Source organism: Euphorbia lathyris, chromosome 8, assembly GCF_963576675.1.
Source record: "Euphorbia lathyris chromosome 8, ddEupLath1.1, whole genome shotgun sequence".
Lineage (NCBI taxonomy): Eukaryota > Viridiplantae > Streptophyta > Magnoliopsida > Malpighiales > Euphorbiaceae > Euphorbia > Euphorbia lathyris.
In genome coordinates this window covers 9,182,250-9,254,338 of record NC_088917.1, presented here as the reverse complement: position 1 = coordinate 9,254,338, position 72,089 = coordinate 9,182,250, and the positions used below count along the sequence as shown (strand labels likewise).

General features: G+C 35.4%; 5 protein-coding genes across 6 annotated transcripts; 1 reads left to right on the top strand and 4 right to left on the bottom strand.

Moving 5' to 3' along the window:
* Positions 1-14,905: 14,905 nt before the first annotated feature.
* Positions 14,906-17,132, bottom strand: LOC136203363 (uncharacterized). 2 transcript variants are annotated; one of them, XM_065994487.1, is made up of 2 exons: positions 15,799-17,132; positions 14,906-15,445 (listed from the first exon to the last, which is right to left on the bottom strand). In XM_065994487.1, the coding sequence occupies exons 1-2, from the start codon at positions 16,937-16,939 to the stop codon at positions 15,420-15,422; spliced, it is 1,167 nt and encodes a 388-aa protein (XP_065850559.1). In that variant the 5' UTR covers positions 16,940-17,132; the 3' UTR covers positions 14,906-15,419. The 2 variants fall into 2 exon arrangements, with proteins under 2 accessions (XP_065850559.1, XP_065850560.1); XM_065994488.1 differs by having other exon boundaries at positions 14,906-15,370.
* Positions 17,133-26,128: 8,996 nt separating this feature from the next.
* LOC136202049 (probable steroid-binding protein 3) lies at positions 26,129-26,726 on the bottom strand. Its single transcript, XM_065992497.1, has one exon. It carries the CDS (start codon positions 26,637-26,639, stop codon positions 26,337-26,339), a length of 303 nt encoding a protein of 100 aa, XP_065848569.1. The 5' UTR covers positions 26,640-26,726; the 3' UTR covers positions 26,129-26,336.
* A 4,174-nt stretch (positions 26,727-30,900) lies between these two features.
* Positions 30,901-37,566, bottom strand: LOC136203690 (uncharacterized). The gene is made up of 6 exons (XM_065994891.1): positions 37,279-37,566; positions 37,089-37,145; positions 34,548-34,701; positions 33,008-33,105; positions 32,842-32,907; positions 30,901-31,414 (listed from the first exon to the last, which is right to left on the bottom strand). The coding sequence occupies exons 1-6, from the start codon at positions 37,405-37,407 to the stop codon at positions 31,376-31,378; spliced, it is 543 nt and encodes a 180-aa protein (XP_065850963.1). The 5' UTR covers positions 37,408-37,566; the 3' UTR covers positions 30,901-31,375.
* Positions 37,567-47,313: 9,747 nt separating this feature from the next.
* On the top strand, positions 47,314-55,402 carry LOC136203389 (thiamine-repressible mitochondrial transport protein THI74-like). The gene is made up of 8 exons (XM_065994535.1): positions 47,314-47,729; positions 49,739-50,140; positions 51,703-51,917; positions 52,995-53,065; positions 53,163-53,264; positions 54,489-54,606; positions 54,917-55,052; positions 55,174-55,402. The coding sequence occupies exons 1-8, from the start codon at positions 47,649-47,651 to the stop codon at positions 55,234-55,236; spliced, it is 1,188 nt and encodes a 395-aa protein (XP_065850607.1). The 5' UTR covers positions 47,314-47,648; the 3' UTR covers positions 55,237-55,402.
* Positions 55,403-56,253: 851 nt separating this feature from the next.
* LOC136203388 (monogalactosyldiacylglycerol synthase, chloroplastic) lies at positions 56,254-62,348 on the bottom strand. Its single transcript, XM_065994534.1, has 8 exons — positions 61,586-62,348; positions 59,641-59,813; positions 58,792-58,953; positions 58,565-58,706; positions 58,155-58,379; positions 57,869-57,931; positions 57,700-57,774; positions 56,254-56,653 (listed from the first exon to the last, which is right to left on the bottom strand). Exons 1-8 carry the CDS (start codon positions 62,075-62,077, stop codon positions 56,417-56,419), a joined length of 1,569 nt encoding a protein of 522 aa, XP_065850606.1. The 5' UTR covers positions 62,078-62,348; the 3' UTR covers positions 56,254-56,416.
* Positions 62,349-72,089: the final 9,741 nt, after the last annotated feature.

Sequence of the window (72,089 nt, the reverse complement as noted above, 5' to 3'; positions counted from 1 at the left end):
GGCGTGGATTCAAATCTCGCTCTCAACACTTATTTTCCCTGTTAAATTGTATTTTTATTTCTTCACCAATATTTCATGATTTTTTTTTACAGAGGAGTCTTCTTTCCTAAGTTCTAAAACAGAACTCATGAGCTTGAAAATTGAGAATTTGTTTGCCTCACTAGATTTTGACCAAAGCTGCCCTCTCCCCTCCACTGTCTTCATCGGGCATTGCTCCGATGATAGCTTGCTCGTATGGTTGTTTTTTGTAGGGTAAAACCTAAAAAAAACCTCATGCTTTCACTTTTTGTCAAACTGGCACTCGTAAAATTTTTTTATCCAAACATGGACTGGGGTTATCGTTTTGCTAAAAATAAGGACCGTTTAGTTTCACACAATAAAAATGATTGTTAACGATCTCAAAATTGAAGATTTCAAGAATTAAAATTGTTCAGTACCAATGCTAAAATGACATTAAGGGAAATAAGCCTAAATGGCAAGACAATAAATAAAGAGTGATAAAAACAGTAATAAAAAGAAAATCAGAATTCTGACAGCTCTTGTCCCCTAGCCAATCTTACTAGAAAATTCACTCCACACGGTGTGTGGGTGTGTCACACGGAATGTGGCCCTTAAGCTCTGACAACCCAACTCTTCCAAGTCTCAACAATTCAGCCTTCCCACGAAGCTCATATGGCGTGTGGCCATAGGCACATGCCGAGTGAATTAAAGAAAAAAGTTTCAAGGACTCAGCCAATGTGCCACATGACGTGTGTGCCCCTAGTGACACGCCGTGCGGGGGTAATCTTCCACAAATTCTTCATTCATTTTTCTTCTCACACGACGTGTGGTTGAGGGCACATGTCGTGTGAGGCTTTCCTTCACCTTGGCTTGAGATCTTAGAGGAGATGTTCGCATCAGGAATATTTGGTAAAAATCAATTAATGTGCACGAATTAGATCAAAACGACACATACTTCGTTAGAATTGAGAAACAATTGCTTATATGTGTTTGGTTCTTCTTTTCATACCTCAATTTTGTTGTTTTATTCTAAACAGCGGGTATGAAGTGTTGGATTAGGATTTAAAAGCTAACGATAGATAGTTCAGATGGAAAATCAGCGGGATAAGGATTAAATTTGATCTTTAACGTTTTTTAACAAGTGCAAATTTAGCTCTAACATATGGAATAATGCAAATTTAAAATGTTTCCAAGTAAGATCAATTTTAGCTATACGTTACTGAAAATTTGAAAAAGTCGGTTTGATTGTTATCTAACTGTCACGTCAGACCTTCCAAACAAACTTGTCGATAAACTTACGTTTTTTTAACTATATTTTTAACAAAGTAAATATTTTAGACACATTGACGAAAAGTATTTGTGATTAACTTGTATGTGACAGACTTAGTTGTCAGCATTTTAACAAAAAAAAAAATTTGTCCGATGTGACAATTAAATAACAGTTAAACCAGTTTTTTTTTTAATTTTTCGAAAACGTAGGACTAAATTTATTTTGTTTAGAAACCTTAAGGTTAAATTTGGACCATTTCATACGATGGAGCTAAATCTGCACTTTATCAAATCCAAAAAAAATCATCTAATAAATGACAACAGGTGAACAAATTAAACACCGAAGCGTAGATGTTATAAATCTGAACAGAAACTTTGGGTAAATGACACCCGTTACTACTGAATTTTATCCATTTTAACATTGTGACCGCTGAAAATTGTTAATGGTGTATAGCCACTAAATTTTACACTTTTTAACACCGATGACTACTCAATTTTAACAAACTTCTCAAAATGACCGTTAACGACTTCAAAGTGAAAATATTCAAGAATTAAAGTTGTTCAGAACGACATTTGCCAAGAAACCACATTTTTTTTAATTTTTCAAAAACACATTTTTTGGAGCTCTCTCTCTCCTAACCAAACAACACGTAAATGACCTCAAAACGAAAATTTTCTAGAATTAAAGTTACTTAGAATATCTTTAAATCTCAGAATTCTTTATTTTGACGTCGTTTTGAGGTGTTGAGTAACCACTAATATTAAAAAGTGTAAAGTTCAATGGTCATACTATTAAAAATTAAAGTTCAGTAAACATAATATTAAAATGGATAAAATTCAGTGGCCATAAGTGTAACTTACCCCGAAAAACTTTTGTGAACTTCATAGTTTACTTGTGAGGTTCCGAATAACAATGGAAGTCAATGATAGAATAAAAGCGTAATACATCATCATCGGTATTTCCAAGTTGTTTAAAAACTGCAACTGATTAGCTGAACTTCAAAACGTTACAACTAATTCTCTCAACTTCCTTAGTTAGAATAAATACCCCTTTAAATAAGCTAATATATGTGATTTTAGATTTTTTTTTTTTTGTGTTAATATATCAGTAGATTAATTAGATATAGCCGTAAATATTTTAGATATTTTTTATTTCTGATATAATTTTATGTTAGAATTTATTTGAGGATTAGAGATTATTGGTTTCAAATAAAAAAAACTGAGGAAATTAATTATAATGTTTTAAAGTCAGTTACAAGTTACATTTTTTAGACAACTTGAGGAACAAAAATGTATTATCCCAGAGTACATGGAGAAAGACTTGGAAAATTGATGCAGACTTGACATTTCCACGTGGAAATTAGTTACTGAGTTTGATAATATTGATCGAGTGGATGTTAAATCTTTGGAATTATATTCTTTTTTTCCTGGCTAAACAACGGTCAAACTCATTCTCATATAAGTTAAAAATTGTAGGCTTAATACACCATTCGTTCCTGAACTTATCTAAAAAGCTTGATTGACCTCCGAATTTTTAAAGTGTTCTGATAGTTCTCTCAATTTGTATAAAAAAAATCAGTTAGCCACCTAGATTTGTGCAAAATATAATCAATTGACCATTCGATTGAAAAAAAAAAGATAAATGCGGAAAATATATTGCACACGTCTTAAAAAAAAGAAAAACGATCAAGATTGCGGTTCTAATATTAGAGAAGATAAGTTTTATAGTTGAGCAAGTGGTAATTTCTTTTTTAATCTATCTTTAAATTGTGTAATATGCGTGGAATACATATTCCGCATTTAACTTACTTTTTTACAACCGAGTGATCCGTTAATTATATTTTACGCAAGTTTAGGAGGCTAATTGAACATTTTATGCAAGTTGAGAGGGCTATCGGGACACTTTGAAAGTTCAAGGGACCAATCAAGCTTTTTGGACAAATTCAGGGAGCAAATGATGTATTAAGATTTTAACACTACTAACATTTATCTTGTAATTTCAAATCTCATTAATAAAAAAATGAGTTTTTTATAAATTAAAGAAAAATCTCATGGTTATTTTTTGTTTGTCAATGTGTTTGTGAATTATTTTTGTAACCAGAAGACAATTGTAGTTTTTCGCTTGTCTCAAAACGAGAACTTTTTAGTTCAATACTATAAAAATTGAACATTCACAGCTTCAAAATGAAAAATTTCAATAATTAAAGTTGTTTAGCCCTACTATGGAACCAAAGTTTTTAATTTCCAAAATTATAACTTTCCGAACTTTTTCTCTCTTAACATTAATTTTCTCCCTTCTCACCAAACATTACCTAAATGATCTCAAAATTAAAATCTTGAAAAATTAAAGTTGCTTAAAATATTGGACATGACTCTAAACAATTTTAATTCTTGAATGTTCCATTTTGAAGTCGTTAACTGACATTTTGATGCGTTAATTAAAATTTAGTAGTTATAATATTAAAAAATGTAAAATTCAGTGATTTTATGTTAAGTTTTAAAGTTTAATGACTATATTGTGAAAAAAATAAAGTTTAATGGCTACGAGTGTAATTTACCTTTTTCTTGAGTGAATAAATACCAAAATAATAAGGCAACTAGTTGGTACACAGTTTATCAACGTACCATGAAGGCTTTTTCCTCTGTATTAATCTTTCTCATGGCTGCAATCTTCCTTCGTTTCTCTCCAATTGTTGCTCGAGGATTAAAAGGTAATTTTTATATCTTCGTTTTAAAGATATATATATATATATATATATATATATATATATGATAAAAAAAAAATATAAATTTAGTTATATAATTATTACGGGATGGATATAGATTTGATGTATATTGTTAGCGCTAACATTTTGTAGATTGAGCAATTAAAGACTCCACTTATTATTTAAAAAAACGGATCTGTACGTCGATGTATGCAACCGTGTACATTTAAGACTAACGTTTGGTTCCATGCCGACATCTTTTAGATGGAGCAGACATAAAACCAAATTAACCAGAAACGAAGAATAATATTGAATTGATTGTTAATGAAGTTTGAAATTATCCATCTAGAAAATATTTTGTATATGGGTAGAGACTAGGGGAGCAAGACCTCCCTGGTCGCCAGAATCACCTCTAATATGGATGGTTTTCAGGTCCAGTTATTGGAACTATTCTTATTATGGACGGTTTTAGTCCCTTGTTTCTAACAAATTAAGGTTTATAATGGTTATTAACTTATTATGTTTGTATTTAATTACAAAATCCAATTTGATTCATGTATGATAGGCCATAAATTTCTCTAAGTTTGTCAAAATGATCAAACCTTACTTTTTGTAGTCCGAATCTAATTTAATTTTGGGGTTAAGGTGCAAAAATACCCCCAATGTTTTGGGTTAGGAGCAATTTTACCCCTAACGTCTAAAATGGTGCAATTTTACCCCTAGCGTTGATAAATTGGGTCAATTTCAGAAATAATTCATCAAACTGTCTTCTCGGTAATGATTCTTATCATCTACACTTCACATGTGCGTCATTTTATCAATAACAAATCATAAACATATGTTGGGATGTGGAAAAAGAAATATACTGTCTTTTGTACGAATTAGACAAAAAAAAATTCAAAAAAATCACCGAATTTATAAATATTAATCTCAAATTCTATTATTAAATTACAAAAGACATGAAATCCTTTTTTTAGAATGAATTGATATGCAATTATTGCAAAATAATGAACAAAAATATCTGTATTTTATAATAGTGTCTGAAATTGACCCAAATTACCAACGTTATGGGTAAAATTGCTCTTGGTTACAAACGTTAGGGGAAAAATTGCACTATTTTAGACGTTAGGGGTAAAATTGCTCCTGGGATATTTTTGCACTTTAACCCTTAATTTTAATTTTGAGAAATTTTACATGGATAAGTAAAATTTCTCTCTCTAAAAATTTACTTTTCTATTTTAACCAAACAACACCTAAATACCCAAAACAAAATTTTGAAGACCTAAAATTTCTTAGAATATCATCAGTTTTTGGAGTTTTTAGGACGTTGAATGAAGTTTAGTAGTTATAATATCTGAAGTTTTTTTTTTCAGTGTATGTCTATTTTATTTTTGAGATATATATCAAGCATATTATAGTAAATACCAGTCCAATTTCTAACAATGATTTATGATATGTTGATAATGTAGAAGTAGGTATGAACACCATAGCAGTGAGCCCCATGGCTATGAACCCAGAAGCTTTGATCATTGACTGCAACGCGCCAATGGCTGCAACCACACTTTATGATGTAAACCCACCTTCTTCATCAACTCAACCCAATGCTATTTTTGATGGAAACATTCCAGTTGGAGGTTGCACTCAAGATAGTAAACCACCTGTTCCATGTCTATCTAACTCACCCTTTTGCTGAAAATTCAACTACAAATTAGACTCTATATGTTTAAACCGTGCAACGTTGGTGCATCGTTAGTCACTAAACTTTCACCGTTGTCTTAAAATAGCAACTCAATTTCAATTTATCTCGATAAAATCATTCAATTTTCAATTTTGTCTCAATGAAATCACTCTGGCGACTTCAAGAGCAACAAGACACTAGAAATATGACACGTGGCATTTCAGTGAGCTAGATGACACTGACGTGTCATCAAGGTGGTAGTCACGTGTCGTTTCCGGTGTCTTTTTGTTTTTGAAGTTGCTCGAGTGACTTCATTGAGATAAAATTGAAAATTGAATGATTTTATTAAGACAAATTGAAGTTGAGTTACCATTTTAAAACAACCATGAAAGTTTAATAATCAATGATGCATTTAACACGTGTAATGTGAGAATTAACGTTTTGTAGATAGAGCAACTTCAGATTCTATTACATATTTAACAGAAGTCTACTTTCTGTCAATTTGGTTCCATATATGTACCACCAAAGAAACAAATTCATATTTAACATTTGTTTCCCACCGATAGAGCTTAGGTGGCATAAACATGGAATCAAATTAACGGAAAATTGATTTTTATTCGATTTGTTGTTAAGAGAGACTGAAATTGTTCTATCTCTGAAATATTAATGATAATATAGTATGATTTTATACGTGGAGTCTAAATATATTCTCCCCAAGTTGTACTTTATTCCATATGATGATTTGGTAAGTCTATAGTAATATGCAATCAATATTATGAATTTTTCCCCTATATGTTTTATTGTTGTATATGAATCTTATAATTGTATAGTTGGAGCTTCGTTTATATCGAAAACGGATTGACTCGTTTGTAATACATAATAAGTGGATCGTGAAATGAGTCTATTAGTAAACTAAACAATTACTATTCATTTAATTAAGTGAATTGTTATTTACCATCCCCAAATTACTAGTTACCGCTCCTTGTTGAACAATTTTGCACTTCTCATTTTTTTTATCAAAAGTTGTGAATGGTTTCTCTCTTGCGATCAAAACTGAAATTCTGAAAATAATTGATGAGTTACAACCTGAGAATCCCGAAAATGAATGATTACGAGTAGGAGAAATTGGACGAGTTACGTTATTTTCCCTAGACTGTCGAAACGACTGGCCATTGGCCAGGCGGTTTCCGTGACCGCCTACCACTACTAAAAACTGTTGAATAGTGATGGAAAATTTCATCTTGATCTTGTATTTCCGTCCCTAAATCGTCTTACTGACTGATTTTTGTGACGGATAGAAACCGTGGTTATTTTGCCTAGAAATCGATCACAGCTTGCTTTCCCCATGGTTGGAACGGATCCTGGAGATACTGGACCGGACCGAATATCCGAGGAAAAAACTCCGGAATTGGACCGGAACATTGACTTTTTTTGGAGAACCGAACTGGATTGGACCGTTGACTTTTCGTCAAAGAACTGGACCGAAATTTATCCAGGACCGGACCGATAACCGGATTGGATTGGATTGGATTGGACCGAACTGAAATAACCAAAAGTTTAGCAATAATGAATGTGATGCTTTTTGTATCGGTGATTTTTGACCCAAGGTATAAAATTAAGTACTTGATGGCTAAGTACACTGAATTTTATAGTGAGAACGATGCTAATGAGTTGGTGGCACAAGTCACAAAGATTATTATTGCATCGTTAGATGAGTATATAGTGCAAAATGTGCAAGAAAATGTGAATCTTGGAGCACATTCTTCTAGTTTGGCTGAAGCGGATGATGACATTGATGATGAGATTGATGATTATTTTTTGAATATTGGTAAAGATATGTCAATTGAGGGAGAATGGGAAAGATATGTCAATGAGGCACCTGAAAAATATGTAATTGAGTTTGACCTTCTATTGTGGTGGAAGGTTAATGCTATGTGATATCATGCTTTATCCAAAGTTGTAAAAGATGTTTTTGCAATTCAATGCTCAACTGTAGCTTCTGAATCTACGTTTAGTACAAGTGGTAGAACTTTGGATCAATTTAGGAATTCTTTAACTCCTGCTACAGCTGCGGTTTTGATTTGTTGTCAAGATTGGTTGAAAACTTCAACTCAAGCTTTCAAGCATGAAGAAGAAGTTGAAAATCTTGAAGTTATTGAAGAAGGTAATATTTACTTAGCAATTATATTTCATAATTTTATTTTAATTAAATATTTATGAATACTAACTATATAAATATTATTTAATTTGTAGAAATTAGTTCTGATCCTGAAATTGCATCATCTCTTTTATCCATATTTCAATTGGATATCTAAGGTTTTTTTAACTGAATCAAATGCACTTTGGTAAGCATATTTTTTCCTTTTACTTTTTGCTAGTGTGTTGATTAATTTTATTGAAGTGAAAGCTAATTAATTTAACATTTGTTGATTCACTAATATGTTAAATTTTATATATTTAGGTTGATGTTTGGCTTTTACTGCCATTGCTTTGGAAAACAATGAATTTGTTGTGTTAAGAAGATTCAATTACAAATTGGGATGATGATTAGAGAGATCTTGCTAATGAAGTGTTGTCTTTTTTGAATTAAAGGTTGTTTTTTTGGATGAAAGGCTGGGACGAGTTCAGACTTGCATTCGGACATCCCAACTATGTTGGCACCCCCTAGGGCAAGCCAAAACAAACCCAAATATTATTTAAAAAAAATGAAAGAATAGTACAAGAAGGAGTCAAAGAATGCGTAAATGTGAAACGTTACATAAATCGTCAAAAACTAAAGCCTGACAGAAGTTAGGAGCGGAGGGCCACCAAAAAAGAGCTGAGGCCGTGACCCCAAAAAGAGCCAATGTGTCCGTTGGTCTGTTGCCCTCGCGGTAGATGTGAGTTACGATGAGCTCTATCTGAGAACATAAGTGTAGACATTTCAACCATTGCTGTCTTATAGTCCAAGGGACAGACTTTGATCGATTTTTGAGTAATTGCACAGTCAGGATTGAGTCTGATTCTATCCAGAGCTTGAGCCAACCTTTCTCCCAAGCCATTTCTACCGCAAACATCACAGCCCGAATTTCTGCAATGAACGCAAAGCTATCAGGAATCGGAAAGGCGAAACAACCTTTCACAAATCCTCTGCCATTCCTGTAAATTCCGCCCGCGCCTGCTGCCCCGGGGGAACCCAAACAGGACCCGTCCGTGTTCACTTTTATCCAGCCAGTGCCTGGGGCAAGCCACCGTACTTGGACGATATTAGGAGCCGGAGGCGGGCGAGATGAAACAGGTTGTGTACCCTGCAGATGGAAACGAAGAGCATCGATAGCCTTTTGGATTGAAGGCAGCTCGCCATTGAAGATGGCGTTATTACGGAATTTCCAGATCAGCCAGGGGCAAGTCACAATAGCAACAGCCCAATCCTTTGCAGCGCCTTTCCAAACCCGACAGCGAATTATGTCATCGAAAAAATCTGCTACAGTAGTCGCGCGCGGAACTGATAAATCAAATCTTGAGCAGATAAAACACCAAAGCGCAGCCGCAAAAGTGCAAGTCACAAACAGGTGGTCCGAGGACTCAACGCTTCCGTTACAGAGAACACAAATGCTAGCCAGGTTGAAGCCAAACTTCTGCAGAATATCATGAGTCGCCAGTTTACCGTGGAGCAGTTTCCAGCAGCACGTTGATCTACTCGGTGGAATACATCCACGCCAAATAAAAGAGGCCCAGTTAACATTATCAGCCGTATTGGCCCTAAGGTTATAAAAACCCTTGGCCGTGTAATCTCCGCTCGCCGAAGGAATCCAGGCACAGAAATCCAACTTGTCAAATCCCCGTTTGACCTGCAATACGCTGTTACGGACGTTAAGGGGCAGAAAGTCGATATTGATCCATTGATCACCATCTAGAAATTCCTCGACATTCCTGTATAGGCTGGCCTGCCGTTTTACTGTGATGTTCAATTGGGTCGCCACTGTTGGCTCCACCCAAGCGTCCGTCCAGAAGTTAAGCTTAGAGACAGATCCAATCCACCAGCGGCTATTAGAACGGAGGGTTGTGTAACAAACCTTGCAAGACGCCCAAACACTTGAATTAGTCAAATAGTTCTTAGCCTGGCCAGATTTATAAAGGAATCGGGTTTTCAGAAGTCTGATCATAAAAGAGTCCCCCTGAATTAGGTCCCAACAAAGCTTCCCTAGCATAGCTTCATTAGAGATTCTGTGATTTTTAATTCCGAGCCCCCCGGCAGCAAGAGCCCGACCACAAGTCTTCCAAGGAACAGTCACCAATTTTCGCCCTTCGCGGTTTCCAGTCCAGAGGAAATTGCGAGTAGCCCGATTAAGTCTGTTGAGTAACGAAATCGGCCATCTATAAATCATAAAGGAGTGAATCAGCGCGCCGGCAAGAGCAGATTTAACAAGAGTTAGCCGACCTGCGAAAGAGAGTGAGGTTCCTTTCCAGCAACTGAATTTGTTCAGGTAACGGTCCGTCAGAGGAATAAGATGCCGGCTTTTAGGAGCACCCTGAAATAACGGGACCCCAAGGTATGTAAACGGGAGCCCAGCATTCCTAATTCCCAGAATAGAAGATAATTGATTGGCGCGACGATAGGGCATAGCATTGTTAAAGTAGACTGCCGACTTATCCCAACTGACTTTTTGGCCAGAAATGTCCCCATAGAATTGTAAAAGCTCCCTGATGTTACGCATGTTTCTCTTTGTGGCTTTCCCAAAAATAATCATGTCATTTGCGTAGAGTAAATGGGACGGGAATCCTTGATTTCCGGAATAAACCATAGGATCAAATCTGCCAATCTCGGCTAGTCTGGTAATCCACCTGCTAAAGAAATCCTCAGCAATGCCAAAAAGAATAGGAGAGAGAGGGTCCCCTTGTCTCACACCCCGAGAACAGCCAAAGTAACCGCAAGCGGAGCCATTTATCAGAATAGATATGCGCGAAGAGGATAGAACACTGAGAATCCAGTCCCGAAACCTTAGGGAAAACCCAAACGCCTCCATAACAGCCAATAAGAAATTCCAATCCAAAGTATCAAAGGCTTTGCAGATATCAATTTTGAGATCCATGTTACCTCCAAAACATTGCTTACCCAACATATTTATTCCTTCAGAAGCAGCCGCTATACACTGGTGAATACTTCTACCCTTGATGAAGCCAAATTGATTTTCAGACACAATCTTAGCTGCTACAGGAGCCAGTCTGTCAGCCAAAATTTTTGATATGATTTTATAGCTGAAATTACTCATGACAATTGGACGGAACTGTGTGATGCAGTTAGCGCCCTCAAGCTTGGGGAGCAGAGCCATAAGACTTGAGTTTAACCCCGGTTGGAGGTAGTTGTGATCAAAGAACTGCAAGACCATATTGCAAACACCAGTCCCGATGATTGACCAAAAGTGCTGATAAAAGATCCCTCCAAAACCGTCAGGACCACGGGCGCTATCCTTGTTTAGGGAAAAAACAGCAGCTTTAATTTCATCAGGCGACGGACGAGCCATTAAGGCGTCATTATCCAGCTCACCGACGAGAGCAGGAATCACATTGTTGATAGGCTCATGATTAGTAATAGGTGAACTGCAAGTAAACAGAGTCTCGTAGTAATCAATCACGTGCTGGGCTATTCTGTCAGCATTTTAAAAAACGGGTTCACCATCAATTAGAATTCCATTGATGCCCTGTTGCACCTTTTTAATTTTTGCAGCTCTGTGAAAGTAGCCAGAATTACGATCACCAGCGTTTAACCAAGTTTCTCTGCTCTTTTCCCTCAGCAGCAATTCCTGTCTAAATAGCTGAATATCCAAATCCGCGAGAGCCGCTGCCTCCCTGTTTTGATAATCCACAGAAAGCCCCACAATCGCCGTATCCGATTGAATGGTCTGAAGCCGAGCTTGCGCGGCTTTGATGTTCTCCTCCACTCTACCGAAAACATTTCGATTCCAAGCCCTTAGAACAGGCCTAAGTGATTTCAACTTATGACAAAGCAATTGAGTAGGAGGCAGGGACAGATGTGCCGAAGCCCAGTGGTTGGCAACAATCTCCTTAAGTGATAGGTGAGTTAACCACATAGATAAGAAGCGAAACCGGGCAACCCTTTTGACACCCAATGAGCATCGAATAACCAAAGGGCTGTGGTTCGAGTAGTGCCGCGGGTGAGCAATACAGTCTATCTGATCCCAGAGATCGATGAAGCTATCAGACGCCAAGGCTCTATCAAGTCGGCACTGAATGTTGGCTGCCCCCTGTCTACCATTTGTCCATGTGAATTGCATGCCCGAAGTTTCCACTTCCATCAGGCTACAGTCATGGATGAAGCTTCTAAAATCCGAACATGAAGTGTTTGACAAACGGCCCCCAATCTTTTCATGAGCACCGGAAATAGCATTAAAATCTCCCAGAATTAATCTCGAAGAGCCGGAAAGGTGCCCCATTTCCTGCCAGAGCACCCTTCTTCCCAGGATAGAGGTGCTACCATATACAAATGAAATGAGAAGATTATTATTAGACCAAACCAAGTCAATCGAGATATGCTGCTCATGGTTTGCAATTACTGAAATTCCGGAAGCCAAATCAGACTTTGCAAAAATCCACAGAGAATTCACCACATTAGTTGCCACTAGAGTCATTCCCAAAGAAGACCAAAAGTAGCCAGGAATACGATCCAGAGGGACCATAGGCTCGGCAAGACAAAGCAAGTGGGGGCGATGAGTTTGACAGAGCAAATTAAGAGCCCGCTGGGTCCTACGGTTGTGGAACCCCCTGCAATTCCAAAATAGAGCATTCATTGGAATCGAGTTGGTGGCCTACTCCGACGTCCGGAGCGAGTGTTAGCCTGAGACAGGGGTGCCTTTCCTTTTCGTCTTTTAAACGTGGTCCATTTTTCCTTGCCTGGTGATTCGTCTACAATCTCCTATGAGCACGGAACCATTTCCATACCTCCCTCCTTTGTTACTGAACATATTTCCATACCCCCCTCCTTTACGTCTGATCCCGGGATTAGGTCAATATCCCTATTTGCATTAATAGTGATTGGTATCTGAAACCGCCATTCACTTTCGCGAGAGAGAGGCCTGGGGATATCTGATTGAAAATTGAAGATTCCAGGACTAGACTTGAAGACCGTATCTTCATCTTGATCCCCCCATTTAGCTGGCTGATCTGTAATCGCAGATTCATGTAAAACAAGCTGCAAGTTTTGTGTATCATTGGGGCTAGCACAGTCCTCCGCAGGCGCACTTGGATCCCGAGACTGTGGTTGCCTTGATACCGATCTGTTTCTGCGTTTCCCATTATCTCTGACAGGTACCTTCGCCCTTTGAGCATTATTTTTATGGCACAGTGCTGCAACATGCCCAATAGAGGAACAATTGGAACAGAGAACAGGTAGATTTTCATATTCTAGAGAGACCCATTGCATATTCCGGTCCGTGTCAACCCTGATTTTAGTCTGAATGTCCTTTGCCAAATCCACATCAACCAGAACACGCGCATAATGGCCAAATTCCCCATTCACAGTGTTATTATCAAAACGAATAGGAACACCAACAACTCTAGCAATACTAGCAATAATTCTGGTATCCCAGAATTCCCAAGGCAAGTTATAGAGACGAATCCATACCTGGGCCGTGGTTGATTTGTGAGTGTCCGGGTTGAATCCAGGCGTCCAGTGAGTGAACCTCATGATTCCAGGCTTAAGCGAGAGAGCGCCGGCTCCCCAGACCGCTTGCAGGGACAGAGCATTCGGCATTATAATGTGGTAAAATCCCCTTCCTAGAGAGAATAGTTTCCAGTCCATATTCCGTTTCCAGATCAGATTAAGCTTCAATTTCAGGTCTGAGTGCTTCCATGGGCTTTCCCCCTTGGCTAGAGAGAGTCGGCCGATGACCGAATGTTGACACGAGAGGATCCTTTCCTCATATATAGCTTGCTGAATACGGACGGCCTTGAAGCCGCCTTCGTCCGAGATACGAGGCCGCGTGGTTTCCGGAATGGCCGAGGATGCCGATTTAGACAGGACAGAGGCGAAGGATTTAGGCTCTATCGCCGGCGACTGCGGGCCGCAATTGGAGGAGCTCGGTACATCAGGGTGGGGCGATGCCGCGGAGAGTTTAGAGAAGGATTGTCTGCTAAATAGGTGCGCAATAGCAAACGGGGCTGCCGGAGCAGCGGTGGCGACGGTGATCGTCATTTTAGGTCATTCGGTTTGAGTTTTCATTCCTCAATTAAAGGTTGTTTGTTTTTATGAATTTGTTATTTTGTAACTTTGATTTTGTGAGTTTTTTTAGCCTTGTTGTCTACCGTAACTTTTAATACTTTGATTTTGTGGGGTTTTTTTAGCCTTGTTGTCTACTGTAACTTTTAATGAGTTGTTTACTTCCTAAAAAAATATCATTTATTTCAAGTTATGTAAGATAATAAAATTTTATATTTTAATATCTTGTAAATTAAATTTTTAATTTATTTTTTAGGACTTAAACTATTAGATATTTATCCGAATCACCGAAAAATTATATTGGATTGGACCGGAACCGAATCTCTGAATCCCCGAACTGGACTAGACTGAAATTTTGGGGCAATTCAATTCTGGAGATTTATTCTTTCAATCCAATCCTAGAGATTTCCTTTTATTAATATCCAATACTGGAGATTCATGAATCCCCGACTTGGACCGAACTGTGCCCAGAACATCCTGAATCAAGCTCATATTTGCGTCGTTCAAAATGACCACGGTTTCTATACGTTACAAATTCCATCATTAAGACAATTTAGCAACGGAAATTGAGGATCTCTGACGGAATTTTCTGTACTATTTGACAATTTTCTAGTAGTGCTAGGCCGTCACGGAGGCCAGTCGTTTTCCGTGACCGCCTAGCCATTCGCAATTTTTGAAAAAAAAATGATAAAGTTATCCAATAGGCGGCGGTAACTAATAATTTGGGAACAGTAAATAGCAACATCTTTAGTTAAGTCGTATCAACCTAATCCAACACAATCCACTTAAAATAAATATTGTAAATTTGGGGAACGACTCAAATTGTCAATTACATACGAGTTAAATAATATTTCGGATTGTTTCAATTATTATACTAGTAGTAGCAATAGGGAGGGAATTCCCGTTATCCGCATGGATCTATCCCATATGATGAATGGAGAATAACATGTGGTAAATTACACTCATGGTCACTGAACTTTGTATATTTTTTATGGTATGATCATTTTTTTTAAACTAAAGAATCATTTTATTAAAGATCAGAAAGAAGAACAGAATACAGAAATCTAGGGGGATGGACAAACCAGCTCCCATGATTAGACACAGAACCGACTGCTCTAGCTAATACATGAGCAACACGATTCGCAGATCGTTTAACGAACCTAATAGAAAGAATTCCTAACTCTCTAATAAGAAAAGAGCAATCACCAACAATAAGACCAAGAGGAGAGTGAAAAACAGAAGAACTATTAAGCGCATAAGCTAAAATTTGTGAATCAGTCTCCAAATGAATGTTGTGATAACCAGTAGTCTTTAGCCAACTAAGTGCCTCCCTGCAGCTCAACGCCTCAGATAAAATCGAATCAGAATGAAGGGGCAGCAATCAATTAACAGCAGCAAGAAAACAACCAGAAGAATCATGAAGCACAGCACCATAACCCGAAAAACCAGCCGTGTGAAAATCTGAAGCATCAAAATAGTATCCTCATGCACAGAATCATTTGTCTGCAAGTGATATAAACCACCTCTTGCCTTAGCTAAACCAATCATATTCTTATTCTGTGCATCCAGGATTAAGCACTGATTCACAGAAAATAATAAATCACATTTTAATGAAGATGTCAGCTTAGATATAGAGATAAGATTATATGAAAATGTAGGCACAAACAACACCTCATGCAACACAAATTGATTACTTAAACAAACTGTGTCTATATGTGTAGCCTGCAAACGAATATTATTAGGCAATACCACAAACCAGTTAGATACTGGCTTATAGGACTTAAAAAAACCAATTGAACCTGTAATATGATCACTGGCCCCAGTATCAAGAATCCATTCACTTGCAACCTTATCAGAGTTTGAACATGCATAAAACACATATTGATCATGAACATCAGATTGAACACAATTAACAAGATCAAAAGTCATACCTGGACTGCTATTAAAAGCAGGTGCGACACAAATAGAAGATGTTTTGACTGCATTGGCATTTTCTGTTGAAGAATGTTGCATAAACTGTTGTTGTAAAAGTTGTTGAACTTGTGCTGTTGAATAAAATTGTTGTGAATCACAACCATTCCCCGATCCTGAATTAGTTTCGGTCCAAACATTTGGCCCTTTACCGAGAATTCCATCACTCTGTTCGCAACCATCTTCCTCAACAGAATCCGATACCAAATTAGCCTTTGCAAACCTCCAAGACTTATACCCTGGTGGATAGCCATGCTTTTTAAAGCAAGTTTCCACAGTATGATTTGTAAAACCACAATGAGAACATTTCTTCCCAGAATTCTTATTATGCACAAAACCTTTATTATTGTTCCTATTTCCTTGAACATTCTGTTGATTCTGAACATATGCTACTAAATCTTGTTTCATAATCCCTTGATTATGAACATCAAACTCCCTTTCATGTTGTAATACCAAGCTAAAGACCTTATTCAAAGGCGAAAGTGGATCAACAACCATAATTTGAGATTTGATTGTAGAAAATGAACTATTAAGGCCTTTAAGAAATGAAATGACATGGCTGGACTCTTGATTCTGCTTAATTGCATTAGCTACATTACACACACAACCCTCACAAACACAAGTAGGAAGAGGCTTTAATTCTAAAAATTCATCCCAAAGAATTTGTAAAGAAGCAAAGAAATCTGTCACTGACCTATCCCCTTGAGTAATTGCAAAAATTTCTGCTTGCAGATCTGCAATCCTAAAGATATCAGACTGACAAAAATTTTCCTTAAGATTGTCCCATAAAGCTTTTGCATCGCCAATTCCCAAAACTGTTTGAGCCACTGAAGGATCTAAAGAACGAATTAACCAAGCACATACCATATTATTGCATCGTTTCCAAGCACTAAGTAACAAAGAACCAGGAAGAGGCTTTTCTAGGGTTCCATCAACAAAATCTAATTTGTTCTTCGAAAGAAGCGCCATCTCCATGCTTCTGCACCAGGAATGGTAATTTTTACCATTAGGAGAAAGAATTGTAGAAACTAAAACCAAAGAGGGGTTTTTGCTTGGATGCAGATAGTATGGACTGTATTCATCGATCCTTGCATTCACCATTGTAGAGATTGTTGAAATTTCAGAAACAAAATTGATAAGAAGAAAAGAATAAATTGTACCGCGGAAATCAAAAGACTCGCTCTGATACCATGATAACAATAGAGTAGATTGAAGAATTGAAGAATTTCATTAATGGAGGAAGTGAATGTTACAAGAAGAAAAAGGAAATTGAGTTACAGAGAAGAGAAAAGAAAGAAACATTGAAATAGAAAACCTAACCTTCTAACTACCTATCAACTATATTAAATATAGTTGTTACAATCTTAGAGTTACCCGTTGGAATAACTAAATACCAAGAATAACCAACAACTAATCCTAATTTACAACAATACCACTATGCTACAATTATACAATTAATCAATATGTTAACAAGCATGAAACGGAGTTGATCAAGATTGAAGTTTTCCAAATAACAATGGAAGTCAATGACTGAATAAATGCAGGAAAAAGAATTGGAAATTTTAATGCAGGCTTGACATTTCCATGTGGAAATTAGTTATTAAGTTTGATAATAATATTCTTCAGAAAAAAAAAAAAAGTTTGATAATAAATAATATTGATCGAGTGGATGTTAAATCTTTGGGACAAATTTACTTCTAATTATATTCCTTTTTCCTGGCTAAACAACGGTCAAACTTATTCTAATACATACATGTAATCGCTTTCAATAATAACAAGGCTTAATACATTATTTGTCCCCTGAACTTGTTTAAAAAGTTTGATTGGCTCTAACTTTCAAAGTGTTTTGATAATCCCCTAAACTTATATAAAATATTCAGTTAGCTCTCTGAACTTGCGTAAAATGTAATCAATTGATCACTCAGTCGTAAAAAAGTAAGTTAAATGCAGAAGATGTATTCCACGAATCTTAAAAAAAGTAAAACGACCAAAATCGGAGTATACAATTCTAATATTAGAGAAGACAAGTTGTATAGTTGAGCAAACAATAACTTCATTTTTAATCTATTTTTTAATTGTGTAATAACATTCTAAGATGCGTGGAACACATATTCTGCATTTAACTTATTTTTTTACGACCGAGTGATCAATTGATGATATTTTACGCAAGTTTAGGGGACTAACTGAACATTTTATACAAATCCAGGAAGCTATTGGAACGCTTTGAAAGTTCAGAGAGCCAATCAAGCTTTTTGGATAAGTTCAGGAAGCAAATGATGTATTAAGCCTAATAATAACAACGATTGGTTAATTTCAAAAGAAAGGTCATGATTTACGCACGAAGGATTGTGGATTTTTTTATCAGGACCGTGTTTGTATTTGTAAAATTAAGGATTTTTGTTTAATACTATCAATTTGACCGTTGATTATTTCAAAATAGAAAATTTCAAAATTTTGATTATATTTTGATTAGGAATATAAATCGGGCTCATCGGGCCAATCAGAGTTGACAAACCCATTAACAAAGTCTATAAATATCCATCCACACCTCTCTCTCTCGAGTTCTTATATTAAGCACCGGGTCTTCTATGTCATTCGGAGAATCCCCAATTCACATTTGGACACGTGTAGTTTGACCCCATGTAATAATTAAAATAGTAGAGCCTTTTATAATATGTGTGGGTCCATATTACACGTGTCAAAATATGTATGGAGGTCCTCCATTTGACATGGAGAACCCGATGCTTCTAACAATTTGCCCTCTCTCAATGGTATATTCTTTATGCTCTCACACACTCACTCTCTTTGCAGAATATCATGTAAGCACTTCACGAGAACCACTAACTATCTTAATTGTCGGAGTGTGTGGGACGTTGATCATAAGGCCATCACCTCAGAATCCGTCCAAAAGCGATCCTCAGTTACCGTTCGGTCCAACACTTAATTATATTCTAAATAATTTTAATTCTTCAACTTTTTAGTTTTGATGTCATTTAATTTATTGTTTGGTAATGAGAGAGAAAGTTAATATTTAGATGGAGAAAGCTCCAAAAATGATGATTTTGAAAAATAAAAAATATAGTTATATTATATAGTAAATGTGATATGGTACGGAGTGCTGGGCAGTGAAACACTGTCACATTCATAAAATATCGGTGGCGGAGATGCGTATGTTGAGATGGATGTGTGGTCATACGAGAAATAATATGGTGAGTAATGAAATAATTAGGACAAAAGTAGGGGTTACATCTATTGAGAATAAAATGAGGAAAAACCGACTAAGGTGGTTTGGCCATGTAAGACGGAGAGCGCTTGATGCGCCAGTTAGGAGGACTGAAGAGTGGCAAATAGATGTAGTGGTGAGGAGTAGGGGTAGACCTAAGCAAACTTGGAGAAGGATGGTCGAGAGTGATATGAAGTTATTAGGGATCGAGGAGAATATGGTAGTGGATAGGACAGAGTGGAAGGAGAGAATCTGTGTCGCTCACACGACTTGATTGCACGGTTTCATATGATAGTTCATGTTAACCGACCACGAATTATTTCGGGACTAAGGCTTTGTTGTTGTTATTGTATAGTAAATGTGATACTGACAATTTAATTTTTGAAAAAGTTCATTTTAAAGTCGTTAACAACCAAATGGCAATATTAACCTAAAAGTTATTGATTTTATAAATGGCAACCAGTTTGTTTTAACACACACAAAAACTACAGTTTTCATTTGCAAATCAGTGTAATCTTTTTTTTAAATTAACTCTAATAATAATAACAACAACAATAATAAGAGCAGTAATTAGGGATTAAAGTCTTTTAATCTTCTAATTGAAAAGGTTCTCAAAATCAATTTTGTTTAATCTGGTTTGAGCCATGTCTGCTGCTGTTTGAAACCGCTTTTCTTCAAGAGTTTGGACTAATCAAACCTTTAAAATAGTCAAAAAAAACTTGTAGTTTTACTCTAAACCTCTTTTTACCAAACATGACCATAATACAAATAGATAACATGCAAAAATATCACTAACATTAACAGTAAAGAGTAAATTTACCAATAACTTCTAAAATGATGCAATTATACCCCTAATATTGGCACAAAGAGCAATTTTACCCATAAAGTTGACTAGTTTGATCGATTTCAAACATCTTTATAAAACACATATATTTTGTTTTTAATGATTTAATAATACAATTGGATATTAAAAAAAATTTAAATTCGACGAAATATTTGGATTTCTTTTGTCAAACTCGTAGAAAATACAATATAATTTTTTAAATGTTTTAAAAATAAATTAACATCTATTCATATGGTTGTGGTATTACTAATGATAAAATGACGTACATGTGAAGTGTAAATGACACGATTCATGACTGGTAAGATAATTTGATGAATTATTTTTAAAATTGATCCAACTTGTTAACGTTAGGGGTAAATTTGCTCTTTACTACCAACTAAGGATAGAATTGCACTATTTTTTACGTTTTTTTATAAAATTGCTTCTGATCATCAACATTAAATTTTTTTTTTTTGTACGTAATAAAAGTTTAGAGAGAAAAGGAGTTGCCAATATTTTCTTGAGTGAATAAATACCAAAAAATAATAATGAGAAAGGCAATATCTACATATGATGAAGGACTTTTCCTCTGTGTTAATCTTTCTCCTGCCTGCAATCTTCCTTCTTCTCTCTCCAACTTTTGCTCGACAATTAAATGGTACATACCTCTTTCATTTTTATATTTCTTTGTTTCTTTATTTTGAAATTTGTTGAATTCATAATCGTTTAGGTTTCAAATCACGGGCGGACCGATACTATGGTTGAATGGGGATTTGGCCTTTCCCGACAGCCTAAACCCAATTATCGTGTTTAGACTTGGTAATTATCGTGTTCGTGTCATGTTATTTTCGGGTTCGTGTTAAAAAGAGTAAACACAAATCCAACCCAAAAACTTTCATGTCATAATCGTGTTAATCTGTTCGGGTTTGTATTGATTTCGTGTCGTGTTTTCGGGTTACATGTAATTTTGTTATGCATATATATTAATGGTAACTTTTAAAAATATAAGATTATATAGTACTATTTTTAAATACTTTATGGCATTTTCAGATTAGTATGTTAAACTAATCATCGAAAAGTTCAATAATATCATATTAGGAGATCATGTAATGTGTTTATAACAATTTAGGAAGTTCGAGTCATATTTGCAAGCACTGTCCATCTGGACCACCTAGGCCCAGCCTAGGCGCTCGAAATCGAGAATCCGTCCCGATTTTTTATAATTAGTCCATCTAGGTGTTTTATTGACTCCTAGGCGATTTTCAGCCTAGACCGCCTAGGTACCGCCTAAACGATAATGAACAAAAGCATTTTTAATTGTAAATTTATTTTTTTTGCTTTGTTATAATTAACTTTTAAGTTGTTTCAATGATATGTTGTTGAAATGTTGATGTTTGCACAATTTTAAAGATATATGTTACAAATATACGTGTTTTTCTATGTTAAATAATTTTATATTATTATTTTTAGATAGTATAATACATGTTTTAATTGAATTACACAATAATTTGTTGATTAATAAATAAAAAATTATAAAAATACAAATCCGATTAATCCTCGAGGGCCCTATCTGCCCGACTAGCGTCTAGCGTTTTTTACAACCTTGTTTGCAAGCAATAATTATAATTTTATTATCTTTATTAATAAGTGACATATAAAACACGAAATAATATAACAATAATTTTAAATATTTGTACATTTTTATATCGTTTTCGGATTAGCATATCAACCCTAACCCAACCCAAATATTTATGTGTCAGTATCTTGTTAACCAAAAAATGACATATTGACTATTAAGCTAAATACTAACACTAAAATTGGACTTACGGTTATTAGGAGAACAGATTTAGACTCCATGTTTGAAACCGTGCTCATTTAACATTAATGTGACTCCATGTTTGAAACCGTGCTCATTTAACATTAATGTTTGGTTTCATATGATACTACAGTAAAACCTCTATATAGGAATACTCTATATAAGAATAACCTCCAATTTGTTATAAAAAATTTCGGTCCCAACTTGGGCCGGTTATAAATAAGAATAACCTCCCAAATGTTAATTGTTATACATAATCCAAGTCTCACCTTTAGAAACTATACCTCTATATGGGAATAATTATGTAAATAATGTATATATGTATTAAGGATTTAAACAAAATTTATTAAAAAATTTAAAAATTATTGAGATTAAATATGAGTTGGCACACAAATTCCAACTTTAACTATAAATTCTTACCATTTTCCCATAAAACTCTTTTCTTTATGTATTGGAAACTAAACTCAAAACTCTTCCAATTCTTTAGGTATTGGAAATAAAACTCGTAGACTTGATGCTAAACATTAATTTGTTTTATTAATCTATTCTATTGTACATTGTGTATATAAAAACTAAATCAATGTGTCAAACAACGTTGCATAATTACTTTTTGAATAATAAAAATTAGAGAGTTCTTATTGTTGTTAAATTTATAAACTTTAAGTGTTGATTTTTTTTTTTTGGTACCAAACTCTATATAAGAATAACCTCCCAATTGTTATACAAATTGTCCGGTCCCAAACGTATTCCTATATAGAGGTTTTACTGTAGTATAGTTTAGATGATACAAATTTGAACAAAATTAACGGAAAATGGGTTTCTATTGGATTTGTCGGTAATGGAGTCTAAATTTGCTTTAGAAAATATATTTTATACATAGAGTTTAAATATGTTCTCACTAGAAGAAAAAACCCCATCACCGATAGAACATATTTTAAACATATTTGAACAATTCGTGGATGATAACAAAAAAAAAATGTGTCAAGCATCAAACAGATCTCAGACTGTTCAGATGTTGTCACATCAAATCAAATGCTAATATGGCAGCATTCGAACGATTCTAGACTAGTTTGATTCGTATTTATTGTAGAAAATTTCAACACAATTAGTAAGTGTTTTGTATAAAGGTGTTAATGAGTCTTGGTAATTCGTAAACTATTCGAGCTCGACTCGAGTTAGGATCGGCTCGAGCACTAAGGAACCTAGATCTGAGCTTCCTTAGGTTCGGTTTGAAAGCTTGTGAACATACTCAATTATTTTTTAATTACTATGTATATTTTGTTATTTTAAATTATTTTTTTTATCGCAATTCACAACTCATATAAGAATTAACCCATCAGAAAAATGGCATAAAAAAAAAACTTTATCCATTAGCCTTTAGCTAGAAAATTAGGTTTTGATAAAAAAAAAAAAAAAATACATCATAAACTTTAATATATATTTGTATACTCTGACCACGAGTATACTATTCTTGAATATCGGTCATAACATGTAATTGTTTTAACAGCTGCATATTAACATTAAATATATAGAATATTTTCACCAATTTTTTCACCAACAAATATTAGTTCTTCCTTGGTACATGCAAAAACATGCTTATGTTTGGTGTTTCAATTATATATATAGGGTTCAACTCGGCTCAGTTACACTCCCAGTTCCGTGTAGGAAATTCCGACAATTACCGAGCACTTTTATGTGTATATGATATTTTCGAAAAATAAAATAACTCTACTTAACGAGGGAATATCAAACATGTTATAGTCAACACCAATCCAATTTCTAACGGTAATCTATTATTTGTTGATGATGTAGAAGTAGCTATGAACTCCATAGCTGTGAGCCCCATGGCTATGAGCCCAGAAGGTTTGAGGGGTGAACTACTCATTGACTGCAACCCACCATTGCCTGCAACTACACTTGATGATGCCGAGCCACCTTCATCATCAACTCAAGCCAATGGAACTTTGGATGGAAGGGTTCCAGTTGGAGGTTGCAAAAGAGACAGTAAACCACCAGTTCCATGTCTACCTAGCTCAACCTTTTGCTTCAATTCTACTACTTAATACGATGTAAATATAAATTTAGACTCTACGTATAAACCGTGCAATGTTGGTTAGTCAGTGAATTTTTATAGTGGTTTCAAAATGGCAGCTCAATTTCAATTTGTCTCAATAAAATCATTCAACTTTTAATTTTGTCTCAATGAAGTCATTCGGGTGACTTTAAGAGCAACAAGACACCGGAAATATGATACGTGTTGTTTCAGTGAGCTAGGTGACACTCATGTGTCATCTAGGTGGTAATCGTTTCTGGTGTATTTTTTCTCTTGGAGTCGCCAGAATGACTTCATTGAGACAAAATTGAAAGTCGAATGATTTTATTGAGATAAATTGAAATCGAGTTGTCGTTTTTGAGATAACTATGAAAGTTTAGTGATCAGTAGTGCATTTAACCCGTGCAATGTTAGCACTGGTGTTTTGTAGATGGAGCAACTTTAGACTCTACCACAGATCTAACTGAATTCTACTTTCTGTTAATTTGGTTCCATAGATAAATTTAGCTTTAACATTTGGTTCCACTTGAACGCTAGTAGATGGTATAAATATGGAACCAAATTAATAGAAAACGGAGTTTTATTCGGTTTGCCGTTAAGAGAGTTTGAAATTGTTCTCTCTCCAAAATTTTAATGCTAATATTTTTCGATTTTATACGTGGAGTCTAAATATATTCAAATTGACAAAGTAAACTCATCCAATGGTAGAAAAAACAAAGAAAAACTTACATACTAGTTATTTTAGATTGTTTTACTTCTTATATTAGAAGTATCAATTTTTGATATGATAATACAATTTACAGAAATAACACAATATGATTATCATTTTCTTATATTTATATCACACATAATCATATTAATGTGATTATAACACGATGGCTCGAATCGCCACTCCTAGCATTATAACAATATTCAAGGAGTTGGCTCTAGAAAGTCACAATAGAATCAAAATATCCAGTTAGCAAACCTTATATGAATCATCACTTAATAAACATGGACAACAATATTACTACAGTACAAAGCTAAGAATAAAAGAAGCTCTATCAATCTCTCAATAGATGGATATGGCCTCTTTTGGGGTTTTCTATTTCATTGTACCGAAAAGCCCAATTAGAATTTTCCTATCCGGCCAAGTCACTTTGGGGCAACCGGATAAAGAAGATGAACTTCAAAAGAATGATTTAGAGTTTTTGTGGTGGAACCAAACAATACCAGATACGAGATAACTCACCCAATAAAAAATCCTTCAATTCTCAATTCTCAAATCAAAAAGGCCAATCAATTTTTATCTCTTATTTTAGTGCGTGTTTTCAGAGGAGCACAAATGCAAAAAGGAAGTTTGAGCTTCATTCAGATCCAGCGGACGAATTTTCCATCTCCAAGGAGAGCCGCTGGGTTTGCCTATCAGGAAAATTCCTAATTCTCCTTTTGGGCTTCCACTTTGACATAAAGTTCTTGTTTCGGTAATTCGAAGTAGGCGAACAAGGGTTTTTTAGAATAAGCAAATTCATTTGGAACCCTGCGGATTGATTCTTTTTCCAATTCAAAGATTAGAGAATTCTTAGCATACGAAGCTCTCACTCTTTTTCCCAGTTTACACCATTCTCCTAATTCCCCTTTTCAGAACATACTACCTCAGACATGGAAGGGTTAAGGTTTCAACAGGGGAATAAGTAATAACAGCAAAGTCCAGTTCTTGATCTACATCATTTACATTCACAGTATAATCTTAACAAAATCATCTTGTTCTTTGCAGCCTTGTTGGCTACAACTACTACACGACAACACGATTTACAAAGAAAATCACTTCACACGACCCGTTTGATATGATTATCATTGCATTTATATCATATATTATCATGTAAAATATATAAATAATGTGATACAATTATGCCACGACAACCCGACACTCCTACTACTGTTGCCTTTTAAAAGCTGATTGGCATCCTAACTTTGACTGATTAACTCCTTAGACTTACGTAAAGTGCCTTATTGGCTTCCTCAACCTTAAAAGCGACCAGATAACCCTTTGAACTTACTTAAAAAGTGATCTATTGGGTCTTTGAACTTGTTGATACACATTTCAACTTGTTCAAATCTCCTTTTGCACTAACAACATCAGATTTAAGAGATTAATCATATCACTTTTGAGCAACTTCAATATGGATTAATCGTTTTCAAAGTGTCAATCTACTTTTATGACAAGTTTAGATAGCTATGGATGTAGCCTAGAAATAAACATCCCCACTCGCAAAATCATCAGAATATCAAGAAATCAGCAACAACAAATCACTAAGATGAACAAAATCAATCTGCACAGACAAAACCCAAAGCTAAAAAGACTCAAATCTCAACAAAACAAGTCAAATCCACACTAGAGAGAACATAAATCTTTTGATTACTCGCATTACCAATGAATCCCAAATTCGATAACACAATCCAATTTTATTTTATTCAATTCCCAAACCCCAATCACAAGAATTCACAAAGACACCATCGTTTGGGAAATTCACTCTTATTTACCCCCAAATCATAAATTAGCAGTACAAACCAGCGTATACAACAGATAGAAATGACGGAAATTTAAGAAACAACACGGCCAACAACGGGATACTTAGCTTCGAATTTCTTCTCCCAGTCATCGAGAATGCCAATTTCCTTCTCAGTAAGGCCTTCCATGGAAGGAGAGATGTCTTCTTCGTTCTTACTCATCTTGGCCAGAGCTCTGGTCGCATCCTTGCCGGCGAACATGGCATATGAGCCGCCTGGTCCGTAGAAGGTAATGCCGGTGGTGACATTGAAAACGCGACCCTTGATTGCAACATAGATTGGCTTAGATGTGTCAGCGCCGCTGTATTGGGCCAGTTGCTGTGGTGTGAACTCCATCGATTTCAGGGTTTGATCTGGTGCTCGGTTTTGCAGTCGCCGGGTTTCTCTATCCACGAGTAACACTTGTACTGGTTTTACACCAACTACCAATCAACCATAGCTTTATTAAGGCAAAATGTATAATTAATCCCCTGAACTTTAACTGTGTTTTAAGGATCAAGTCACTAATCAATTATTTTTCTATATTGAGCTCTTCATTATTGATTTTGTTATGGATTTGGCCATTATTTAACTTTTTCGTCAAGTTTGGGAGAGGAAGAGATCGATTTGATGATTCTAATGCTGAAAATCATAAAATGGGAGAGGAGAAGATCGAGTTTGGAAGAACCTACTGAAAATTAATTTCTGTAATTTTTTGTTACCTTTTACTCTCTATCTATCCTAGTCAATAAACTTTCGTTTTTATTTGTCCACGTCAATAAACTGAATCGCCCTAACGATGTGTGTCGTCAAACTCGATAGAAAAGTTAAATAAGGACCAAATCCATAACAAAATCAATGATCAATGACTCAATATAGAAAAATAATTGATCAGTGGCTTAATCTTTAAAACAGATAAAGTTCAGGAGCTTAAATATGTTTTTTTTTTTTGCCCTTTATCAATGAATTAAGTTTCAAAATGGCCCATACTTAGTCAAATTTAGCTAAAATCAAAATTTAGTATTAATTCTGTATTGAAATTGTTAAAAATTGATAAATTAGCCTAAGAGTAATCCGGTTTTAATACTTGGTGTGGTTTAATTTTATAATTCCACTTAGAAACCTATAATTAAATAGAAACAAGATCAAAACGAGGCCGTTATCCGGTTAACCTGTTTTGATGAATGGAATGATGTACCTTGAGTTGAGATTACTCTATTTATACTTTGATCGAGTTGTAGAAGACAGTTATAAATTTAGGAGGGAGATGTGCTATGTGTCACTGACTGATAGGTGAACGAGTGTCCGGATATCAAGGCCTGATATCTCTCAAGCCCACTAGGTCTGTGATTTATGGGGTCGAGCTTGATTGATGTAGCGGGTGGATCCTTGACTCAGTCTATTGAGACTTCTCGAGTCCAAGTCCTGAATACGGAATCGTATTGACCAGTTTTGTGACGGTGGTGTCACGTGTTCCCTTTTCTCGGGTGCTTGTGTTGGTTTTCTTAAGTATCATGTGGTGAGTTTATATTCGTTTGATATCAGATGTCCTCCGATGGATCTAATTTTATCATTCTTTAGGATGAGAAAGCATCAGTTTTGGAAAACACTGTACTTGCTGATTCTGATAAGTTAAAGGAGGAGAATTTGATTTTTGATATTTTCGGAATTTTTAGAGAAATGAGGGACTGATAAGGAGGTTATGCAGGCTCCTTGCGGTTGACTTGCTCTTCGCTTAGTCGGCTCATAAATGCAACTGTCAGAACACGTTTTTCTGTGCTTTTGAACGTATTTCGAGTTAGCGTCAATTCATCTTTATTAGACAAGAGTCGAAGTTTCACGACTTTTTAGAGGGCGTGTCAGGAAAAGTTAATGCTCTAATCATTACTTGTTAGTAATTATGATGCTCGTCGTTTCACTTGCTTCTCGAGCAGTATAAAAGGAGGAAGGTGTTAGATGAGTCTTTTTCTCTCATTGTTCATCGGCATTGCCTTTTTGCTACTTGCGATTTCATTTTTCTGGAGATTTCTTTTTTAAGCGTAAGTAATTTTTATATTTCTCTTCTTTTCCAATTCTTTTCTGGTTATGGCTCTTAAGAAACAGAACCCTAAGAAGTCTTCTGAGGCTGATAAATTTGATGGGAAGAAAGTAGTTAATATGGGGAAGAAAACTTATCCTCGTGTTGAGGAGCAGCCTTCCACCTTGACTGTCGAAAGATTGCGGTCACTTCTTGATGATCATCCTGGTTTTATAAAGAATGGATGTGCGCCTTCCCTCATCTTCCTGCAAGGTGAACACCGGTTTCCATGGTTACTTGGGAATCTATAACCAACATGTTGAGTTAAGGCTGCGATTTCCTCGTATGAGTAGCGTTGTGGATATTTTTCAAGAATTTTCACTCTTCTCTTCTCAAATTTCTCCCAATTCTTAGATGGAACTCATGGTCTTCGTGAAGATTGCTCAAAAAGACTACTCATGCAATAGCTTCTGGTGTAAGCTGTAGGAGACGAACAAGAGGCTTAAGAGAGAGTACATGAGAGGGATGTGAGAGAAAAGGGAGGTAAGGTGTCAGTTAGAGATTGGATAAGGTTTATGATTTTAAAAATATAATAAATTATAAAATAAATAAAAGAATAAAAGTGCTCCTCTGACCTTTTGGATCATGTTTACTACTGAAATTAACTTCAAGATACTTGATTCTATATAGTTTAGGTTTGAAAATGAGTCAAACCACGAGATTTATTTTTATACCTTTCATTTTTATCTTTACATACATAACTAACTTATAAAATATAAAGTACAGTTCCTAAAAAAATATAATTTATCTTTACAAACATAGAAATTTTGGCTTACCAACCTTAATTTTTCTCAATTGTAATTTTTATACCTATACATCATTTAAAAACTAATGAAACAAAAATATACAAGAAATAAAATATTATAAATTTCAATTATTCGATCAGTAAACGAACTAAACTGAAAATTGTCGGTTACCAATCCTATTCGATTTCGGTTCAGTTTTGAAAATAGATCATATTTCAGTTCAGTTAACCAATAATTCAATTCGGTTACCCTTACTTCCGAGTGGTATAATATCCTCCACTGCCGAAATCTATCTGAAAGAAATAATTCTAAGCAACTATACACCTAAAAGTTAGAACTAGACTTATTCACATGCTCGGGTACCCACTCAGGTCCGTGTTCTTTGGACCGCGCTTGGACATGAAAGTTTATCTTTAGACCAAGCTCGGTCCAGGTCCGATAAAGCTCATCTCTTTTTTGGACGGGCTTGGGATTTATAAAAATAGCACGGATCGGTCCAGCCAACCCGTCTATTAATATTAATTAATAAATATATATTAATATTTATTTTTAAATATAAATTTAATTTTTTATTATTAAAAAGTATACATATATATTTAGGTGGGCTTCTATGGGATGGATTTGGGATTTGATTTTTGAACCCGAACCCAACCTGGTCCGAGCCTGCCTAAATTAACAACGGGTTGGTCTTGGCACTTTTAGACAAAAGTCCGATGGATCCAGCCCGAACTCGGCCCATGAATAGGTCTAGTTAGAACTAGGGGTGTTTCATTTACACTACCGAATCGGGAAAGAAAATGTAAGCTCAGCCCAGCATAGAACCGATCACCGATTTCCAGTGGTGGAGCACCGGAATCCCAGACATTATCATATCCTAGCTCCGCTTTTGAACTTTGGTTCTTTCGAAAATTTGTGATACTTTACAACACATATAAGAGAAAACCATGGACAATGCCCATTCAATTTCTTCTTTTAGCCTTTGTTTGGGAGTTTGGAGGTTAATGGAGGTGAGAGTTAAAGGAGGTAATGGAAAGGGAAGGGAAGTGATGGAAAGGAAAGTTAACAAATAACCTTGTTTGGGAGTTTAAATTTGGAAGGGAAGGAATGTTAAATTTACTCTGCAGAGACAAAAAATTTTAAAAAAATTTACGTTACTCTCATTAACCCCCAATTTGGAGGTTAGAGTTTGGAGGTTAGAGGGAGTAAAGATTTAACCCCATTAACCTCCATTTACTCCCAAAAAATAACTCCCAAACAAGGTTAACTTAATACTTAACCTTCCATTACTTCCATTTACTTCCATTAACCTCCTCCCAAACAAGGGCTTAAATTTTCATAGAAATGAAAATATTAGTAAAAATAAGAAAATCAATGGGAATAAAAGAGGCGACCTTTTTAGGAAACTTTTGTAGATGTATTTCCAGATATTCTTTTATCATTTCGTCCAAGCAAACGAGCTCCTCTAATTCTATGAATTTTTCTAAAAAACTTTTTTCTTGGATATCATTTAAAAAAAAATTGGATTGAATTCAAATCACGATGGCATTCTCTTGTTCCTGAATGGGCTTCTTTAATTCTTTTAGGTTTGTGCTCTACTCCGAGTAAAGATCTGCCCGATTTTTATTTGCACATATAGGGCAAATATTCCAGACATTATCATATCCTAGCTCCGCCACTGTATATATGTAATGTATTAAACAATATCCTGCCTTAGAGATCTATCTTTTACTCCATATTTGAAAATCTGAATCAAAATCTAGATCACAAGAGGGGAAAGAACTAAAAGGCCAACATAAAAAGAAAATTTCTTTCTATTGTCCTCATAATAACATCAATCTAATAATTAACATAATTATAATAAGTACATTATCCCAACATAATTCAATCTCCATGGTAATCTAAAATGTATCTCCACCTCAGTATAAACACTACTCGGTCCCGGCTCGGGGAAGAAACATCAGCAGGAACAACGGGAATTTTAAATACGGAGTTCATTAGTTGTTCATAAAAGTGAAAATGGGAGAAAAGAGAAGGCATATGGCAATCCATTGATAGTCCACTGCATTATACGGAATAGAAGAACAAATCAAACCCTGCTACAGTGTCGTCCTACGTTCTACGTCCTCGATCTATGCCGGAAAATTATCTTCGGCCACTACATCCACATCCACGCAAATCAAATCATCTGACCAAGAACATTGCATTCTCTGTGAAGTTATTTATACTTCACTTGCTTCTTGGATTGATTCTCGGCTAGAAAAGAAACTACATTAGTGCAAGGGGAAGCCGCCGCCTGAATATTCAACCTCCTGAAAAATTAGCATGTAAACTATAATTAGAAACATTCTAATTAACTTCTTGTTCATGAAGAATATGGTTGAAATAGGGGTACAAAAACTGATTGTCGTGTTATAACCGTGTTATGTAATCTATGAAGTCCACTACATGATTATATATTATATATTATATACATGGCACAATGATAATCGTGAGAAATAGGTCGGGTAGTGTCTGTAAATTGTGTTGTTGTGTCAAAAATTCACAGCCTACTCGAACAGAACACCTATACTTCCGATTTTTTTAAGTTCACAGCCAAAAAGTATTTAGCAAAACCTTCTAACAGCTACAATTCTAATGATTTCCTAATGAAGTGAAACATCTTAAACATGAGTTAATTTATGAAAAAATTAAATAAGGGGATCGGAAGACTATGGTTTCGGACCAAACTAGTTCGGGACTGTTGAGATGTTGCTATGTCAGAACCTGTGATGATCGGAAGACTTGGCTTGAGGTGACTTTTTTTTTCACCTCAAGGCAAGTCTTTGAAATATTAGCTAACTTTCTTCACTTCACAACAGACCAAATCATAGCAGAATATTCAGTTCTCTTTTAAGAGAAGAGCCCGATTTTTAATACCAATTTAAAAACCACATAGAGGTTATTCCAGAAGAACACGAGTAAGTTGCCTCTACACGGTATTAAACAGTATCAGCTAGTGGCGGGCATGTATAAAATAGGACAAATTATTCAGTATTAGGCCTTTGTCAGGCATACCAGTTTGGCAAAACATTTAGTTTGGGTCTATGTTGCACGGAAACTCTTTTTCATTAGCATTTTCACGTTTCATATCCGTTTCCATCAGTTTCCTAGCTATATTTTTTTAGAAATGGTGTCCGTTTCCATTCCGTTTCAGTTTCCGTTTCTGTGCAACATAGGTTTGGGTGAAACCAAATAACCTAAATTCTATTTCTAGCAAAAGTTCCTCCATAATCTACCCTAATTTGGGTTATTTTGACCATAGAGATTGTTACATCTCAAGCATGTAGAGGAAAGACCGATGACATAATACGAGAGAGGTCAAAACATTGTTCGACAATAATTATGTTAGGGCTATCAATTTCTGATACGATAACACGGTTTACAGAAGACAACCCGCTTGACATGACCCATTTGACACAGTTATCATTTTTGTGTTATTTATATCATATATAATTATGTGGAATATATAGATCACATAATACGATAAGCTGTTTCGACACCCCTAAATTATGCATCATCAATTCATCATCACCCAATACAAAATATTGAATTGCAGTAGTATCTCATTAAGATCTTTAATTCCAACAAAAATTAGTTCCCATGGTCATGTACGAAACGTTTAGCTTACAATGAAATTTTCGATTTTTGTTCGACATGGTTTAATTCAAGATGAACTTATTCGGAAGACAAAACGAACCTGAGCAGGAGGTAAGGATGAGACCCAGTCTGATGCGTGTGTTGGAAGAAGCCCCAACGTGTTCAACTGCCAAAAACAAAGACAGAAGATGATGAGTTGTAAGAAAAAAACTCATGCTTTTTGAAGGGGCAAATAGTAATAGGGAAGACAAGGAAACGCATCATACCTTCCAAACACCCAATGCTAAACCCCCCAAATTAAGGGCCATGAAAAGCAACTTAGGCCCAAGAAGATCTACTTTACTATCTTTGTATGGCTCGAAAACTGCATGGAGAAAAACAAAACAATTAGGACTTTGGACGAATGAACTTTATAAGCGTCCTAAATCAAGATGTGAACTTTCATGAGAACACCTAACAAAACTATAATAACGTAAAAGCAAGGTAGTCATAGTTATTGAAAATAAAAGAAAAAAGGGATAAGGTACCAAAATTGGCCTAGGATTTTTGGGGGAGTATCAATTTAGGCTCCACGTACAAAATAGTACCAATATAGGCTTAATGTTTAAAAAAGGGTACCAATTTAAGCCTCAATATCAGAATGTGACACGTCATTCATATTACTCCGTGAAGTTCTGATTTCTCTCTCCACTAACAATTGATAGAACTTAACGAAGTAATATAAATAACATGTCATGCTCCATTATCGAGGCGTCAAGCCTATATTGTTGCTATTTTGTACGTGAAGCCTAAATTGATACTTTCCCAAAAACCATAGGCCTATTTTAGTACCTTATCCCAAGAAAAAAAGGTTGCACTCTTCAGAATCACAATTGAAAAAGGTGTTAGTGGAGATGGTTATTACTGGAGTTCATATTGCAGAGTTGAGGATAGGGTAATAAAATACGTCCATAGAAATCCTTGAACTTTACATTTTGCAACATTGAAGTCTGTAATTAAATTATAAAAAAAACGAAATGATGACTTGGACAAGTTTGACTACATTATGGACTCTCTCTTTTTTTACCATGTCACAAAAAATTATGGTCAAATGCATATTTTAATCTCATTCGTTAACTTTTTTGTTGATTTGGACTTTAATGTTACAGATTATGAAGTTCAAGGATTTTTATGTCAAAAAATGAAGCTTCGGGGCCATAAAGTTAGTAACTCTATAGTTTAGGAGCCATTAATGTAATTTACCGGACATAAGAGGAACTGTACTATTATTAATGACATGGCTTCTTCCAATGTATAGCATTGAATTTCACAAAATAAAGGCTTAATATATAATTACACACCTAAACTTGTTACTTTTTGACGTATGACACCCTGAATTTGCTGACACCTAAACTTATACTTGGACCAATCACACACCTAACTTGTCAATTTTGGACCTCTGGCACCCTGATTTGCTGACATGGCATGGAACGTGTTTAGATGAAAGTTTGACTTGACAGTGCTGTGTCAACTTTGAAGTCTGACAATCAGCAAATAAGGGTGTCAAAGATCCAAATTTGACAAGTTTAGGCGTGCAATAGGTCCAAATTATAAGCTCAGGGTGCCAAACAGCAAAAAGTGACAAGTTTAGGCGTGTATTATGTACTAAGCCTAAAATAAACAAAAATACAAGAATGTTTAATTATCCATTCCCAATCCTCAAATATGCAGCAGGACCATCCAGAGATGAAATTAGTGATAATGAAATGTGAGGACAATCCTCTGCCTAAGAGGGCAATAATGAAAAGGAATTTCTAGTTAACTTACCCTTCCCGACCCCTTGAAGGGCACTTATGGGTTGCCAAAGAGCTGAAAATGTAATACCAATGCTGAAAAGATGCACTGTATTTCCAGCCATCCACATCATGAATCCCATCATCATCAAATTCTTGAACGGAGCTTGTGCCACTTCCCAAGCTTTCTGTTAAATTAGAGATAAAATGCTGTTAATTGATAATTCCATAATTATCGATTTGGTAATTCTCAATTATTTAATAAGGTGAAAGAATATTAGGAACATAAAAACTGATGCAATGCACATTCAGGGAGTGAGAAACCTAATAACATGAACAAACCAGCACTATAATCATTTCCTAAATGTCTTACAACTTTACCAACCCCATTCACGATACATTTAATTTTTGACATCAAGATTCAGTACCAAGCCATTTAAAACCTATAATAATGGCGGCAGAACTGTAGATCTTATCCGTAGATCTGGGTTGCAAAAGAAAGGACTTAGATCCAAAGGTTCAGATGATGAAGATTGGACTAAAGTTGCTTCGCTGCAAATTTGGAGTTACGATATATATATTTCAACCATTGTTTATGTTAGGTGTACCTTTAATGCCATTAATGGCTTTTTGTAATCGTTTTCTTGCCCGAGTGGATCATGTATTAGGCTTTGCGTATGTGAGGTTTTATTCCTTACTGTTTTCATGTTGTACTTGCAATCTTATTACTTAATGAAATATTAGCATTCCTATATAAAAGGGGCGGCCCGGTCGCATTACGCGTCCCCGCTGAGCGAGGGTCCGGGGAGGGGTCCCACCACAAGGGTGTATTGGGGGCAAGCCTTCCCTTGCCAATTTAATTGGCAAGAGGCCGCTCCTAAGACTCGAACCCGTGACCTCTGGTCACACGGCAACAACGTTTTACCGTTGCGCCAAGGCTCGCCCTCTATTAGCATTCCTATATATATAAAAAAAAAAAAAAGGGCGGCCCGGTCGCATTACGCGTCCCCGCTGAGCGAGCATTCCTATATATATAAAAAAAAAAAAAAAAAACCTATAATAATCGCAACTCATACTCTCCTATCTCTCATTCCTCACACAAAGCCATCAGAAAAACCAACCAATAGCAAGGGGATTTCTCCCCTATAAGAATCCAACATGTCCTACTTCCGAAAGTATAGCCAAACCTAAACCAGTACTAGTTAGCCACTTCCGAATATCATGTAGGAGCACGGACTATGGGCCCGACAGTCCTATAGTGTCCATAGGCCTCCTTCCCTAAAGAGACATCCGCCTCTCTTTTCTAAGGGCAGATGCCCACCTCCTAGTCCCCGATGGACTAGGGTGGATCACTAAAGTCAAGTGTTTGTTCAATGGCCCAAGGGTGGCGTGGCGGACATCCTAAAGAGTCCCTTTCTCCATAGTAGTCCTTATACCAACTTCGGGTCTGAGAAAAACAACCATTGATATGTTCTTAGCTCTACCCTTCTCTCGTTTGTCCTAGCTACTTTTTTCCATCACTACCTACCAATAACTAGAGAGGATTTTACAAAGTTAAAACAAATTCAAAACCAGATTACTTATCACAAGAAAGCCATCGTAACATTTACAACTGTGTCAATTTGAATTGCATAACCACAGCAACTCACAATGCCATAAGTTGATCCTAAAACGATTACACTCATATTAATTTCGTTCGAGAGAAACGTCAATAGAAACTAAGCGAACACCAAACAAGTAGCATGATCTTTAATAACAACACAATTATTCTGAGTGTCTTGTTATATTATACCAGATGAAAAGACAACTGATGAATGTTCCTAAGCAAGGTAAATCTTTAATCTCATATGGGATTTTTACATGAAGTTTTTATACCCTCCTCTGCACTATGATTCAAATATAAAAATTTCAGAATACAGAAACCCTCAGCTAATGAAGCACTTATAACTAAAAGAAAGAAAGAAAGAAAGAAAGAAGAAATATCATCTCAAAATTAAGCCTAAACTCTGTTAGATACTATGGATCATCAAACAACTATGAAAATCCAAAATACTCCATGAAACAACAATGTTTTTCAAAATTGAACTCAAAAGAAAACGAAAATATTAACAACTTCAGTTCAGATACACCTAGATGACAGCCTAAACCTTGTATACACTAAATAGGTCAATATAATCTCAAATATTTATTAACCATTACATTGAGCGGTTTTGATCACATGGACTATATCTAACAGTGAATGACCAAATTCATTGGGTCATTAAGGTCCATGTGAATACTACTGTTGCATTGAGTAGCACCTCTTCACGGTTGACTTAAAACACTGAATATTCGTAAGACCCTCTTCAAAGATTCATAAAAAAGGTAAATTTTCTTCAAAGCTAATCCTTGTCATCTCATATCCATTCAAAGTGAATAGGTCTTGGAACTTCCATAGATAAGATCCCAAATATGAAACAATATTATTTCAAACTCACACCATATCTGTAACAGCTATAATACGAGTACAAATCCTTAATTCTTAATATCCCTAATTCACAACTGAAAACTAAGTCAAAATTGAATTGAAGCTAACCTGAGATTTCCAATTAGCTTCAGCATCCTTTTTTTGCTTGGACACAGCCGAATCATCCTGCAGCGCATTCAAATCAAAAACTAATTGAGAATTAAACAAATTGACAAGTAAATTCAGTTCATATGGATACACGATTGGGAACAAAACTCTATACAGAGTATCAATTAGATAAAAAGAGGTAAGAGAGAACCTGATCTTGAGAGGCGCGAGAAAATCCAGGAGGATCGGGAATGTCCCGAGAAGAAGGGGCGTTTGAATTGTCAGAGAAATCGATAGCCCATCTACGACCCGAACCCATCACTGCTTTTCCTTTATCCATCTCCTTCTCCTTCTTCTTATTCTTCTTCTTCTGAGCTTATTGAATTCTTCTGGGTCTTTGATTTCAGATAGATCAGAAGAAAAAGATCGATAAAAAAGACTGCGGCTTTACCCAAGTCTAGCACCAAATAGCCACTGTAGCCGCTAAATCTAATGGAAGACGTCGCGTCGGGCCAGGCCAGACGGCTTTCTTTTGTTTAGTTGCTTTCGGAAAAAGGAAAATATATCTTTAGGTCCCTGATGTTTACAATGTTTATTAATTGAGGAATTAATCTTTTAATTTGACACATATACACTAAAGTTTAGAGTTAGCTTTAAAAAGGTCACCGAAACTTTATTTAGTTTCAATAAAGTCATTAAACTTTGGAATAAGGTATCAAAATAGGTCTAAGATTTTTGGAACAGTATCAATATGGGCTTCACGTATAAAATAGCATCAATGGAGGTTTAATGTTTAAAAAAGAGTATCAATTTAAACATTCGTAACGACATGTGACACGTCATTATACTATTTCGTTAAGTTCTGATTTCTACTATAATGTTGATGCGAGAATTTTTAATGAAGAAGGGTATTATTCGGTGGGCTTTTTGTTGCGCGATCAAGAGGGCTCTTGCATTTTTGTTTATCATGCTTCAGTGTAAGGTTGTATTGAGCCTATTTTAGTCGAAGCTATTGCAATTCGAGAAACTCTATCATGGACAAAATCAGTATATCGCAGCAATGTCACTGTTCTTTCGGATAAGATATTGTGCAAGCTATTAACTAGCCTTTTTTTCAACTATCTTATATCACTGATGTGATTTTAGATTATGTTACTATTATTAAATAGTTAAACAATGTTTTAATCTCTTTTGTTAAACGTTCAACGAATTATGTAGCTCATTCCTTAGCTTGAGTTGTTCTTTCTGTGTCTGATTGTGGAGAGTGGACTTACCTACTTCTATTCTTTATCAATCTTTATGATTTAACTTAATAAAGTATTGTTTTTTTTTTGAAGAAAAAATATACAATATGAAACTTTTTATTTTTATAAAATAAGGCCATTAAAAGAAACAAATAACCAAAAGCAAAAAGAATAAACATCAAAACTAAATAAGAAAAACTACTTTTTCAATATAGTTGTTTGGATTTAGGCACTGTTCTTTATTACTTAATTTCAGTAACAATCAGTTCAGTTCAGTTCAGCATCTGATTTCAGCATTCAGTTTCAACATTTAGTAATTTATTATTATTATTATTATTATTATTATTATATGATTTATTATTATTATTTATCTATAATTTATCATTATTTATTAGTAACATTCAGTTTAGTTGAGTTCAATTTTTTTAAGCGATAAAAAACAGAGTCTTATAAGATGCTTCACAATATAATTGTTGATTTTGAAAATAACGTCTTTGAAGAAGTGTAAATTTGATACGGAAGTACGAAATAGTAGAAATTTATTCTTTACATTTTTAAACAAGATTAATTTTATCCATACGTATTAAAAAATTTAAAATGCTAGTTTGAGTGTTATTAAATTGCCACATCGGACATTCCAAAGATTAATCATGTCTATGATATTTAGGGTCTGTTTGGTTCAGCTGTTAGCTAATAGCTGTTGCGGTTGCTGTTAGCTGTTTGCAGTTGCAGTAAGCTGTTAACTGTTGCAGTTAGCTGTTTGTTATTAGTTGTTTAATTATTAGTGTTTGGTAAAATTATATTGAACTGTTGATGTTCGGATTTAAAATGTCTAAAATGGACATGTTTTAAATTAATTAACGATGAAATTATAAAAGGAAAAATGTGAAAAAATGCCTATAACGTTTACAACTAGGAATAATTTTACTCTTAACGTCTAAAATGGTGCAATTTTACCCATTACGCTAGTAGTAAAAACAATTTTACCCCTAACATTGGCAAGTTAGGTCGATTTCATATATTATTAGAAAACATAGATATTTTATTTCTTATTCTACACCAATTGAAAATTAATATTTATAAATTCGGTAAAATATTTAAATTCTTTTTTGTCTAACTCGTACAGAAGACAATATATTTTTTTTATTTTCTTAAAAAAAAAAATCACGTCTAATCATATGTTTGTGATTTGTTACTAACGATGATAAAATGGTGCACATGTGAAGTGTAGATGACAATATTCATGACCAAAAAGACAGTTTGATAAATTATTTCTCAAATTGATCAAACTTGTCAATGTTATGAGTAAAATTGCTTTTGATTGCCAATATTAGGAATATAATTGCACAATTTTAGATGTTAAGGGTAAAATTGCTCCTAGCTATAAATGTTAGGGGTATTTTTGCATCTTATCTTATTATAAAATAAAAAATGTGTTACACAAAGTAATAAAAATAATCTATATAAAAAAAATAAAAAAAATTATTGAACGCAACAAAAATATCTTCTCCGGTAATTATGTTGTAGAAATATAAATAATGTTAAAAAATAAACATATTTTTATGGAAATAAAAAGGATAATTTTGTGAATAACATATAACTACAAACAGCTGTTTATGAAAAGTTCCAAATATGAGCTTTTCGTGGAACGCTCCAAAACGCTGCAGTTTCCAGAGAAAATGCTAAACGCTGCGGTTATATAAACCTAACCAAACACTTTATTTCCTGCGGTTTGGAGTGAAACGCTAAACGCTCCTCCGAAAAGCCGAAACAAACACCCTCTTAGTGTTTTAAAATGCTAATAATTAAGTCTGCCACATTTATGTTAATTACCAAAAAAATTGTCTTTTTTTTTGGTAGAAACAGGAAAGGAAAACAAACAGACAAAGGGACTAACTCGGGATCAGTCTAGGCAGGCTGACCCCAATCCTATCCTCTAGAAGAATAGACAAAAGAAAAGTGGGAGGAACAGAAAGGGTAGAAACACCTAACATCCCCTCATGCCCAGCAGCTGCCAAGCGATCCGCAACCCGGTTTTGTTCCCTGTAGATATGGCAGAAACTTAAAACCTCAAAGGAAGGGCGAAGCCTTAAAATAGCTTTGATAAGATTTTGGCTGTTAAGACAAAAAGCCTGGTTATTAGAAATCCTGTTGATTGCCTCCAAGTTATCAGATTCCACAGATAACCTCTTAACACCCAGGCGAATGGCAAGCTTGATACCCGAGAGAATACCCCAAAGTTCCGCTGAAAAGGATGAGCCCATCCCCAGGTTATGGGTAAACCCAGCCAGCCAAGCGCCACCTGCATCACGAAGAACTCCTCCAGCAGCAATTCTGCCATTGCTAAGGCAAGAGCCATCCGTATTCAGATTCACTACCCCCTCTCTAGGCTTGCTCCAACCAACTAAGTGGACCTCTTTTTTCTGGGTAGGTCTGACAAGGGGATCCCCTTCAAAGCTCTTCGTAATAATAGAAAGCTTTTTCGAGAAGAAATCAAGTAAGTCAGGAATAAGGACAGTCTTCTCAGCAAATAATTCCTCGTTCCTCCACTTCCAAATTTGGTGACAGATGATAGCAAAGAAGATGTCACTGTGCTCCATGTTGGCCAATAATTTTCCACTAGCACCATCAGAGAACCAGTCAACCTCAGAATGAGCCATGAAGGAAGGGAGAGTGTGGTGAGGGAGAATCTCCTCCCAAACCTTTTTACTTTTAGGGCAATCCCTCAGAGCATGGCACAAGGTTTCCACATGGCCTCTGCATCTACTACAGGCTCCAGACTCCGCCAAGTGCCGTCTGTGCCTATCCGAGTTAGTGAGCAACCTGTTCTTGACTCCCAGCCACAGGAAACTCCTAATGCGGTAAGGGATTTTAAGGTCCCAAATGGTTTTCCAAATTTCCGAGGGAGGATCTGTAACGACCTGGTCCGGAGAGGGTGGCGCCGGGGTAGAAGGCCTGAGCAAGGAGCGGCCCTAAGGGATGGCGATGGGGGCAGGAATGAACTGAATCCCACATCGGAAATGGAGAGGGAGTGATTGGGGCTTATTAGTAAGATGTGAATCCAATACATATAGACGCGTTTTAAAGCCGTGAGGCCCAAAGTGTTGGATTTGGGCCAGAGCGGACAATATCTACATGGTATTGGATCAGGGTGTTACAATTGGTATCAGAACCAGGTTCTCCACGTATGATGTGTGGTTCGGGGACGAACCAGGCGGAAGCTGGTGGGCCTGTAACGACCCGGTCCGGAGAGGGTGGTGCCGGGGTAGAAGGCCTGAGCAAGGAGCGGCCCTAAGGGATGGCGATGGGGGCAGGAATGAACTGAATCCCACATCGGAAATGGAGAGGGAGTGATTGGGGCTTATTAATAAGATGTGAATCCAATACACGTAGACACGTGTTAAAGCCGTGAGGCCCAAAGTGTTGGATTTGGGCCAGAGCGGACAATATCTACATGGTATTGGATCAGGGTGTTACAGGATCGGCCCTATTAGGGGTAAAAGCTTCATAGGCTGACTTACAAGAATAAGCGCCATTGTTGGTCAAGGCCTAGCAGTGCCTGTCCTTGTCTTCCTCTTGATTACTAATCTTCACTCCTCTAATTCTAAGGAGGGTCTCCAGGCTAAAGAAGGTGTCAAACTTAGACCAGATCCAGTCTCCTTCCGAGTCCACCACATCAGCAACTTTCCAGGGACGGATGTTACTAGGCGGGGGGATCTACACACTTCTATAAGCGGTTTATCCCCAATCCAAGTGTCATACCAGAAACTAATGGACTTACCATTACCCACCTCCAGGCCAATCCCCGTGCAGAACTCGGCAAACACAGCGCTAAGCCCTTTCCAGAGGAAGGAACAGCTGACAACCCTCTCCTTAGGGCCACCAAAATTTTTGTCTTTCCGATACTTGCCGCAGAGAAGACGAACCCAAAGAGAGGATGGGCATTGCCACATTCTCCAGAGAAGCTTCATTAAAAGGACTTTATTGTTGTCCTTAGCTTGCCTTATACCAAGACCCCCCCTACTTTTCGGCTGGCAGACGTCCTTCCAAGGGACCAGGTGAATCTTTTTCCCTTCTCTAGACTCTCCCCAAAGGAAATGACGGTTAATCTTATCAAGCTCGTTAAGAACCAGCTCAGGGAGCCTACAGGCTTGCATGATATGGTTCGGAGCCGCGTAGTTGACAGATTGGATTAAAGTAAGGCGGCCTGCAAGGGAAAGAGAATTAGCTTTCCAGCTAGCACACAAACCGTTAGTTTTGTCCAAAGTATCTTTAAAAGAGGCTTTGGAGACCCTGTCACTGTGAAGAGGGACCCCAAGATACTTCCCCAACGAGTGAGTCAGGGGGATGCCAGAGAAATCACTAAGTCTTCTGCACAAGCCATTGTCCATGTTCTTAGAACAAAGCATCCGAGATTTTTGGATATTAATCTTTTGGCCAGAAGCAACACAAAAGCAATTAAGGATATCCATCACCACATTAATTTGCTCCTCATTACCCTCCACGAAAAGCATCACATCATCAGCGAAGAACAAATGGGTAATAGGAGGGCAATGTTTATTGATGGAAACAGGGTGGAGAGCCCCCTTGCTCACCGCCTCTTGGATCAGGTGTGACAGTCTTTCCATAGCAATAACAAAAAGGAAGGGGCTCATAGGATCCCCTTGTCGAATTCCCCTGGAGGGAAAGAACTCATCAGACATGTCTCCATTGATCATAACCTGGAAAACAGGAGAGGAGATGCAATTCTCAATTAATTTCCTCCAGTTCTCCGGGATACCAGCTTTCATCAAACTATCCAGAAGAAAGCTCCAGTTTAGTCTATCATAAGCTTTCTCCAGATCCAGTTTGAGAGTCACGATCCCTTTCTTACCTTTCTTCATCTTCATGGAGTGGACTACCTCCTGGGCAATAACAACATTATCCATCATTTGCCTGCCAGGAACAAAGCTCCCTTGATTCTGGCTTATAATATCCGGAAGGATCCTCCGGATTCTATTAGCCACAATCTTAGTGATAGCTTTGTACAACACATTGCAAAGACTGATAGGCCTCATCTGAAGAAAGGAGGAAGGCTTATCAACTTTAGGGATCAGAACGAGGAGGGTTTTATTAACCAGCCTGATATCATTAGAACCACTAAAAACACCTAACACAAAGCTGTAAATGCCCTCTTTCACAGTGTCCCAGTGTTTATGGTAGAAACTAGCAGGGATACCATCGATCCCAGGAGCCTTAGTAGAACCGATGCTGGAGAAAGCCAGAACAATTTCTTTCAGGTCAATAGGATGGAAAGCTTCCTTAATAGCATCCTCCCCCAACCTAGGAAAAGAAGTCCCAGAGTGGGCACTCTTCAAGTCCACCGCTTCCTCTTTAAATAGGTCTTTGTAGAAATCAAGGGCAAGGCGACGAATGTCTTCCTCCTCAAAAATCCAATCACCATTGGAGTCTTTGATAGCATCGATCCTATTCCTCTGTCTCCTAATAATCGTTGAAAGGTGGAAGAACCTGGTGTTCCGGTCCCCGTCCTTTATCCAAACCTTCCTAGATTTTTGGAACCAAAGAAGCTCTTCCTGTCTAAGCACTGCTTCCAACTCGTTTTGGAGAGATCTAAGATGACCATTTAGGCTGTGGTCGAAGCGGACCTCCAAACAACGTTGAATGCCTTCCATCATTCTCAAAAGTTTGTTTTTCCTTCTGATAATGTGGCCAAAGATGTTTTTATTCCATCCTGCCACATTCCTCCTGAACCCCTCAGCGGCAAGGAGGACATCAGAGTGAGGTTGCCAATTGATTTTAACGAAATTCTTAAACTCGGGGTGAGAATCCCAAGCACCAAGATACCTAAAAGGTCTATTTCCTTTCAGCCGATTACATTTAACCATCTTAACGAGGATAGGGCAATGGTCAGAGTGACGGAAAGGGAGATTAAGCACATTGACCTCGGGAAATCTATAGATAGCAGCAACATTAGTGTAAACCTTGTCCAATCGAACAAACACATTATTCCTTTTCCAGGTAAACTTGTGACCGGCGGCTCCCAGGTCCGAAAGCCCGCAAAGATCCATACTTTGCTTGTGATTAAGGCACCGGTTCACATAATGATTACCCCCTCCTCTCTGATCACTCATAAGGGCAATGTCATTAAAATCCCCAGCCACCAACCAAGCATCTACCATGTTAGAGCTAATAGAATATAGGATCTCCCACAGCCTTCTCCGGTTAGTCAAAACAGGATCGGCATAAACAAAGGTAACAAAGAAAGGTTTATTACCAGGGTAACACACCTTACTATGGATGAATTGAATGTCCAAACTAACAATGTCAATATTGACTTGACCTGGCTTCCAAAAGAGCCAAATCCCCCCTGCCCGACCAGTAGCCTCCGATCTGACACAATTCCAATTCTTAAACTTTCTAACCACCTCATCTGCTTTGGAACCACTAACCTTGGTCTCCAGAAGAGCAAAACAAGAAGGATTAAATTGTTTAATAAGATCATTAACATGGATGCGGGTTGTCTTGCTCGCCGCACCTCTAACATTCCAAACAAAGAAGTCCATCAGAAAGGAAGACTACTGACACAAGCCCATACCAAAAAAATTGTCAATGTGTCTAAAATGTTTATTATGTTACTGATATAGTTACAAATAACCAACAAAAAAAAATGTAAGACATTGATTAAAAAAAATGTAAGACACTGTTTTGATTTATTAAACAAATTGTTTGAAAGGTCTGATATGACTGTCAAGTAACTAATAAACCGGTTCGTTCCATTTATTTTTATCAGATAGGAGTAAAATTGACTTTACTTAACGTTATAAGTAAATTGATTTTATTTCCTACGTTATGTCAAATTTGACTTTTATCATGTTCCACTCAATTTTTTCCACAAAAATAAAAAATATATACTTATATATGAATGATAGTAGAACCTTTATAAATTAATAATGTTGGGACATGAAATTTTATTAATTTATAGAGATATTAATTGAGTAAATTACACCAATAGTACCTGAACTTTACCCTAATTCACATTTCAGTACCTAGATTACATTTTGTCCCGAAAATATACCTAAACTAACGATGACCGGATAATTTAGTACATTTTACCCGGTCAATAACCGGTCAATGCGGGTTTGATGAGTAAATTACACTAATGGTACCTAAACGTTACCATAATTCACATTTTGGTACCTAAATTTCATTTTGTCCAAAAAATACACTTCAAGTAAAGATGAATCGATAATTTAGTATATTTGACCAGTTAACGTGAGTTTGACCATTTTAAATTAGAAATTTAGACCCATGATACACTCAATTAACATATGCAATACTACCTTTTAGCTCTACATATATATTAAAGGGTAGTATTATAATTTTATGTTAATTGAGTGTATTGTAGGTCCTAATTTTTAATTCAAAATGGTCAAACTCTCATTGATTGGTCACTAACCGATCAGATGTACTAAATTATCCGGTCACCTTCACTTAGTTATATTTTTAGGACAAAAAAATACAGGCACCAAAGTGTGAATTAGGAAAAGTTCATGTACTATTGATGTAATTTACTCAGACAAACTTGCATTGACTGGTCATTTACCGGTAAAATTTACTAAATTGTCCGGTCATTGTTACTTCAGGTATTTTTTTGGGACAAAATATAATTTAGGTACCAAAGTGTAAAATAGGTAAAGTTCAGGTACTATTAGTGTAATTTACCCGATATTAATTTATCGAGTATAAATTTACTGAACTGGCCCAAATCGGAATCAGAAAAAATTATTATTTTAAAGAGATTATTAATTTATCGAATATTAATTTATAAAGATTTTACAGTATATACTAAATTTTTTGTCATGGAAAGTAAAAACCGAACTCATTAGCGATTTCTAAAAATAAAAAACATACATTTGTCTATTGATCTCGATTAACTTAATTTTCAGTTTGTTTTCTAATCTTGCACCCAACCAATAAAAATCCTAACTTTGACACTGATAAGATGGTGTACAACATAAAAGAATATAATAATAATTTTAAATATTTGTCTTCTCAGTGCTACGCCTTGAACCACTTGGCCATCTCAAACCTAAAAATTAAATTTATATAATTTTGGGTTAATTACAAATAAATGCTTTGTGATTTTATGAATTTATAAATAGATATATATGGTATTTTTTGTTACAAACGCAATAATGTGGTTTGCAAAAATTTTATTTTTTATTGACCTTGCGAAATTTGGCCAATAACGATCTCAATTTTTCATTTTGTTACAAACGCAATTTTATGGTTTGCAAACTTTTCATTTTTTTTTGTTGATTTTGCTAAATTTGATTAATAACGACCTCAAAATGAAAATTTTCAAAAGTTAAAAATTATATTTTAAACAACTTTAATTCTTCAACTTTTTAAATCTGAGGTCATTTAAGTTTGTTTTTTATATGAAAGAAAACTCAAAAATGATAATTTTGAAAAATAAAAAATGTAGTTTCATAATAAATATGATGCTAAACAATTTTAATTATTGAAAATTTTCATTTTCAGATTATTATTGGCCAAAATTGACAAGTTCAATAAATTACAAACCACATGGTTGCATTTATAACCAAAAAAAGAAAACTTATGTCTATCTGCAAATCCGCAAAACTAGAGGACATCTATTTATAATTAACCTATAATTTTTGTATCGTAAAATCGGATCGTGTGTAATTTATATAACCGACCCATAACAGGTCAGTATCATTTAAAGGTGTCAATTTCTGATATGAAAATACAATTTACAAAAACAACCATGATTTACATAGAATTCATTTTTCTTATATTTATATCATATACATCACCCTATCGAAGATGTATATGCGATAACACGATTTTGATACGGAACCCGAATTTGCCATTCTAATTACTATGGTCTTGATTTTGCCTGATGTATTAAAACGTCACAAACACGCTTTAAACGTGGCGGGAGAAGACAGCATGGCGACATCGGAAGAGCTCTACCTCCGATCAACTACAGTTCCAACCTCACCAGCTGCCACGTCATTCAAATTCCTGCTAGGTGTCTTGTCTAAACCCTCTCCAATTGTCACATTCTTCAGCTCAAACAGCATAAAGTTGAGAAACTCATACGCACATGATTCCAATGTTTCGAGTTACTTTTCTTTCACACAGACTGTTAAAAACACTCATTAAATTTCTGAATCCATGGATCTTTTATTCATTCTTGTTGCCATTGATTCTTCTTTAAAGATGATGTTCTTATAGCAAATTGAAGATTACTCGGTTCAAGTTTGGCGTTTGTTATCATTCTGTTGAGGAATTTGGGGGTTTTAGGGAAATGGGTTGGAGATATAATGCTGGGTTAGGATTGATTGGTACTGTTGTGTTTATATGGGTTGCATCTGCAGAGGTTACTCAGGTAATTGGATTTGAATATCATCTGTTCTTCTTTGTGTTTGTTGAAATGCCTCAATGAGACTGGAATTGCTTAAATTAATGCTTTCTTGTTCTTGTTTCGCTCTTGACATTGTTTTGGGGTTAATTACACTCATGGACACTCAATTTTATAGATGGCTACTAAACTTTAAAAATGGAATAGAAGTCACTCAACTTTGCTCATTCCAATTAAGTTTTTGACCACTACATACAATAGCAATTAATAATCCATTGTAGAAGCTTATTGGAAATGATATTGTAAGCAATTTTAGTTCTTGAACTTTTTTGGTTTGAAATCATTTAGGTTTTGTTTGATTTGAAGAGGGAGAGAAAGTCTGTTTTTTGAGAGAGAAACGAAGTTGATTGAAATTGGTTGAAATTATATTGTAAATAAATAGCTTTAATTGTTGATTGAAATTGGTTGAAATGATATTGTAAATAGCTTTAATTTTTGAACTTTTGTGGTTTTGAGTTCATTTGGGTACTCTTTGATTAGAAGAGGGAAAGTGATTCTTTGAACTTTTTGGTTTTGAGTTTCCTTAGATATTCTTTAGTTAGAGAGAAAGTGATTGAGAGAAATCTTTGAAATTTTTGGTTTGGCTTAATAAATTAGGAGCCCAACTTGGCCAAAAAAGTTGGCCGGCCCTCGAGACACTAACTTATAAAGTGTCTCATTAGCCTACTGAACTTGCTTAAAGTAACATGATCAACTCCCTAAGTCCACATGGAAGAGCAAGATTGGTTTTGGACAAATTAAAATGTGTATTACTTTTAAGCTAGTTTAAGGGGCCAATTGATCACCGTAAGCAATTTCATGGAGCTAATAGGTTACTTTAAACAAATTAAGCAAGTTTAAGGGGCCAATTGATCACCGTAAGCAATTTCATGGAGCTAATAGGTTACTTTAAACAAATTAAGGTGGTAAATAAGTCATTTTAAGCAAGTTTAGGGAGCCAATCGACTTTTTGAGTCAACTTCTGGGGGCTAGTGATGTATTAAGCCTTTTGGTTTTGAGATATTGTTTGGGTAGAGAGAAAGCTCCGAAAATCGTGATTTAGCAAATCGATTAATGCTTGGACTTTTTCATTTTGAGGTCCTCAATTTTTCCATTTTGAGGTTCGTAGGGGAGAGAAGTGATTGAGAGAAATCTTTGAACTTTTTAGTTTTGAGTTCATTTAGATAAGGAATTGAGAGAGAAATCACCATTGATTGAGAGAGAAATCTACGAAAATGGTGATTTGGTACATCGAAAAGGTGTTGTAAACAACTTTAAATATTAGACTTTTTCATTTTGAGGTCCTCAACTCTTCCATTTTGAAGTTGTGACGGTCATTTTGAGCTCCTTACTTTCATAAGGGATTATCCTTAAATTTTCCATTCTGAGGTCTTCAATAGTCATTTTTAAGGTCCTTACTTTCATAGGAGACTTTTTATTTTAGTAAAAAATTAGAGTTGAGATACTTTTATACCGGGTAAATGTGCGCCGTTGGTAACTGAACTTACATGGTTGTCTCAAAATGGTTAGTCAATTTTAATTTGTTTCAATAAAATCACTCAACTTTGAGTTCTGTCTCAATTAGATCACTCCGGCGATTTTAGTGATTAAAAAAGATCAGAATGCTGACATGAGTGACACATCAGCATGAGTCAACTCAGATATCTGATCGAAACGACACCTACATCCATTTATGCGCCACCTGGCTGCCACGTGTCGTTCCGGTTAGACATCTAAGTTAACTCATGCTCACGTGTTAGCCATGGCATCATTTCGAAGATTTTAACCATTGAAATTGCCGGAGTTACTTAATTGAGACAAAACTCAAAGTTGAGTGATTTTATTGAGACAAATTGAAGTTGAGCGACCATTTTAAGACATGACCAACGGTACATTTAACCCCTTTTATATCCGATTTTGAAGTTGAGTGAGCATAACTCCATTGTTTTAGGTGCTAATGTTATAGAATCTGAACCTATCTTCCTTCTTTCTTGCAGAACATTTTTGAACAATATAAGCAGCCATTTGCACTCACTTACCTTGGGGTATCTCTAATGATAGTGTATCTCCCCCTAGCCCTTCTAAAAACATGGTTCTGTAGCTTATCTCAAACCTACTGGTTCAAGAACATTTATAATACAATCTTTGTTACTAGCTCTTCTCTTGGACTTGATATGCCCCTTAGAATCAGTGACGTGAACCGGGATCCGGTAAGTGATATGAAGAGCTGCCTAATAACTGACAAGGATCATCCCAGTGAAAGAGAAGAAGGGCAGCCTTTGATTGTTGACAAGGAGGAAGAAGAACAAACCCCTTTGCTTGAACCAAGTTCTGAAATTAGTTCTTGGGAAGTTGTTAAATGTAGCTTGTATCTTGCTCCACTCTGGTTTTTGACAGAGGTAACTTGATTTGTTTGTTCATCACCTGTTGTTTTGAGTCATTGAACTTTTGGGATAATCTGGGTTTTCTTTTTTGCATGCAACTGTGATGAGGGGTCAGTAGTATCAATTTTGCTAAACAAAATTTTAAGGCTTAATACATCTCTAGCGCCTTAACGTCCTATTTACCTCTTGAACTTTGCTTAAAGTGACCTATTGCTTAAAGTGACCTATTGACTCTCTGAAAGTGAAATATCGACCTTTTGAACTTGCTTACTGTCATGGAACCGATTGAACTAAAAGCTCGAGCTAATAGTTAAAGGTCCACTCCTTATTAATATCTGACACACCCCCACATGCGAATGCCCATTGGGCTTGAAGCGTGCACAACACAAGCCCATATTACCATGTCCTGCAATTAAATCGAACCCTAGACCCCTTGGTCACACCGGCTATGATACCATGTCAAATATTAATATGAAGTGGACCTTTAACTATGAGCTTGAGTTTTTAGTTCAATAGGTCACTTTAAGCAAAGTTGAAGAGGTAAATAAGACGCTAAGGCGGTAGAGATGTTTTAAGCCTTAAAATGTACGGACTTCAACTTGTCTAAAATCTCATCTTGCTCTGCCTCATGGATTTTAGAGTGTCAATAAGTCAATTTAAGCAAGTTGATAGGACGTTTTGAAAGTATATAGGCAGCTGACTTTTTTGGATAAGTGCAGGGGCCCTAGGGATGTACTAGGATGTATTAGGCCAAATTTTAAGTATCATTTATACATACATAACTTGGCATTCCTAGTTAAATCAATGGCGTAATACATCTCTAGCTAGCTTCTGCACTTGTTCAGAAAAATCAGCTTCGCCTTATACTTTGAAAACGTCTTATTTACTCTTGAACTTACTAAAAGGGACCTATTGACCTCCTAAAGTCCACGTGGTCTTATTTACTCCTGAACTTACTAAAAGAGACCTATTGACCTCCTTAAGTCCACGTGGCAGAGCAACGAGCAATTTTGGACAAGTTGAAGTGCATACCCTCTCTAAGCAATTTCAAGGGGGCTTAGACCAGTTTATTTTAAAATGGCTATCAGTAATTGTTTTTCAATTTTACCCAAACAATTCTATACCAACCAACACTCCTATATCTACTTTTAGAGTAAAAATAAGCGAAAAATAAGCTACAAAAAAGAGAATCAAATGACACAAAGTAATTGAAGTACTCCCTCTGTTCCACAATACATCTCTTTCTAGAGAAAATTTTTTGTCCCATAATACATGACGTTTTGATTCAATCCATGCACATTAAATGTTTTTTACCAAATATACCCCTATTTAAGTTGACTTTTTACTTTGGAAATAAATAAAAATTAATTAGCGGATGCAATTAATACAAGGGTAAAAGTCTTTTAGTTAAAATTAATTGCATTTCTTAATTCTTGTGCCTTAACCTTAAAAACATCTATTGTGGAACAGAGGGAGTATCAATTAGATACCCGGGAGGAAATTAACCTTTTATCTACATAATCTGTGTTTATCATGTATAAATAACTATTTGTATTTGCTTCGGTGATGTTATGCAGTATCTATCAAACTCAGCTTTAGCAAATACAAGTGTAGCAAGCACAACTGTTTTAACATCTACTTCAGCTCTGTTTACTCTATTCTTTGGAGCTCTTCTTGGCCAGGACTCCATAAATCTTGTCAAGTTGATTGCTGTTTTTATCAGCATGTGTGGCTGTGCCATGACCACTGTTGGAAAAACTTGGGCATCTGATGACATGCTTAGCATCTCTGAGTAAGTTTCTTAATTACAACCACATATTTGAAAGTTAATTAGCCGATAAAATACATCCATGGGCGGTTTTATCATCCATGGGCGGTCCCCGAATCCCGAACTATTGCGTCATTAAGGCTCCCTAAACTTAATTTTTTGAAATAACTTTACCTTTTTTAACATAAAAAGTCTAGATCAACAAAAATCCGTAAAAAAAATGAAATGATGATCTGGGCAAGTTTGATACATTGACTTTTTTATCCTTGTCACCAAAAATTATAGTCAAATACCTAGTTTACCCTCATCATTCTGTTAATTTTTTAACGAATTTTTTGTTGATTTGGACTTCAATGTTTCAGGATGGTAAAGTTCAAGTTTTTATATCAATGGCCGGCCCCTGGATTATAGCGCCATTAAGGCTCCCTAAGCTTCATTTTTGACATAAAAATCCTTGAACTTTACCTTCCCTAAAATTAAACTCCAAATAAATAAAAAATGACGGCCCGACCCCTGGATTATAGTGCCATTAAGGCTCCCTAAACTTCTTTTTTTGACATAAAAATCCTTGAACTTTACCTTCCCTAACATTAAACTCCAAATAAAAAAAAAAATGACAGCCCGACCCCTGGATTATAGTGCCATTAAGGCTCCCTAAACTTCATTTTTTGACATAAAAATCCTTTAACTTTACCTTCTGTAACATTAAACTCCAAATAGACGAAATGACTACATCATTGACTCTCTTTTTTTATCAATGTCACCCAAAATTATGGTCAAATACCTATTTTACCCTCATTATTCCGTTAACTTTTCAACGGATTTTTGTTCATTTAGATTTTGATGTTATAGAAGATAAAGTTAAATCATTTTTATGTAAAAAAATGAAGTTTAGGGTCATAATATTAGTAATCCTATAGTTGAGGGGTCATGAATGTAATTTGTCTGCTAATTGGCCCGTATCCTTGGGCATATCTCAAGCTTTCTTTCTGAACTTCAATGGCCACAGAGACATAGAGTTTATTTATTATGAATTTATATTGTTTTTTTTTAAATGGATGTTATAGAACATTAAGATTATGTCTTATTCATGATTTCAAGGATAAGAAGGCATTCCATCATGGGGGACTTATTTGGTCTTTTCTCAGCAATATCATGTGGCTTGTTTACAGGTTCGATATGCGACTCCGTCGAATTTATAGCAATGAACTATTTAACTTTTCCTCTATTATCTCTGATATCTCTTGCTTGGATGTGTTTTGAATGCAGTACTGCTGAAGAAATGTGTTGGGGCAGAAGGAGAGAAGATTGATGTGCACAAGTTCTTTGGTTACATCGGCCTCGTCACCTTTCTCGGGCTGTGGTGGCTTTGTAAGCAGATTACTAATCTTTATGAACTAAGATCATCCCCACTATTAGAAAAATCGAATATAGATGTTGAAATCCAAAGCCCGTTTGGTGGTGTTGTTAGCTAGTATACATTAGTTGATTTTCCTTCCAGATCAACTATCAACAGTTGTTTCTCATTCCTAACCAAACACTTTCTGGAGTAATATAATGAAAAGGAGCTACTAAAAGAACCAAACGAGCACTCAAACAAGTGGTTTGTTACCTATGTTGCACGGAAACTCTTCTTCAGTAGTGTTTCATGTTTATTTCTGTTTCTGTTTAAAGGCTATGTTTTAGAAATAACGTTTCCTGTTTCCTGTTTCAGTTTCCGTTTTCGTGCAACATAGCTTGTTGCTATGTTACCTATCTTTACTTAGAGTTCGCTAGGTTCTCCAAGTGTTTGGATAGAATTGAGAAACAATTGTTTATAAAGAGTGTTTGGTTAGACTTGAGAAACAACTGTTTATAACTATTTTGGATGGAAAATCAACTAATATCTACCATTAACATTGGACAACAATAAGAACAAACAGTAAAAACAACGCTTAATACACCTGTTGCCTTCTGTACCTGGCTAAAAAATCATCTGTTTCCTGAACTTTTAAAAGTTCCAAATGACTTTGTATTTTTGTCCAATTGCATTTAATAACCCCATATTCTCATCTAATTGCATTCAACAACCCCAAAACTTCAACTGCTCCGTGAACTTTCAAAAGTTCCTAATTATTTGTCTATTTGACATTTTCCTTTTGATATGCGGTGAGCATTTAGACATTTGGCCGCATCCAATTCTATTGAAAATAGGGGGTTATTAAATGTAATTTGACAAGAATAGGATGTCATTTCGAACTTTTAGATGTTCAGGGGCAGTTGAAGTTGAAGTTTTTGGCCAAGTACAGGTAGCAACAGATGTATTAGGCCTAAAAAAGCATGTCCCAGTAATTTGCATTCAATGGCGGAGCTAGGAATCCAGGCCCTCTTTTTAGGCGGATGCCGCCTGGAACCACCACTCTCAGGTGGATTCTAGTGGTCAGGGATGCAAAAAAACTCCATGCACCCCCTCCTTCCGCCTCTACTTGCAATTATAATGAAAGAATAATAAAAAAAAAAAAATAGAACTCTTTTCAGCTTAACATTCTTATTTCCTTCTCTCATGCCTTACCTATCTTAAAAGGGCACTGTATATAACAATGTTGTTCCTTGCAGTTTTTCCACTGAACGCAGCAGGGATCGAACCAACATTCGCATTTCCGAATTCAAGATTGACCACTGAAGCTGTGTTATTAAACGGTTTCTTAGGGAGCGTTCTGGCGGATTACTTTTGGTATGTATGCCACTTATTATCGATTGCTTCATTGTTGATTAGACACAACAATTGCAACAATTGCTTGACATATCTTGGTTCTAGTCAGGGGCAGACCGACACTATGGCTGGGGAGGCCTTGGGCCCCCAGCCAGCCCAAAAATACTATTAGTAGGATTTTGGCCCCGTCAAAATCCCCAGCTGACCCGGGGCCAGCTAACAACCCTCTTTAAAATTCTGGCCCTCTAACTTTATCATGCGTTCACCCCTAGTTCCTGTGTTGCTGTTGTATTGATCTTGATGTCGTTCATCCTACATCCGAACAATGCAGGGCACTTTCTGTGATTTGGACTACTCCATTGGTCGCGTCATTAGGAATGTCCTTGACAATACCGCTTGCAATGGTAGCAGACATGGTTATACACGGCCGTCACTATTCTGCAATCTACATTTTCGGATGCATTCAGGTATTAGTTTATCTTCTTCCGCTCTTTAGGCACAGAGCTTGAGCTTGTGATGATTCTGTCAATACTGAAAGATTCATTAACTTGGAAGCAAACGTCATTAACCAGCATTTTCTGCACTCAGGTTTTTGCAGGTTTCATCATAGCTAACATTTCGGATAAATTTCCGTCGAAGACGGAGATGTAACAGTCCCGTACTTTCTGACCTGAGTAATAGTGAGAACAATCTTGTAAAGAGAGGGAGAGCATACACAAAATTGTAGAGGATGTGAGCTGAAAAATAGTGTATGCTTGAATGTTTAAATGTATGCATGTATGCCGGTCAAAATAAGATTGACCAAAATCACTAGAAAGTGGCTCTAACTAGACTTGTCCACGGGCCTAAGTACCCATTCACCCATTAGTTTGTGTTCGGCCACGTTCAATGGATTGGGCTTGGACTTCAGACGCGGGCTTGAAGGAAAAGGGAAAATGACGTTAAATCTGGCCTAGCTCTAATCCGTTTAAACCCACCTGTTCTCGTTCGGGTTTTGGGTTTTTCGTTTTTTACAAAACGATGATCTTTTAGTTTAATACTTTAAAGATGTTCAAAATGAAATTTTCAAAAAATTTAACATTTAAACGACTTTAAAATGAATTTTTTTGAAAATAATTTTAATTCTTGAAATTTTTTAACTTGAGATCGTTAATGGTCATTTGTATAGTGTCAAATTAAAAGATCCTCGTCTCTTGGTTGTAAAAAGGTAAAAAAACCGCATGATGCATTTGACAATTTGTAACAGAATTCTATATTTCATTTACAATTTAAAATACTCTTAGCAATACATAATAACTAATATTAACTTTACTTTTTTTTTTTTATTCTAATTCCTGGACCTGATTAATTTCAATATGAATTCAATCTCTTTCTTTTTCTTTCTGAATAGCTTCTTCAAAAGGATTTCTGCTTCTTCCGTGAATATTTTGGTAGACTATTCTTTCGGCAGATCCTTTAGCTCCGTTCATCTTCGGCGCAAGAGCTAAATAATTCAAATAATTAGCTGAACCATCTCACTACCACATAGTTCTAACAATAGTAACATATATATTACGTTTTACGCTTTTAGGTGTAAATCCGCGAACTCCAACTTTAGGTGTAAATCCATAAAACCCGACCCAACCTATGACCTAAACTTTTGTTTAGGAACAAAAAGACATCTCAAAATTTGAAAACAAGAAATAATAGCTTTATTTTTCTCCATTTTCAACATGAGCAATGTGTGTTTTTTTCCTCCAAAATGAAACCACTTGTTTTCAGAAGAACATTAATCCACTGTACAATTCAAAGACTGAGCACAAAAATTGGTATGTGGGTGGGAGAAAAATTGCTATGTAGCACAAGAATACTGTGGCATAAGATTTCTCTGTCTAACAAGCTCATCGAGATCGTGAACGATCTTGAATACAGCTTCCGGTCTTGCTAGCTTCAATGCATTTTGCGACATCGCTTGCAGCTCGTCCGCCTTTGGCCCGAACCAATCGCCAACGATTTGCGCTATTTCTTTTGGTGACTTCGAATACTTTCCGCATCCGTTTTCCACTACGTAAGGCACGTTCCCCACTTCCTGCATTATCAATAAGGCTGTTAATTTCAAACTCGGTAACACGACTTACAGAGACAAATAAATCCACCTAACACAACACAATCGACACGATTATCATTTTTGTTGCATTTATCATATATAGATCTATAACACGTGATTATGACACGACAATTCATTTTAACTGGAAGGAAGCAAAATCATATTTCCTCTCCATTCATGGAGTTAGAAATGTACTAAGCAGATTCTTCAATTCCGGAAGACAATCCGCCTAAAACGACGCAATCGACACGATTATCACTTTTGTTGCATTTATTATATATAGATCATATAACATGATTATGACACGAAAAAATCATTCCTCTTCTCCATTCATGGAGTTAGAAATGTACTAAGCAGATTCTTCTATTCCGGATGGCTTTCGGAGCAGCGAATTTGAAGCAGATGATAAAACAAACGCTAAATTTCGAGTATTGAATTTGATGTGTTGAAACCGTTACATAAATACGAAGGTTGTTTAAATTTGTGAATGATAAATGGTAGTAAAAATATAGGATACATTACGTCCATAGCCCCTGAAACTATAGCGTTATTAACATTATAGTCCCTAAACTTAATTTCTTAGCATAAAAATCCTTGAACTTTATAATACTTTAATATTGAAGTCGAAATCAACAAAAATTCGTTAAAAGATTAGCAGAATGATGACTTAATCAACTTTGACTACATTGACTATTTTTTATCCATATCACCATAATTTATAGTCAAATACATGTTTCGCTCGTATAATTCAAGAAATTTGACCCGTCATATGTAACCCGATGAGGGGTTCAACCAGTGGTGTAACTAAGATTCCAAATAAGAGGGTGCAATCACAGCACCCCTTACTCCCTATACCCTAATTTCACGTGGAGGGCCGCCTGAAACTACCCCTGCCAAGATAGATTCCGGCGGCCGGGGGTGCAACAGACTCTATGTGCAAGCTAGGGTAGGAACATCATTCAAACTCTTAAGATGATTGAAATATATGTATAATATGATGAAATTCAGAACAAAGCTAACGAACTTACTTGCCCAGCGATGTAATCGTTCAAGATTATAGGAAGGCCTCGTATCATTGCTTCTGCAATTGTTCCGGGGCCAGCCTGCAGAACCAGAAGAATTAGTGAACTCGAAACGTGATATGGAATCTCGAAGAAGAAAAAAAAAAAAATACATGTTGTAATAAAAAATAAATACCTTTGTTATAATGCAGTCACAAGCACCCATTGCTTCCTCCATTTTAGTGACAAACCCCTTGACCTGTGCGAAAGGAACTCTGTTCAGTACTTTACGAGTATCTGCGGTTTGACTATAAAAAAGTTTTACACATAATAAGATCAAAAAGTTTATCGAAGTCAAGCTGATTTTGTCGTATGTCGGATAACCTAGACGAGACATTTGTAAATCATATAAGATACATAGACACTACAAGAAAATGGGAAGGAATATTCCTGTTGGGACTCGTAGGAGGATAGACAAAAACCTGGACAGGAATCTTCCAGCTGATGGAACTCAATCTGTTGGCGAGTTTTTTGTTGCGACCACATATCACCAGTACTTGACCTATCGGCCCACCAAGATTCTCATCGTATAATGCATCCCCAAGAGCCTGCGCAGTCGCCTCGATCGGACCCATCCCTTCCCCTCCTCCCATTAACAACACGGAAGGAAGATCCTCATCCATTCCTAATTCTCTCCTCAGTTCTGCCTACAGAATGCAGTAGCCTAAGATAAGTAAATAAATATCCGTTTAATGTCACTTCAAAGTCCGGTTTGAGATTCATAAATAGCGCAAATTTACAGCCAGTAAATCTACTAGTTAGTAATGCATCGAAATATGAATTAAAGAATACATCAGAACGTTCCCATATTATATCGTTTCGGATAACAAACCTTAGGCCGAATGGGCTTGACAAAAGAAGGCCGCACGGGAAGGCCATAGACCTTAATTTGGGAAGGCTCAAGCCCGGCTCTCGATGCCCTCTTTGCTACATCTGCTGATGGGCAATAACATCTCGTTACAAGCTTATGAAACCTGAAAATAAATATGAAGAAGCTCAAAAACTTCTGCCGCGAATGATATATGTAATTATAGCCTTAACTTTACGCGCAACACAAACCATGTAGGATGGCACGTGCTCAAATCAGTGACTACTGTAGTGAAAACTATCTTCTGCAGATGACCTTTTGCCCTCAATACACGAAGAGGAACATGTTGCATAAGGGGATGTACACTTATAATAATGTCCGGCTGGTATTTCATCAAACCTTTAGCGACCTCCCTGCAAAAAATATTTATAAAATAAGGACCGAGGAAGAATATGAATAAAAATACTACCATAAAAACCATCAGCCGCATTCAGTATACAAGTAGGAATAATGCTGGCTGATCTATAGAGTTTCCAGTTTAAAGTTTTGTGGGAGATGCTCCATTCATCTCGAGTCCCCACTGCCTGCTTGATCTTTGTAGTTGCGGCTGTGGCGTAGTTTCTTCTCTGACTTCTTGTTGGTTCGGCTTTTTTGGGGTGTCCATGAAGGGAAATTGACTTTCAACGAAAAATCCCAGTAAAACTTAAAAAATCAGATTTCAATGATCGCCTAGGAAATGAAAAGTTCTTTCAATGAAAATTCCCGGTAAAACGTAACTTACTTTGCAGAACCGTCTAAGCAACTCAAGAAGCCACATAATCCAACGACCCTTATGCCTTGAAACTAGAAACATCGATTATAGGTCCGTTTCTATGTTGCACGAAAACGGGCTCCAAGAAACGTTATTTTTATAGCCTTCAAGACATGGCCTTCAAGCAGAAACAGAAATGGGCACGAAATGCAGAAACCCTACTGAAGAGGCGTCCCCGTGCAACATAGGTTCAGATTGATCTTGGGAGGCAGGAAACAACAAGCAAGAAAATAAACACCAGATAAACCAAACAATAGATATGCATATAACGAAGAAAATAAAATCTTACCGGGCTATAAATGTCGAAGTCGCAGCAAAATTGGATTGATGAATCAAGCGAGGTGCAGTCCCATAATACGTCATTTTCCACAGCGGCCCATGTTTCACCAAGAAATTATAGCTTCTCGGCAATTGATTGAATGGCCAAGGTGTATGCTCTGACCATAAATCAGTGATAAACACCTGTGACACCGCCACTCTTTAACACACGGAACACGATCAACAAATACATATCTAAAACCTCCACTGGATCGTTTCCATATTAATGCTATACACAGCTGAGAAAAGGAAAAAATAGGGATAAGGTATAGTTTCAGTCCGATCACCTATGGTTATTGGAGAAGAGCAGATTAACACCTAATGTATAAAACCGTTTAACGTTGCGCCTAACATTATGTTTCTGGAGCAATTTCAGTCGCAACTAATGGCAAAACCAACTAAAGCTCGTTCCTGTCGACTCATTCTCACCTATGCACCATGTTGACTTCTTTAGTTAGATCTGACCATCAATTAACTTCCACGTATTGATGATGTGGCACTCCAGAAAGAGAAAGGAGACAGCGACGAACAATAGCTCTGATAATTAATATCCAGCACATGCACGTCATTGACTTTTTTTATCTCTATCTGAGAGTACGACATCATTGACACGTGGATGTCAATTGATGGTAAAGTATGACGAAAGCAGCCGGCGTGGTACATAGATGGCAAAAAGTCGACGTACAACAAATTTTGGTTTGTTGTGCCATTAATTGGGCCTGAAAATTGCTCCATTCATATAATGTTAAGCCTAACATTGAATGGTTGCGTACATCTATTCTTCCCGAATAACCATAAGACTAAAATTGTACTTTATCCCAAAAAAAAACATAGGACATACATAAACAGAAAGTCAAAATCTCTAATTTTACACGAGCAAAACCGTTCAGATGAAGTTGCATATTCTGTGATCTTTAGGCTTAACTCCACCCCTAAAAAAGTACCTCGAAATGGAGAACTGTCAAACATACTAATTTTCCACGACGGGAGTAAATATTTACTACCTATGTTGCACAGGAACTCTTCTTCATTAGCATTTCTGCTTTTCATTTCCGTTTCCGTGCTATATTTTTTAGAAATAACGTTTCCCCGTATCTGTGTCCGCGCAACATAGTCTACTACTAGAAAACATTAGCTAGAATAGATGCTCTCTTATAAGCTATAACACTTAGGCCCAACCCCATCCAAAAGGTTAGGGTTATCAATTTTTAACACGATGAGACAACCCGCTAGATATGAACACTCAGGCACGGATCCAGGGGGTTTGGGAGGGGAGGGGAGGGGGGCTTGAGTACCCACTGATAGCCGAAAACGCCAAAAATTCTATGGAAACTGTGAACGGAGCTTTAATTTTGTATGTAAAAACACTAAAAAAAATATCAATTTAGCACCCATATTATTTTTATTCACTTATATAATCAATTGGAATATATAGATCACATAACACCGACGACTACGACATGATAACCATCGTTTCGACACCCCTACAACTGTGGGATACTCAACAAATTTTGAATGCAAGTGTTATAGCTAGATTAGATGCTCTGATAAGCTATAATAACACTTAGGCCCAACCCCATCCAAAATGTTAGGGCTATCAATTTTTAACACGATGAGACAACCCGCTAGATACGAACACTCAGGCACAGATCCAGGGGGGTTTAGGGGAGCTTGAGCACCCACCCATAGCCGAAAAACGCTGAAAATTCTATGGAAACTGTGAATTTTATTCACTTATATAATCAATTGGAATATATAGATCACATATCAGGGACGACTATGACATGATAACCCTCGTTTCGACACCCTACAACTGTGGGATACTCAACAAAATCAAACATACATATAAAGTGCTCATTCATAATTCATCAACAATCAAGCAAACAAGTAGTAATTGAAACCAATTTAAAACTGACCTGATAATCATCCCCAAATGTTTCATTAAACGCAGCTTTAATAGCCTCCGCAGAAGCACGGTGGCCGCCACCAGTATCACTCATCAGAATGAGGACTTTTTTAGGAGCCTCAGCCTCTACACCGTTCAAAGGCAAACCCCCTTCAACCAAAACAGGGCAGCCATCGTCTCTTAATCCATTATTACTACTATCTCCAGCACTAACCCTAACCGAAGCAAACCCAATTGGAATTCTATCACAATGAAATCTAATTGCCCTATTAAACTCACTCCAAAGTCTTCTAACACTAGAACTACTACCTCGACTCCCCAAACTCAGAGAAGCACCTCCTCCTACTCTCCGCTTCGTTTGATCGAAGAACAAGTAATTTGAATTCAAAGAAGAACACCCATTCGAATTTATGCTCTGAAAAGCTGTGTTAACAACGAATCGACCCAATTGTCCAACAAAATCAAAGCCGGAACCGGATTCTACAGTTGAAGGGTGATTCATTGCTTTCAATTAGGGTAACAGATGGAGAAATTAGGTATTGCTAATCAATCCATTGTTGGAGTTCACCATAAGAAAACAAATTGGGGGTTTTAGAGAGAGAAAGAAGGATGAGGGTTTCGTGGCCACAGAGAGAGGATTTAGGAGAGGGGGAATGTAGATTCGGAAATCTAAAAACAAAGTTAGGCCCTTTGGAAGGGCCGACCATGGATACAGAGAGGACACGGCCACTTGTTCTTTTTGTTTCCTTTTAGGTTGTGATTTATGTTAGGTTCTTCACATTCTTTGAATTTACCAAATTTTTCACATTTTTTTTTTTTTGTACTCGGAATTTTTTGTATTCGTATATCTTTCTATTTTTATATCAATACATGGAAAGGAATAAATATATTAAAAAATAGTATATTCTTCTATTCACAAAATTACATTAATGGTCACTGAAGTTACTAATTTTCACTATATGATCACTAACTTTAAAATAAGGTAAATACATATATGGCTATTGAACTTTACCCATTTTAACATTGTTGCTACTGAATTTCAATTCTTAACAATATGATCACTGAATTTTACACTTTTTAACATCGATGGCGACTCAACTTTAACTAACTCATCAAAATAACCGTTAATAACATCATAATGAAAATATTCAAGAATTAAAATTGTTCATAACTACATTTACCATGAAACTACATTTTTATTTTTTAAAATTACCTTTCTGAAGCATTCTCTCTCTAAAAATACATTCTCCCTCCCTTTTGACCAAACAACACATAAATGACTTCAAAACGAAAATTTTCAAGAATTAAAGTTCATTAGAATATCATTAACTCTTGAATTTTTTATTTTGAGACCATCAACCGTCGTTTTGAGGTGGTAAGTGGTCACCGGGGTTAAAAATGTAAAGTTCAGTGGTCATACCGTTAAGGATTGAAGTTCAGTGGCCACAGTGACAAAATGAGTAAAGTTCAGTGGCCATTGATGTAATTTATCCCTTTAAAATATAATATATAAATCACTTAATTGTTGGTCCCGTGTAATTAGTTCCAAGGCGGGGTTAGGAACTAATGTAACTTTTTCGTTTAATTATGCTGACTTGATTTAATTCTTTAAATTACTTTACTCAGTTTTGGTCAGCAAGGCCGGTCGAGATGTAAGACAGTTTTAGTCAGAGGCTGAATAGAACTGTTTTACTTGTGAGTTGAGAATTAACACTGAAGGTCAGCTTCCAACTCAGCACTCTGATTACTCAGTGTCAGCTTATACAATTTATATCCCGAGTAATTTAAGCAAGCAACAAATACATATATATATTGAGAGAAAGGGTTAGAAATTACTCAGCAGACTTATCCTGGTTCGGCCTCTCCGCCTACGTCCAGTTCCCAGAATCCTTCCGGGCTTTTTCAATCCACTACTGAGCTCTTTAAAGGTAGAGCACAAACCGTTTACAAGGCAATTGAGTATGCAAGAGTACCGTCCTCTATTCGTCTATTCAATCCTACTGAACGCTATACCCGAACACTCAAATTTCTCTACCGCTGAGTACTAAAACCGAGTACTCAACACCACACTCTCAATCTTTACAATTGACACAAATTTGTTCATTCTAGATGAAGAACACTTTAGATGAATACAAATTCAATCTAGACCTTTACACAGAGATAGGATTTGGGTGTAAGAATTTTGCTTTTCTTGTTTGTATGTGCTTGTATGTATGCTCTTTCTTTTTTGTACTTCGGCAAAGGATCCAAGAGGTGAACTTGTCCTTTTATAGTGAACTCTGATGCCTCAATCATTTGAATTCGGATCTCTCCGTTGAATTCAAACGGTCTTCTTGCGTCATTCACTGGTCAGCATACAGTTTTGTAGGCCAATCATGTCGTCTGAAAATAGCAAGCGTCAGACTTGTCTTCTTCCTCCAGGTTTGTCTTCTAGCGCCAGTTTTGTCTTTTAGCCAGATGTCAGTTGACCCATGCATCTCGAAACTGTCTCCTTGCATAATTCCAAAGTTTATGAATTGGCGCAGATCTCTGTCGGATCTTGTCTTTTAGTTAACGGATCACTGGCGCTGTCCTGATGAACACTCAGCTTGACGTAATAGACGTTGCCTTCGATCTTTGTCTTTGACGAGACTGAGTTACGTTCTACTCAGCGTCTTCGGTCAGCTTCGTCTTCAAGCGTTTTGTTCTGAAGAAGACTTTTCTTCTATTATGCTGAGTTGTGTTCTACTCAGCTTCTGTGGCTCATGCTGACTTCATTCTGTCTTATATTTATTTATGTTCTCATTTATAAATATACTCAACATTGAATAAACACATTAGCACTTAAATTTAATTGTCTTAATCATGGGATTAACTTAAATAGTTTTGTCAAATCAAAATCACGTGGAAATGTGTTTCAACATTAACTTTACATTTTCTAACATTATGACTATTAAATTTCAATGAACGCCACAAAATTGTCAGTGACCTCAAATAAAAAATTCCAAGAATTGATTATATTCTAAGCAACTTTAATTCTTAAAATTTTACGTGTTGTTTGGTTAGTAGAGAGAAAGTGAACTTTTAAAGAAAAAAACTCCAAATTGAAAAAAAAAACAAATGGTTTCATGAAAAATGTCGTTCTAAATAACTTTAATTCTTGAATATTTCCATTTTGATATGGTTAACAGTCATTTTGAGGCGCTAGTTAAAGTTTAGTGGCCATAGTATTAGAATGTGAAAGTTGTGTAACTTTTATGTTAAACTTTAAAGTTTAGTGGTCATAACTTGAGAAAAAAAAAAGTAAATTTTAATGGTCATAGGTGTAATTTACCATTTTTCATATACTTTTCCCTTTTTTTCAATTTTTCTATATTTTTCCTAAAAACTACTAGTATAATTGTGTTTATGCTTTTTTGAAAAAATACAGAAAATTTACCAAAAGCTGCCAGATTTTTTTTGTATCGATACCATAAATGTGTAAGTTAAATTCATTGTTTGCTAAAAATGTAAAGTTTTTGGTGGAAAATAAAATTTGCTCAAAATGTAGAGATTTTGTTGAAAAAATTAATTGTTTAAAGGGTTAAGGTGCAAAAATACCCTTAATAGGAGCAATTTTACCTCTAACGCCTAAAATGGTATAATTTACCTCTAACATTGGAAGCCAAGAGCAATTTTACCCTAACGTTGATAAATAGGATCAGTCTGATAAATAATTCATCAAACTGTCTTTTCGGTCATAAATTTTGGCATCTACACTTCACACTGCGCTATTTTATCAATAACAAATCACAAACATATGTCGGGATGTAAAAAAAATAATAAAAAATATACTCTTTTTGTACGGATTAGACAAAAAAAATACTAAATTTATAAATATTAATCTCAAATTCTATTATTAAATTATAAAAAACATGAAATCTTTTTTTTAGAATGAATTGTTATGCATGCAGAATAAGAAACACAAATATTTGTGTTTTGTAATAGTGTCTGAAATTAATCCAAGTTATCAACGTTAGAGGTAAAATTGTTGTTGGCTTCCAATAATATGAGTAAAATTACTCCATTTAAGACGTTAAATGTAAAATTGCTTCTGACCCAAAACGTTAGTGTACTTTAACCCTTGTTTAAATGAAAAGTAAAATGTGCGCTTTGAATTCCAATAAAAAATTTGTGAATGTGGATAGGATAAAAAGTTCGTAACTAATCGCATCTTAGCATGAGATTTAATTAGAAGTAGATAATACACATAAAGACAATAATTATTATTGAACTTTGAAAAGTAAATAATTTGCGACACAAGGAAAATGTAAAAGATGTTTAACTCCATGTTAAGGAGTAAAATTATCAAAACCAGACTGACTCAGATCAAACTGGTTCAATTGGATCCAATAAGTAAACCGATTCAGATGTACCTAATATTTCATAACGTTAAAAACCATAAAAAGTTGTCGAACTGGTTGGTTGAACCATCAAACTGACACCGATCAAAGTTTTGCGGTTGGAATGGTTCAGTCATAACTGTAAAAAAAATTGTGAAATCTATACTATATATAATAGCGGAAATAGAGAGAATTTGCAAGAAGTATTTTAGAGGCTTTTTTTGTTTAGTTATCACCATAGGAGCAAAAAGAATAAATTAGTTAATGGGTTTTAATTATCTCACATTATTTATTTTCAATTAATAGCCTATTAATTAAAGTAATAAAAAAAGTAAGAGTTGCAGGAAGATGAAAAAACACAAAGCAAAGAAAATCTAAAAGTCACAAATAAACCTATATATAAAGCATGATATATAGTATTCCACCATTATATGCATTGGCCTCCTTGACCTTTAATTTTGATTATGTATTAGTTTTGTTCTTAATCTTATAATTTTGTTCTTATTTCAGTAAGAGATTCAGATTTATTTAGGAGCGATTTCGATTGATAAACTGTATTAATAACATTTTTTTCAAGAATTATGAGAATTTAGATTTTGATATCTCCAATTAAAGAATTAATAGCATTTTTCTCAAGAATTTGGAGATTTTAAAAGAGGATAAACAGCTGAAATCACGAAAAGCAAATGTGTCAAAAATTACAGAAAAGCGCTATGTTTCTGAAGGTAATTATTCGATTTTTTTTTCATATGTAGTTATTTTTTTCTCAATTGTGTTGTTCCACGCTTCTCGATGTCTTATCTATGTTTTTTTATTTGCCATTTTTTCAAAATGAGTAAATAAAGATTTTGTTTATTCCATCATTATTTTCATTGGCCAGAGAAAATCAAATACCTCAGCGATTTCTATTTATAAACTGTATGGAAATAGAAGAGGCATAAACAACTGAAATCGGGAAAAGCAAATATGTCAAAAATTACAGGAAATCATTATGTTTCTAAAGGTAATTATTCGATTTTTTTTCATATGTAGTAGTTATTTTGTTCTCAATTGTGTTATTCCATTCTCTGAGCGTGTCATTTGTTTTTACGGTTTTCCGAGATGTGGTTTGAATTATTAAAGCTTATTTGAAGTTGGGTGCAGATTTTGATAATGACAGAAAGAGTTTGAATTATTAAAGCTTATTAGGTGAAATAATGACAGAAAGGGTATGAATTAGTGAATTTTGAATTGGTTGAACTATGATGAGTAGGTTATGATTATGCAAAACTGACATAATTGGATATGGTAGATGACGAATTTGCTATATTAATAATATAATGTGGATACTTTTGGTGGTTGAGGTTGACAATTTCTTAAACATGTGTAGATACCCATTTTTGTCCGGGTTTTTTTTAGGTTTTATATAAATTTTACTCGAAATTTGAATAATACATAAATGATTCAAAATATACGGTATTATTTCGAAAAGAATTTATTAGTTAAAATTGTTGTTATTAAGACTAATTTGTCATATTTCGGTATAAATCGGTAAAATTACCGAATTATGTTCAAAACATGACTCAATAGAATTAATGTACAATCTTAACCTATTATGAATTTTATTCGAGATATGTTTCTCGTATTTTGAATAAAATTGAATTTGCTTGAATTCGGGTTATAATTTATTAATTAAAGTTCAGGTCTCAACCAATCAGATTAATATATTAATGTTTATTTATTTGTTGTAAATTATATTTAGAAGCGCCTATAGTCTGAATTGTGAATACAATATACTAAAATGAATATTGACTTTGGTTATGGTTTATATTATAATTAAACGTTTAGAATGTTGTTGATTTTTAAATAATAAATTATGACAAACAAATCCAAAAAATTGAAATATAAACGAACTAATGACAATTTAATGCTTAAAAATGGAATTTTGTTAATAATTTAATATTACATTATTACTATAAATAATTCTCTAATTATTTCCATTTTCGGTAATTGTGACGGATCCGGCGGCCGGCTCGTCTTAGAAATTCTTGCTTTAAAATTGAGGACAATTTTTATATCCCAAAAGCAAGATGGAAACACATTCAGTTCGTAAATATTTCACAAAGTGATCACATCATATTCAAGTAACCGAGGTATCCCATTTCAGTGTGAATCCAATAAATCCTAGGTTCGGGATATTATTTGTACAAGTCCAACAAATTCCAAACTCCAGGTTTTATCCGTGTTACAGACAATTCAAAATTCCAGATAAAGTTCATTCAAATCAGTAAGCCCAACATCCCATACAACCAAAAGAGGAAATCCAATTCCAGGATTTCAAGGGCAATAGAGTAATTTTCTGCACAAAGATATTTATGGGATCCAGGATAAAGAAGTTTTTTGATCCAGGGATAGAGAGGTCATTTAACCAGAACTTAGCCACTAAGTTTTCTTCATTTTTCTATTTAAGAAGGGTCCCACCTTCATTGTAAAGGCACTCAATTTTAGGAGTTGTTATATTAAGAGCATCACCAATAATAGTTTATACTCTCGACCACTCAATATACATGTCACATCATCAATTTAATAAACTTCATTTTATTAAATATGTAAATCCAATGGTTAAACTCTATAACTACTCAATCATAATAGACCCACCAATCACAAATGATCCACCAATTAATTAAACCAATCATAATTGATCCACCAATTAATTAAACCAATCATATTATTTTAAAAATAAAAAAAATATATATAAAAATAAGCAAAAGCTCAATAAACATTGAGTGGTTGATAATCATTACTTTTTATCATACTCTCTCCAATGAAAGAGTATGATATAATGGAGTATATTAAGTGGTTTATTATACTCCATTGGAGATGCTCTAAGTACCGGATCTTTCATGTCATTCGGAGGACCCTCAATTCACATTTGGACACGTGTAGTGTAATCCAACGTAATAATTAAAAGGAATAAGGTATCAAAATAGGTCTAAAGTTTTTTTGAGAAATATCAATTTAGGCTCAACGTTCAAAATAGCACCAATAACGTTTACGCTATTTAATATCAATTTAGGCTTAACGTTTACAATATAACATCAATTTAGGCCTCACGTATAAAATAGCACTAATATTTATAAAATATATACAATTTAAAATAAATGTCATAATTAAATTAATCATATTATATTCTTTTTCTATTAACTTTATATGTTATCTTTTTATTTAGTTCTATTTTCTTACTTATTATTCATCAACCATTCCATGACTACTAAATTTCATTGCTTATGTAATATATGCAAACTAAAAGTAATTGAAATATCCATAATATTTCGAACACTACATATATCACATGAGCCATGAAATTTAAAAGCCATGGAATAGTTGATGAAAAACAAATATAAAGTTTTAATAGGCAAGAATACGAGTAAATTTCATCGATGGGTACAACCTTTGGTCCATTTCACACTTTGGTGTACAACCTTCAAATTGTCTCATTAATATGTACGAACTTATAGGTGACCTTCCACTTTGATGTACAGCAGGTAAAAATGACCGGTCAACGCGAAGTCAACGCGCCATGTCAGCAGTTTGACCGGTTAAAAAATCAAAACTTGACCATCTCATGTAAAATTACTTATATGCCCTCTTCTTCTTCCTCCTTCCTCTTTCCTCTTTCCCTTCTCTCTCTAACTCTTCTCTCTCTAATTCTTTCTCTACCTTATTAGAATCCAAAAAAAATTCAATGCATATGAATCCCATAAAAAAAATGGAGGATTTATCCAGAAATATCTTTAAAAAAATTAATTCCATTTATGCATTCCCATTTATGCGTTCGTAAAAGTTTTTGTAATCTAATAATTATAGTTGAGACCACCACTTGTATGTGAAGCATATTTTTGAAGAAATTCAAAGAAGACTTCTCCTTGTTCCTTGAATCGGTAGGTCCAAATCATGTTGATTGAGGCAATTATTTCTTATGGGAACTTCTCCCAAGATTTTTTCCCATTTTGCTTTCCATTTTTCTTTCTCAGCTCCTACCTTTAATCCTATTATTACATTTTATTTGGCTGCACAAGTCAAAGAATAATTAAAAAAAATCCCCACCTCTCATGAATCCAGTTACAAATTTGCCTCAAGATCACCAAACCCAGCAAAATTAGAAAATCTAAAACAAGTAAGAAAAAGAAATCAGAAATGGCACCCCAGAAGAGAAAGAAGAAACAAAGAGTAGAAACAAGAAAAATAGCTTCAACAATAGAAAGAATATTAAAAACCATATAATCTATTACTATTTTAAGACCTGAAATCAATCTCCATCCCTATACTACTTTATCTTTCCTAATTAAACCAGCAACTATTTTCTTCAACAACCATGTCTCTTCTTCATTTTCTTGGTCTGATCCATTTTCTGGGAAATATGATGGAGTTATTTAGTAGTACCACATATCTCTTGAATATGATTCTAGATTCTGTGTACCATGGTTTGATAGAATTTCATTTGGGATTTTAACCATAAGGTAGAAAGAGAATTAGAGAGAGAAAGGGAAAGAGGAAGGAGGAAGAAGAGGGTACATAAGTAATTTTATATGAGGTGGTCAAATTTTGACTTTTTGACTGGTCAAATTGCTGACGTGACGCGTTGACTTCTCATTGACCGGTCATTTTTACCTGTTGTACACCAAAGTGGAAGATCACCTATAAATTCGTACATATGTGAGACAAATTGAAGGTTGTACACCAAAGTGTGAAATGGACCAAAGCTTATACAACATTGATGAAATTTACCCGCAAGAATACTAATTAATAGTATTATAATAAGTAAGAAAATAAAACTAAATAAAAAGATAACATATAAAGTTAGTAGGAAAAAAATATAATATTGTTAATTTAATTGTGACGTTTAGCGCTTGATTGGATGAAATGTAGGGAAAGTTAAATAAAGGAATGGTAGAGAAGGGTAGGGAAAGGTAAAGAAGTGGAATGAATGATAATTTCTAACCCTTCCAAACCCACCGAATTGGGGGTTGAAAATTGGACAGAAAAAAACTCCTCCAAACCCCTCCAAACCCTTACCCTTCTAATTTTTTTTTTGTGTGTTTCAAATATGGATTTGGAGAAACTCTTACTAACTCTTACCCCTTCCAAACAAGGATTTCTATTAACCCTTACTAACTCTTCCGTTATTAACCTCTCTAAACCCCATCCAATCAAGCCATTAGGTTAAATTGGATATATTTTTGTAAACGTTAAGCTTAAATTCGTATTATTTTGTAAATTTTAAATCTATATTGGTGTTATTTTATACATGTGGCCTAAACTGATACTATATTGTAAACGTTAAGCCTAAATTGATATTATGTTATAAACGTTAAGCCTATATTGGTGCTATTTTGAACGTTGAGCCTAAATTGGTACTTTTCAAAAAAACCTTAGACCTATTTTGGTACATTATCCCTTAATGGAACCTCTTATAATATATATGGATCCATGTTACACCTATCAAAATATATATGAAAAGTCTCTCATTTAACATGAAGAACCGGATGCTTCTATTAATTTACCCAATTTTAGACAGATTTGAAGAAGCTTTAGAGGTCTCTGTATTTCTTAACCCTTGTTTGGAAGGAGGTCAATGGGAGTAATGGAAGGTTAAGGGCTCGTTTGTTTTACCTACGGTTTGCTGTTTGCTGTTGGAAAAGGCTGCTTTTCCAAAAAGCAGAGATTCTCTGCTTTTGTGAAAAGCTGCTTTTCAAGTGTAAAAGGCAAATAGGGGGTCACTAACCAAACACTTAATGCTGCTTTTCAACTGTAAAAGGCAAACAGGAGGAGCCTAACCAAACACCTAAAACTCTGCATTTTAAAATGAAAAGGCAAACAGGAGGTGAAAAGTAGATAAACAAACACTCCCTAAGTATAAGTTAACATTGTTTGGGAATTATCTTTTGAAAGTAAATAAAGGTTAATGGGAGTAACGTAAAGTTTTTTTAAATTTTTTGTCTCTACAGAGTAAATTTAACTTTCATTCCCCTCCGTATTTAAACTCTCAAACGAGGTTAAACATTTTACCTCATTTACATCCTATAAACTCTAAGTTAATTTTTAACTTTCCTTTTCATCAATTCCCTTTCCTTTCCATTTCCTCATTTAACTCTCACTTCCATTAACCTCCAA

Coding starts and splice junctions, on each gene's coding strand:
- LOC136203388 (XM_065994534.1), bottom strand. CDS start 62,077: ATGAATCACCCTTCAACTGTAGAATCCGGTTCCGGCTTTGATTTTGTT. Junction 59,814..61,585: donor CATTTGGGGATGATTATCAG/GTCAGTTTTAAA, acceptor GCGGTGTCACAG/GTGTTTATCACTGATTTATG. Junction 58,380..58,564: donor TCAAGCCCATTCGGCCTAAG/GTTTGTTATCCG, acceptor TGCATTCTGTAG/GCAGAACTGAGGAGAGAATT.
- LOC136203690 (XM_065994891.1), bottom strand. CDS start 37,407: ATGGATAAAGGAAAAGCAGTGATGGGTTCGGGTCGTAGATGGGCTATC. Junction 34,702..37,088: donor AAGCTAATTGGAAATCTCAG/GTTAGCTTCAAT, acceptor CTAATTTAACAG/AAAGCTTGGGAAGTGGCACA. Junction 32,908..33,007: donor TAGCATTGGGTGTTTGGAAG/GTATGATGCGTT, acceptor TGTTTTTGGCAG/TTGAACACGTTGGGGCTTCT.
- LOC136202049 (XM_065992497.1), bottom strand. CDS start 26,639: ATGGAGTTCACACCACAGCAACTGGCCCAATACAGCGGCGCTGACACA.
- LOC136203363 (XM_065994487.1), bottom strand. CDS start 16,939: ATGGTGAATGCAAGGATCGATGAATACAGTCCATACTATCTGCATCCA. Junction 15,446..15,798: donor TGCTTTTAATAGCAGTCCAG/GTATGACTTTTG, acceptor TCTGTGAATCAG/TGCTTAATCCTGGATGCACA.
- LOC136203389 (XM_065994535.1), top strand. CDS start 47,649: ATGGGTTGGAGATATAATGCTGGGTTAGGATTGATTGGTACTGTTGTG. Junction 47,730..49,738: donor CATCTGCAGAGGTTACTCAG/GTAATTGGATTT, acceptor TCTTTCTTGCAG/AACATTTTTGAACAATATAA. Junction 55,053..55,173: donor ACATTTTCGGATGCATTCAG/GTATTAGTTTAT, acceptor TTCTGCACTCAG/GTTTTTGCAGGTTTCATCAT.